We start from the raw sequence: 72,089 nt of genomic DNA, 5'->3' as shown, positions 1-72,089 counted from the left end.
AGGCCACTGAAGAAGAGGCGCAAGTCATCATCGACAGCTTCAGGCATTTCCATCGCAGAAGCGTTGGCCTCAATCTCGAATCTTTCTTCAAGTACCTCTTCAGTGATGATAACCCCCCTCTTATTCCTTCTCGTGGGGTAAGCAAAAAAACAGAAAAGAACTGGGTTTTTGTGTTTTCCTGTTTTGGTTTTTGACAGAGTCTGTTGGGTCAGCGAGATCTGGATTTGGCATTGTTTACTATCTACTCGGGTGCCCTTCTTCTTCCTAGATTAGACTTTTCTAGATTCGTTACCTTGATTTATCCCTTTGGTTTTACTTTCTACCATGTTTTTTGGTGTACTTTTCCAATTGTGTTATTTTTTTGCCATCATCCTTGGAAAATCTTGGTCTACTAGTGCTAAACTTGTACTTTTGGTCTTATCCCAAAAAATATCTGAACTTTGGTGTTTTATTGAACTTTGGTTGACTCGTTGACCGTGAGATTTGTAAGTTAAGTTACGTGGTAGAAAATGATAAAAGGATTGAGGATCAGGTTCCAGAATGAATTTATCTTTTATGCAATTGAGCCTTTCTCTTAAGGGTTCCTTCTCATGGAAAGACGGGCATTGCAGGGAATATGAAGGCTTTCGCTTTATGTCCATTTGGGAATACCCTTTGTTGTTGGATATGCTATGTGGTGCCACACTGTCTTCCGGATATGCATTACCTTTTAGTTCTTGCGCTGGTTTTAATTGTGTTTTTCGAAATCAGTCATTTTAGTTCAGGATCTTCGTTTCTAGTGCCTCTAGTACCTTAATTTGGTAAAATCTGGCTCCGAGGCATTACACAAGGGGTTTAGGGTCAAACCTTTGATTAACATATTGATTTCGATCTAAATTTTCCACAACTAATTGTTAGATAAATGTTGATATTATATCATGCTTATTTGCATGCATTCTCTTATCCTGATCATTGTGTGCTGTGCAAATATTGTTTTCATTCCAGGTGCACCATGATATGACTTTACCCTTGTCACATTATTTCATATATACTGGCCATAATTCCTATTTAACTGGGAATCAGTTGAGCAGCGACTGCAGTGACGTGCCCATTATAAATGCACTAAAGAGAGGGGTGAGGGTGATTGAATTGGACATATGGCCTAATGCAACAAAGGATAATATAGATGTTCTTCATGGAAGGTAAGTTTAGTAGTTTACAGGTAGAATGGTACTTACTCTCATACATGAACTCATTCCAGCTCCTATATACATTCCCCTCATTTTTCTGTAGTGATCAGGCAGAATTGAAATAAATAAATTTTAGTTCAAAATGTAATTTAACTCTCTTAACAGTTTTGAAAAATATTATTTATCTGTCTTATGCCGAGTGTAAGAATGAGTAGCCTCCAAGACAAAATGTTTTAAAGGATGAATAAACTTATGCAAACAATGATGGTCCTCCAACAACTCGATAAAGGCTTATCCTTCTATTTTTATTTTTTTTTATCTTTTTGAGAATGATGATGCCAGAGTGAGGGTGAGCCATGGCACAATAGTAAGACTGCCCCTTGGTGACCAATTGGTCATGAGTTTGAATCACGACAGCTTATTTGCATATATGAAAGGGAGTTTCTTTGCATATGCAAGGGGAAGGTTGCATACAATTAACCTCTCTCATACCTTTGCAAAGCTAAGAGCCTTTGGCATTGGGGTGCATTAGTTTTGATGTTGCTAGAGTCCATCAAGTAAAAGGGTGGTCAATTGCAGTTTGACATCTGCAATCTGGCATAATTCAAGAATAAGTTTGAAACTTTTTCCTTTTAAAATTAAACTTGAAATCATGGTAGTTGAACAGATTATATGCAAATAATATTATATCAAATATATTGTTTGTCATTTCCAACAGAATCCAGAAATTATTTAATTGAAAATTTGATATATACTTGTTTACATGTCTATTTTTTTTAACACAGGACGTTGACTGCTCCTGTAGAGCTCATCAGATGTTTGAGATCTATTAAGGAACATGCCTTTGTGGCATCAGAATATCCAGTTGTAATAACCCTAGAAGACCACCTTACACCGGATCTTCAGGCTAAAGTGGCTGAGGTTAGTTACATACTTGGCATTTTATTGGGATTCATAGTACTTACACTCTATAGTTGACAACCCTATCCAAATTATTAGATGGTTACAAACACTTTTGGAGACATACTATTTACTCCTAACACCGAAAGTGTGAAGGAGTTCCCTTCTCCTGAATCACTTAAGAGGAGGATTATTATATCAACAAAACCACCTAAGGAGTATCTTGAAGCAAAAGAAAAGGATAAAGGGGATGATTCACAGCAGTTAAAGGAAAAGGGGGATGTTTCACTACGCCGAAAGGGTTCAAGTGAGGATGAAGCTTGGGGAAAGGAAGTCCCTAGCTTGAAAGGTGGTACGATAGAGGATTACAAGGTTGGAGACTAAATCGATCCTGTATATTAATTGCCACTGCATTTAATATTTTAAGGTAAATTTGTTAAATGACTTTATGCTTTGACATCTTTAGGACAACAACGAGGATGAAGATCTTAATGACGAGGAAGAATTTGATGAATCAGATAAGTTACCTAATAATAATGAAGCTCCAGAATATAGACGCCTAATTGCCATTCATGCTGGGAAGCCTAAAGGTGGATTAGAGGAATGCCTCAAAGTGGACCCTGATAAAGTGAGACGTCTAAGTTTAAGTGAGCAACAGCTTGAAAAGGCTGCTATAAATCATGGAAAACAAATTGTAAGGTATTGTAAATTGATACGAGCAAGTCTTTTCAAGGCAGAATTAATTTGTATGTGGTTGAAACCCCCTTGTCTGAATGAATGATTGAATAAACATCCTCTAGCTCTATTGTCATGGAAAATGTTGTAAAAATCAACTGTCACATAATATTGTACTCCTGTTCCGGTGCATTGAATAAGTATCTGACATTAAAACTTACTAATGTTAATAGCTGGTTGACTTATGATCTTGTCTGACAGTTTGTGCTCATATTAGAACTTTCTGAGTACATTAACAAAAATACGATCTTGGCAGCATGTCCAATGGTTAACTTATGCTTTGAAACAAACTCAAACTTTTTATATGCTGTTTGGCTTGATGAATTTCTACTACTTTTGTTGAATATTTGCCCATTGTAGCAATTTTTGTGGTGTTTTGATCAATGTTGACAAGGCTGTGACCCTACATAGGATCATGTGCTTGGGGGAGGGGGTGTGTGCACAAATTATAAGAGGTGTGTGATGTGTATGCGAATTTGAATTAATTTTTATTTCCTGTTGGCCTTCTCTAGATTTACTCAGCGCAATATTTTGAGGGTGTATCCCAAGGGTACTCGCATTGACTCGTCAAATTATAACCCATTAATTGGGTGGATGCATGGAGCTCAGATGGTTGCATTTAACATGCAGGTATCTTCCTCTGTCTTGTGTATATTTCTTCTTCATTCTTCCTGGTCTCCGCTCCTCCTTTTTTGTGTTTTCCTTATTTAATATTTTCTTGTGTGGAAATTTTTACTATTGTTTTTGTATCTTCATTTTTGTTGTTTCATTTCTTCTGAGGTGGCAGGGGGAGATGAAATTGTTAACCTTAAAGTAGCCAACAAAATTCAATAAACATTTGACATCTAGTGATATAAAGTGTACAATGAATATTTGATGTCTATCAATGTGATTAGTAAAATATAGGGCGGTCCTTTTTATAATTTATTGCCTGCAAGATTCCAAAAGTTAGGGTGTGAGATCCAATTTACATTTCTTCCACCTATAGCTTACTATCACGCTCATTATGTCAAGAACTATATCATTGATTACCATATTGTTTTTTAGGATTCAGTTTTCATTGTGGTTGGTTTCATGACCAGGGGCATGGTAGATCTCTTTGGTTGATGCAAGGAATGTTCAGAGCCAATGGAGGGTGTGGTTATGTTAAAAAACCAGAGTTTCTGTTAGAGACTGGTCCAGACAATGAGGTCTTCGACCCTAAAGCCAAGTTACCTGTGAAGACTATTTTGAAGGTCAGGGTTTCACATTAATCAGCTGCCTTATTCAAGTATCCATGTATAGTTTAATACTAACAAAGTCCATACTCTTCCTATCCTTAGGTGACTGTATATATGGGGGAAGGATGGTATTATGATTTCAAGCATACGCACTTTGATCAATACTCACCTCCAGACTTCTATACAAGAGTAAGTTTTGATTATCTCTTAATGCATATGAACCTTGTCACAGCAGTGCGTTTTTTATTCATAAGGATTGTTGTTCATTGCTATGCATTGCATATGATACCTTCCCTTTTGTTTTCACCTTGTTTGATGGCTCAACTGTGTGATTTGATAAACTTTTAATGCAGGTGGGGATTGCTGGAGTCTCTAGTGACACTGTAATGAAGAAAACTAGGGCAATAGAGGATAATTGGTTACCTACATGGAATGAGACATTTGAGTTCCCTCTTACTGTTCCAGAGTTGGCCTTGCTTCGCATAGAAGTTCACGAGTATGACATGTCTGAGAAAGATGACTTTGGTGGACAAACATGCATACCTATCCGGGAGCTACGAAGTGGCATTCGAGCAATTCCACTGTATAGCCAAAAGGGAGAGAAATACGCCTCTGTAAAGCTTCTCATGCGCTTTGAGTTCATTGATTGATTATGTGCATCCTTCTACTCTACATCATTGTGTACAGTCATTAAGACGTGTTAGTAGTATGAGTTTGTATGTAGTAGCTGGATGATATCTTCAACAATGCCCCCATTTAATGATGTAAGAAATAAAATGTGGTGTGTTTCGTTTTCTTGAGGAGACTTATTTATCTTGTAAGGCTTGTCAATATAAAACTACATAATATGAACATGGAAATTATTCGTGTTTTGTATGAGGATACTTCTAAGTCATCTGTTATCAAATGTTGGCTTTGGTCTTTGATGCTCTATCATTTCACAGTTTTTTAATTATGTTGTGAATACGAAGTCTCTATCCGTTTTGTTGATGATTATACTTAAGAATTTGGTTAGTTAGTTCTATTCTAATGAAAATAATAATAATTATATATTTTTTATTTATAAGAATAGAATATGAAATTTTGTTTGTAGTTGGATCTAAGTTTTCTTTTTCCACTGACACCACAAGCCTTATTTTTAAAGCATAGAAGCGTTTAGTTTGATTTTAAATTGTTTAAAACAACAATTATTAAGTTTGACAACGAGCATGAATACATAATGAGCATGTTTGTTTAATACTATAACAGCAATACGTGTTAAGGTATCTTGGTTAAGGGCAAAAGAAATACGTAATCGCTTCTAAGTAGACAATAGTCTTGGAAGAAATAGGTTTAACAAATTATTGATGTTCATGAGAGGCTAACAGAAAAGACCTAAACGTGATGACCCTTCTTTTTGTTTCCCATTCAGTTTAGTCATAAATTTTTTAATTAAAACTGAAATATATGGATGATCTATCTCTCTGTATATAACTATCCCTATTAAGGTCATACTTAAGATAGTTTTTTATTAATTGACTTACACAGATAGGAAATGAACCTCTTAGTTGTTTATTTGTTTCTAAGTATAATTGCTGTCATAACTTATTTGCTTTTTATATTGACATGTAAGTCTTGGAAGTAACCACATAAATAAGTATGAACAATTTCAAATTTTGGTTGCCATGTGGTAAACATTAATAAGATAGCATTCGAAAATCATGTTAATGAACCATTCAAAACAAAAATATTTTATCTTAATATCTACTTTTGAGTTTCTAGACGCCAAAAACAAGCGGTTTTAGCAGTCATCCCAAATATAGATGTAGCCTTTCTGAGTTGGGGTTCACAGTTTAGATGCATGCCTGTAAAGTTATCCCTGCTGACATTGCACCAAAGAACCCATACACAGTGTTGGGGGGATATTTTGCCTTGACCTATAAGCATTCATAGCAAACATAAATGGACAAAAGGGAGTTGGATCAGTACCACACATTAATTACAAAGGACATACTCATCATCAACATCAGGGCCCCGACTCATTCCCACTTCAGTAACCCATTAGGCCTATGGCCCAGAATCCTTAGCCCAGCAGCATGTGCAGAATTTGCATCATGTGTCATCAACTTTCAGCCATTGAGCCACTCTTCCATATTTGACCAGCCTATAGAAAATTTGACTTGAGTACTTATTTTCAAGAGGAAGGGCAAATTGTTTCAGACTCAATGTGTCTACTCTAAAGCCTGTGTTATGACTCCATCACCTATCTGACGTGTGATTAGAAAGTAGCAATTCTCCAATAGCCATTAAGTCATCAACCAATCCACTTCTGAATTTGGTTCCTTTTCTCTAGTCAGACCCTTGCACCCATCATAGAAGTCAGCAATATCTTTCTTCTAAGTAATTAAAAAATGTGTAGACTAATCTATTTTTCATGGGGTCCATGTTTGGAAAGGTGATAAAGAAGAAAAAGGGTTAATTATAGCACTTCAGGGCCCAATGGCTCAACCACTCACTCTCACAAATAGTAACCTGTAGAATCAGAGTACACTAACATTATGTTTCTGAAGCCAATCTTTGTTGTTCACACTCTTTCCCACCTATTCTCTCACACGCTTGTCAAATTTGCAATTAGACCTGGTAAACTACAAGTAGCTTCCCTGTCAACGCGTGGCCAAATAAGTAGTTCATGACGGTGCCTTCTCCTCCGACCAAATATTAGTGCTATGAAATTCCACGTTACATCAAGTACAATGCCTTAAACTTATAGCCTAAACCTTAACATAGAGGTTGCATCCAGTACATTGCTTTAACGTGTAGCTTAAAGGACAAAAAGAGTGGTTACAAAAAATTGAGAGTACTTGCACACAATGTCACACGCATTAGCACAAATGAATCGTTTGAAATTATGCCTTGTGCGAGGGATACAAGGATTACAGTTTGCAAAATCTAGTCTGATAAAGAGAATAGCAGAAGAAAATTTAAGAGTGATGAATTTTACTGGCCGTTAGTGTTTCACAAAATTCTACGCTACAGCTTGATGTTAGGTGACATTCCTAGTCTTTACACCCTCAAGAGTATACCCATACAATTTTCAAAAAAAAAAAATCAATAGGAATGAGGAAACATTGTTCTACTTTGATTCCCTTTATCAGGATTTGAGTGTCAGTCTGATACAATGGAGACTGTACCACTGGAAATGCTGCCATGACTAGTATCACAAAGAGCCAAAGCACGCTCCAAATTTGCCACAATATCAGCCATTGTTGGTCTGTCCTTCCCCTCCAAATTTACACAATGCATAGCTGTATATGCCACTAGCTCCACTGCTTCTGTCTCATTTAACTCTGGTGGTTCAACTCTTGGGTCCAAAATTTTTGCCAATTCTTCTGCCATAATAACTGGCACTGCAAAGTCCACCAAACTCACTGGGGTGCCTCCATTTTCATCATTCTTGAATATTGCTCTCTTTCCTGTTAATAGCTCTAGAAGTACCACTCCAAGCCCGTAGACATCACTCTTTGCTGTCAATACATTTAGACCATAATATTCCGGATCAATATATCCAACAGTTCCTGCTGCCTTCGTTGGCCGGTAATCAAGGTCAGATTCTGGACTCATCAATGACAGTCCAAAATCAGATACTCTCGCTGTCCAAGTCGCGTCAATGAGAATGTTGGAAGACTTTATATCTCGGTGAATTATAGATGGAACTGCATAGTTATGGAGATACTCAATTCCTCGCGAAGCATCCAGAGCGATTTTGATCCTCATTCGCCAAGAATTCAAGACACTGCTACTCTTGTCCACGTTATTTTTGTCAAGCAAATGATCATACAATGCTCCATTCTTCATGTACTCATACACCAAAAGCCTCTCATCTTTCTCTTCGCAGAACCCCACCAGCCTTACCAAGTGCTTGTGGTGTAAACGGGACAAGAAGGCCAATTCTGACTCAAATGCACTCTCTTTCTCTTGAAACTTCTTCATCTTGTTACCCGTTTCGCCCCTTTTGATTGCCACCTCACGGCCATCCGCAAGTTTGCCTCTATAAACAACGCCATAGCTTCCAGCACCAATCTTGTTCTCAAGGGAGAAATTATCCGTAGCTGCAACAAGCTCGGCCAAGGTGAATTCCTCAGCTCTTTCAGGATGCTTTGTTGATGAGGTTCCACTCCTTTGGCGTCTCATTATCCGCGACCCTTGACGCCTAATGGTGGATGATCTCGAAGGAGGACTAATACTGTTGTTAAAACCACCCCCACCATTTACACTGCCACCTCTAGTGATTGTTGGCTGCACAGAATTGTGAATCTTCTTCTTCCCTAAACAAACCCCAGTCCATAAGCAGTAAATCACACTGCATATCCCAGCAACACCTCCCACGGAACCAACAATGGCAAATGCCAATAAACCTTTGGTGAAGGCTCTTGGCTGAGAAGCAGGTGGCACCACCACCACAGGCGGCGGTGCCATTTGTGGTGGCTCTGACCCTGGCATTGGAGGCCAACAAGGTATTGGCTTACAGATGTTACCATAGCCAGAACACAGAGACTCGGATTGAGGATATATCCCACATTCACTGCAGGAAGATTGAACACAAGGCCCTGGAAGTATTGGAGGCAAAGGAATCTCATAACCTGAACCGTTAGCCCAACCAGGACCCCAACAAATAACTGAAAAATTGTTAGTCGTCAATCCACAAGTAAAATTGGACCCAGAAACAAGAACCTCAAAAGAAACACCTTTTGTAACATTCACCTCAAACAACCCCCTCCCACCCCAACAGACGACAGAACCATTGGATCTCCGAATAGCACAACTATGCTCAGCTCCGAGCGCCATACCAGAAAACTCTAAAGCCCCTCCTTCAGGAGCATCAATCTGACCAAAATCGTTACTTCCTCTACAAACCAAATACCCACTTGAATTCAACCCACAAACATGTGACTCCCCAGCCACAAGACTCGCCATAGACACGTTCCCAAACTCATTCTCCATTTTTCTCGCCATAGCCTCAACCCCCCAACACCGAACCCAATTACTACCCTTCAAAATTCCGCAAGAAAAACCCGACCCAGATGAAATAGAAGAAAACCGGTCCGACCCAGAAGGCAATTCGAAGTCGACATCGGTTCTCCAACACGACGCCGTTCCGTCGCCGACCGCAGTGGCGCAAACCTGGAAGTCCCCGAGGGCGAGATTCTCGAATAGAACAGTGTCATTGTTGTAAAGTCTCTTGCTTTGGAAGTAGGAAAGGGTGTCCCAGCAGAGAAGAGTGTAGTTGCCGGACCGGAGGCCGCAGAAGTAGCTCAGACCGCCGGAGATCGCGGAGAACGAGATGTTGGGGGCGACGGCGACGACGTGGCCATTGCTGTAACACGCAATGCGCCGCGTCGGCTCCGATGCTACCACGCCGCAGACGGCGGCGGAGGTGACGGCGAGGGTGGAGGCGGAACCGAGGGCATGGGAGGGTGACAGTGAAGAGAGGATTAAGAGGGTGACAGTGAAGAGGGTGAAAGTAACGGCAGAGAAGAGTGAATTATTCTTCTTCATTGAGGGAAAGAATGGGTTTTGGGGTTGGGTGTTGCGGTTGTTTCTGCATCGTTGGCAAAGAGAAAGAGAGAGAGAGAGTTGAAGGGTCTCAACTCTCAAAATTCGAAGGGTACGGTGAAACTTTTCAGGGTGTTTGTTGCAGACTTTGTTGTTGACATCACATAACGTGGATTTTGAACCTGTTTTGAAGATCGCCTTTCTTTTTCTTTAGGCCGTGTTTGGTTCGTAAATTTTTCTTTCACATTATTTTTTTTTAATTTAGATAACTAAATGTGTTACAACACGCACACGTGGAGTGGTTTTTTTTTTATTTAGTTTATATTGCAAAGTAGAATATTTGAAAAAGGATATTTTTTTCATTTTTCTTGTTTTTTCAACTCGTAAATATAAATTTTAAATATTAGTGTGATAATTAGTAAAAAATCATTTATCTCAAATTTTTTATTTTTAATCCAAAGGAGGATGGTTATTCTTCTAAGATAAAAATAAATAAATAATTTAATGATTTGAGTTTGGAAAGAATGAGGTATATGTGAATTTGATACTCAATTATAGATGAAGACAGAAGAGATACTTATAACAATAAGAAATATTAAAAATATCAAATATATATAACTATTGAGTGAAATAACTAAATAAATTCTCACTATAAGCTTAATATATATTTATAAACTTTTAGAACTCCAAAATGAATAAAAACATAACAAAATAATTGCAATTTAATTAAAGATAACTTAAATCTTTATACTAAATCATAAATATAGTTGTTATTAGTTACTTATTGAATATATTTTTTAAAAATATCATGTAAATTTTAAAATATTTAATACTAAATTATAATATATATTGTTATTACTTAATGATTGAATATAAGCTTTTTTTTTTATATATCATATAAATTTTAAAGATATTTATTTTGAAGCTAAACAAGCATATTATTTATAGTAATTTTTTATTGGATATGTAAAAATTATATACTGTTTGTGTAACATTTCTTATATTTTTACGAAAAAATAATATATTTATTAAGAAACAAATACAACATTTTATATGTTTTGGTAATTTTATATTTTTATTTGATTAAAAACCAATATTTTATTATATATTTATTGAATTTCATAATAACATTACATTACCTTTAACCAATTCACTTACATTTACTTCAAAAGTATAATTGTTAAGCAATTTTTCTTATATTTGAAACCATAGTTTATAGCTAAATCCGTGGGTATAATAAATTACTACATTGATGAGTTTTTCCGTTTTATGTTAAAAAAAAAAAAGAGTTTCCCGTTTCGTACTGTTACAGATTAGAATTTACTCCGTTAATGTTATCCCTTCTGGTAAGTAATTGTTTATAACACTAAACGTTTTTTAAATATTTAAAAAATGTGATAGTTTTTGCCAACTTTTAAGTTTAAATTTAAAATCTGAAATGCAAACTCAGAATGATATATTAAAATAAAATAAGATGGAATTTATAAAAGAAGAAAAAGCGCGAAAGTGACAGAAGATGAGAAAATTGAAAGGAGTTCTCTGTCAATTTGCTGGCTACGGAGACTTTACAAATTTTATTTTATTTTCATGTATAAATTGAAAGCAATATTTTTTTTCTCTTAGTTTTATCATATATAAAATTCCATTTAGAAAATGTACAATTTAAAATGAATTAAATATAAAACATACAATTAAATTCGATTTCTCTTATTTTTCTCATATATAAATTCGATTTTACCTTATATTTAATGTTTGGAAACTAAAAAATAAAATAAAAAATTGGAAAAACTAGAAAGCAGTTTTAATAGATAGTGTGAAACTATATACAGGTTTAAAATCTGTTTGACATATTAATTATTTATATACTCTGAGATTATATTCAATCTATGTGCATATTACGTTTATATCGTCAAAACAAAATAAAATAACATAAAATACAAAAATAATCAACAAAACTGCATATTTCATCCAATTCCAAAACTTCATAATACGTTTTCATAATACGTTCTCATTGTCACTTTTAAAAATCAAATGATGCACTAATGAATTATTTAAATATATAATCATAAAAAAAATAACACTACAAGAAAATCATTGAATAAAAATTAATTTTAGAAACAAAAAATAATTAGTTGTTATAATGATTAAATTAGATACTATTTTAGATATTAAAAAAATAATTAATTTTTAAATTAGTTTCTATTATTGATAAATAGTTTCTAAATTTGTATTTAATTAGCTACCAAGGTTTTAACTACCAAATAATCCATTTTAAATATCAATTTAGAAACTATTTATCAATAATAAAAACTAATTTAAAATTTTATTATTTTTTTAATTTATCTAATTTAATTATTATAGTAATTAATTATTTTTTATCTCTAAAATGGATTTATATTCAATGGTCTTCTAGCAGTGTAATCACATGTTAAGTCAACTAAAGATCATAATTTTCTATTTATACATAATTTATAGTATATAATAGTGATCTATTTATAGTCTATTTTTACATAAATTCAATTATATTGTATAACAAAGTAATTTCACATGTATAGAAACACATACATAAATAATATATTATATTATAACATCATAAATATGTCACTACTCATTTCACCAATATGTAATATGTTTGGATCGGAAGTATCTCTCTTAATATAAGAGAACTCACTTGTAAAGTCTTGAGATTATCATTTGAATGATCTTCCATATTGCTTAGACAAGTTATATAGTTAATATTATTTTAGCAATATTAGCTCCATTATTTTAGCAGTATTAGCTCCACGAGAAAAAGAATTGGTTCGGGTTCACTTTCTCAAGTATTTATTTTGTCACTTGAGCAACTAATTATATTATTGATTTTTTTTCTGTAAGGAACTTAGTCTACAATAAACAAACAAGTCTTATATAAAAGAAAATTGTTTGGTCAACTTTTTTACCTGAGTGTTAAGTGTAAAGATCGAGAAAAAAAGTCTTAGAGTATAAGTGGTACAATTAAAATGACACCTGAATATTTTATTATAAGAGTATATAAATAGAAATTTAGTTATTCAGGTCCTATTTTAAAAGAATCGTCATCCCTCTAAAAACTCATTTTTCCTTTCCTTTGTCTTCTCTCTATGATTCTAACCCCCTCGCTCATCAGTTTGACGATTAGAGTCCGCCATTAGACTCCTAGTAGTGAATACTACAAGACTGTCCGATCAGAATCTCTGATAGAGTAAGTTCATTTTTGTTCTTCTCCTTGACTAAAATTTTGAACTTGTTAGGTTTGTCTCTGTCTAGGCTTTGCATGTGACTCTTTTAGCTTCAAGGTTAATCTATGTTAGCTCAGGTTCCTAGTGATAGTTAGATTTTTTATCATCACTATATGGTGCAGGTTAAGCTAACTTTAAGTTTTTGGTAGATTTGGAGTTCTTAGTGAGCACATGCTCAAGTTTAGGTAAGGGAAGATAGTCTTATTCTTTTCAATAGAATCCTAGGTTACAAGATTTGGATGTAGGGGTGACATGGTTACCAATTCTAATTTTGCTTGCAAGATTTTCTTTTCTAAGAGTAGAGTAATATATTCTCTGAAATGGTTAATTTTGAATATTATATATTGTTTTAAAGTGAATAAGTTATTGAAAGTGTTAGAATGGTAATATAAATGAGTTTAATTGTATTTGAATTGTTGAATTACATAAAATGTGATGTTTGATGAGAATTGGTTGTTTTATTTTATATGATGATTGATTTAGAGAGTATATATGAGTGAGAACGGTCAATTGAATATGTAGATTTATAGAATTATAAGTTGAATGAAATTTTAGTTCAAAAACATCACAGGTTTATGCATGTTTTTCTGCATATCTCACTTAGGTGAGATAATTATTGCTCAAGCGAGAATAAAATAAAAAGATGGATGCTCTCGAGTCCATTTTCGCCCAAGCGAGAATAAATCTTGCTTAGATGAGGTATATGATGAAATTTTGGGTGCTCTCGAATTCAATCTCGCTCAAACAAGAAAATTTTCGCTTGGGCGAGACTCATTCTCTCTTAAGTAAGAGAATTTTCGTTTAAGCTAGACTATCGTAAAAATAAAAACTTTAAACTGGAATTTTATCTTTGCTTTTAAAGGGTTGGGTTATTTCTATTTTATAGTTTTAATTATAATATGTAAACTTTTATTTTATGCATATTTAATTGAAAATTTCTTTGATTAGATATTTACGTTATTATTGGATGAATTATTGTGTGTTTTGAAATTCTAAACTTTGGTATGATTTAATTGTGTGATTTTGGATATTGTGAGATTTGGAATATGAATTTTTAATCAAGACATAGTATTCTCAAGAAAGAAAATACCGTGTTAAGATTGTTTAGGATGTCCATTAACTAGGGATTTGTTTAGAAAGAGATATCCTGACTCTCCTGAGATAATAGAAACATATAGATGAAGTTATTCAAGTGTGAGAGTCGAATGAGGTTCATATGAATGAGTAAATTGTTTGAAAGATAACTAACTTGACTTGTTATATGAGTTAATCTTGTCATACTATGAGAGAGATGATATTGAGATTATTTATGTGTATAACTGTGTGGATCTCACATTGAGATAGTATGACAAGTGACAAATGCAAATCTATGAGTCTCAAAATCCATCAAGTATCTGAGTATGTTTGTGAGTAGAAGTCTTGCATGAGAGATGTGAAGGAAGATTTATGATAGACACTGATGGATTTTGAGAAAATGTATAAGAGTTGATGACTTTATATTTGTTAATTGAAATTGAAATTGTATATAATTTTTTTTGTTATAGTTAGCTTATCTTGTACTTTGTTTTGTGTTTGTTTTCTTTATATGTGATGATCATGTATTTTACATGCAAACAAATGAGGCTACAAGTGAGAGAGATCCACTGTGAACAGATAATATATATATATATATATATATATATATATATTTGTTTTATTAATTTATTAATGTTTATAAATATTATTTTTCCTATGAAAAAATATTTAATTTGAACTACTATACATATAATATATGTATATATATAAATATTTATGTTGAAAATTTACCTATATTATAATATTAGATGAAAGAATATAAAGATATTATTAATTACGATGGTGATAGTTAATCTACTAATATGATACTAAGACAACAATGTTCAGTATAAATAATAATTTATTATTGTGTGAATGATAACTCATTTTCAAGCAAATTTTGTATAAAACAAACAAAAAAGTATTATACAATAAATAAATATTTTTAATTTATAATAAAACTATATTATGATACATATACAAAAGTGTGTATTTAAAATGTTGGCACTATGCATTCGGAATATTTTTTAAAGTGCATCGAGCTCCTAGAAATTTAGCCTTTATCCATAACTTATAAATTGATTAAGTATATTGGTAAATAAAATTCTCATAAATAGACCATTTTATTAAATATATTAATTAAGTTTTGATTCTTAAATAGTTATATACCTATAAAAGTTTTAAGTAACAGTGTCAAAACTAATTTTAATGTTTTTACCTTAAAAATATAATCTACAACTATCATATAAGAAATATTTAATTAAGTTTAATATTTTCAAGATAAATTATTTGTTTTAAGTTTTTAATAAACATTTGTTCAGTTTACGTATCTAATAAATTAAATAATTTATTTTAAGTTTTCTTAGCTGCGTCAGTTCTGCTATTCTAAACTATGTATAAAATAATTTGAAGTGTTGATAACAGATATACATTAAATTTTTTCGCCACAAGAATTGACAACATACATTGTATTAATTGTTATGAGAGAAAAATAAATAAAACTTTTTTTGTAAAAGCAAAATACAAATAAATACTTCTTTAATGAGCTTACATCAAAATTTTATAATTTAAGAATCAAATTAGATTAATAATTTATCTTAAAAACAATTTGATGTCTAAAAAAATTATAAAACTAAACAATTTGATGTTTCCACAAATAAAACTCTAAATTACTTGATTAACTAATATTATATATATATATATAGACACACACCAAAACATTATTGTTGAAACCAAAAAATTATTTTGAATATCTAACTTTGAATTTAGGAGATCAAATTTTGTCACTTTACCTAAAATTTAGTTGGATCGATATTGAACAAATCCAATGTTTTGTGACTGTAATTAAAAAAAAAAAACTAAAATTCGTAGGTTTAAAATGGATAAAAACATTCTTTAAGAAAATTTTCATTTATTCTTGTTGTCTCGTACCTGATGTATTAAAGAAACTAAAAAAAACTAAAAGTCTCCTGCCAAAACCTATTGACATGTCTTTTCAAGAAATAATTATAGGTGTGATGAGTTGATTTGGAATTTCAAAACAAAAAATATCTTAAATGTAATAATTTTAATGATATTCAATAAATTTGGGGTGGTCAAAATATGGATATATTAGGTAAGGATCCAAACCACTTCATTTTCTTATCTTCAACGAACAACTTATATATTTTATATATCTAAAATCTCAGATCATAATTTAATTTATACACACTCTCTTAAAATTATTCGTGTTTAACAAACTTTCAGTGATTTGGACATACTCTTAGCTGTTACACAAACAAAAATTTTAAATATCAACTATATATATTAAGTTGCATCAAACATATTCCGAATAATGTTGAAAAAGAAATTTTAAGAAGTTTATTGAAAAGTAATAACAAGAAATTCAAGATTTTGTTCCGTATCTCAAGTTATTAACGACATGCATGTTGTAATCTTTGAAATGAAGGTTTTTGTATTGGTTCGTACCGGCTGAGTGAGTTACTCGGTTTCAATAATCGATCGATTGTATCAAAATACATTTAAGATATTGTTGGAGATTTCATATCGATTAAAGATTGAGACATTTCATTTTTTTATGAAAGGGTGTAAACTTCACCTTATAAGTTAGTTTTATGAGATTGATTTAGATTTAAAGTTCACTTTTTAATATGGTATCATAGTCACTTTCAAGTCTATCCTAACGAGAGTTTGTTGGGTTTCTCGTGTCACCCGCTATCAGACTATTATTGGACCATCCATAATATGTTGTCCCACACACAAGCTCTCACTCTCAGCGTGAATGGGGTGTGTTAGAGATTACACATCAACTAGAGATGAAAATATTTCATTATATATAAGTTGGTGCAAACTTTACCTTATAAGCCGGTTTTATGAAGTTGAGTTAGGTTTAAAGTCCACTTCGTAATAGATACTCAATCAATGACAGCAGTGACAATTACAATGAGTGACTCTCATATAAGATAAACAATTGTATAATTAGTCTCAAGTACTATCTAAGTTAACTTTCTCTAACTAAAGTTTATTTTTTATTTTATTTTATATTTAAATTTAGTAGTTGGATTATTGATTTGTTTTAACCTAAATCTGGAAGTAATGATTGAGTTCAATCTAACAACATTACTAATTTATTTCTGATTCAATTTTCTCTCTCAATGTAAATTGGCTTAAATTTTATTATGAACATTTTTTAAATTATTATTTTAAAAGTCGTGGCTAGATAACCATACTTTGTCACTATCATTAGTTAATGGAAATATTTTAATGACAACTAAAACCGTCATTAGAAAATAAATAAATAAAGTCATTCATTGATGAAATTAGAGATGGAGAGTATGTACAAAACTCTAAGCAAATGAAGTTTATCAATATAATTAACTCACCTAATCCCTTTTTAGAAATATTGTATCCAGCTTCGAAGATGTACGAACAAAATGTTGGGGCCTTGATTTCAAACTTTATAACATATAAAAGGCAATAGCAAACAACCAAGTAGGTTTCTTTTGACCATTATTTTGCAGCACAAAACAATAAAAGAAAGAGAAAGTGCCAACTATTACGACAACTAAAATATGATAGCACGAATCATACTCAATTCTTGGGAAACCAAAGATTATGGTCAGAAAAAAAGCAGTCACTGAAAAAACGACATTATGTGTTGTAACTATAATCATGGCTGCTGCAAAAGCTTCGTACAAGGGGAATGCTAACTAAATATAAATCATATGTTTTGCACCAATAAAACATAGTTAATTACTTTACAATCACATTCTCATAGTAATCAAATATATTATTAATTTGTAAATCATAAAATTAATATAAAATTTTACCTTTGTCTATTCTTTTTAGTAAATCATGTCTCCATTCTACAATCCATATGCACAAACCACGGGGTTCAATCAATTTTATAACACCATGTCTTCTCCTTTCAGCTCTGACTCTGCTATTTTGATGAAACTTTTGCATTATCTACAAAGGTAAAATACTAACTAGTGCTCGAAAAATATCAATTAAGAAATTGAGTTTTTTTATTGAAATGCATAAAAAAAACGTTTTTTTATGGTTTTTTCAATGCTTTTTTTGCACGATTTTCAATCAACCTTTTTTAACCAGTACTTTTAGCATCTTAGTTATAAAATTTCATTTAAAAAATACTTGCGATAAATCCAAAAGTAAAACAAATTCCCTTTAAGTAAAAGTGCAAACTAATAATTTTCTTAAGACAAAAAGCAGTTTGTTTAAGTTCCAGACGATATTTTATTATTCAACAAGAAAAAATAAAATATTTTATTACACGTGTAGTGACTCATCCTTCTGATCAAAAGCCAATATTTTTATATCAGTTTGAATTCTATGCATCAAACAAATACAGCAAAAATGTAACATGCCCCATTGATATCACCAATTTCTAACTATGATATACAAATACCAACCACAAGAATAGGGTAATAAAGTGGAAGGTTTTTTTTATTAAATGAAAAGGAGACATTTAGACAACTCAACTGAACAGTGTTAGAGAATAAATAAAGAGTACAGAAGTAGAGAAGCAGAAGAGAATAGAAGAGAATAGAAGATAAGAGAAGAGAAGCAGAAACAAAGTGTGAAGTTGAGAATGAAAAGATATTCCTGTTTGTGAAGGTTTTGAGGAATACTAGATGGAGCTTTTAAGGACAGGCAAAGCTGGCATATTGCAAATAATTGCTTTATATTTTATCTCATTTTTTACAACATAAATACATAAGATCATGTTGGGGTTCTAATCAATCACACATAATTCCTATTTCTTAAACAACATAAGCCATGTGGCCATACTCCAAGTCACTTGGGCTGCCTTGTCTACTCTCACACACACATGTACCATATATATATATATATATATATATATATATATATATATATACCTGACATATTAAGCTCAAAATTCAGGAAGTAGCGAAACAAAAGTAAAATTTAACTTCAAAGAAGATATTGTCTTGATCGGTTCATGCAATTCATGGTTAGAAATATAGTTATTCTATATCTTTAAAAAATAATTATTAGATTATTTTTCATCAAGTACACTTTTTTTTTAATCAGTAAAAAAGGTATCCGTGTCATGTTTAAATTGATAATAAAGTGAAAATGAAATCAAATGACACATTTATTTGGTTTAAATTAGTTTAACATAACACATTATTGGAAAAACTCGTATTTATTAGTTTGTAAACTCCAATTTTTATTTAATAAACTTCACCTGTCATTTTATAGGTTTTTTATAAATTTGAATTAATAATATTATGTGAACTAAAAATTAATTTTAATACCTTTCCTTGTTCCGTCCCAAAGGCCATTTTCTTTTTACTTCTTGAAAATACGGGTAAAGATTTTTCGTTCCGTAGTATATTTAAAAAGTAAAATGACAAATTTTACTTTGTTCCAATATATTTTATTTTATTACATCTATTCCAATCATGGCTAAATATTCAATATATCAATTTCACTAACGGTCAAATATTCAAAGTTTCCAACATAGTCATCTGGTTGAATCCATCCTAAGTTCTAATTATCTGAATAGTGAGTTCACTGTAGAAAACATTCATAGTTATCCTTATACGCAACTTCAAACTATATTGCTCCCAACGACCTAGTCGTAAGTTAAAATACTATAATTTTTCATACCAGTTAAGAAAAAACAGACAACAACTCCAAGTTGGCACGCAATGTGGAGGCAGAATTAAAATTGTTCTCTTCATTCAGAGGCCAATAATACCTACCTCACACCAAAAAGTTTGTCCCAATTCAACCCGAGAAAAAATCCCACGCTTGTTAATGTGCCATTACATTATGACTGAGAGCGACCTAAAAATGTAAGCTGAGTTATCAAGCATACTACTAGCTCCAGCCGTTGAATTTCTCAAATAACATAAATTATGCTAACGACCAACACCGTATCATCAGTGCTAAAAGTTTAACAGTAATAGTAACAACTGTCCCCTCCCTGAAGCCTTATTGCCCTCGTTATAGCAATTGACCCTAAATAAGGAAAATAAGAAAGCACGTCATTTAAGAAGTTAGTTAGCTTTGATTTATTTTACATGCTTCACCAACAGTGGTCATAACAAACTTGCAACGTAACGAATGTTTAAGCTGATAATTATTGATAATAATTATACAACGGACTAACAAGATACTTTCCAACAGACTGCAAGCCTATAAACAAGAATCAGAATTCTGGCAATCTACATTCACAAGTGGTGACTGATTTGACTTCAAGAAGCAGCATTTGAAACCTTTTGAGTGATCCCAAAACAAATTGATGCTATACAAAAATTCTATTTCAACCAATCAGCAACTGCCCTTCCAGCAAAATAACTAGAATTTTCAGCAAAAAAAACAGAGAACTTAATGGCAAACTAGTTTAATCCTACAAAGTCCAACTAGAAGCCGGAATCCCTTGTTTCTGGAACCAATCAGGCATGTGGAACTTTTCATAGAGCAAAGGTCTTACATCATTCAGCTCAGAAAGTTGCTTGAGAAGGGGGAGAATGACATCTAGAAGCTGTTACACGTCAAAAAACAGTAAATGGTCAGCAATTCATCAAAAAATTATGACTGATTTTTTTATTTATTTTGGTACTGATGGCTTTAATTTTCAATAGAAAATATCTTTCACCTGGGTGTCATGAGGTTGCCCAGCGGAAAAAGGAATGCATGGAATTCCATTCACTGGTTGCAATACAAAGCTGAAGGGATTATTGTCTACAATTACAATGCGGCAAAGATCCTTTGAAATGCAGGTGAGATCTTTGACATGTTCCCGATATTCCCTGCAAGCAACCAGCATTTATAAGAAAGCTTATACAAATTTATCCAGTGGACTCTGAACTTAAGACTTGAAGACATAGCCCCAAAATAACTCAAATAAGTTTTAAACTACAGAAATGATTCTGATTATAAAAAATGCAAATCCAATATTCAACTGTGACCTTGAGTATGCAGGACAGAGTCTAGAACTAAGAAATGGAAGAACAGAGAAAACTAAGCCCATGCATTACGATAGGAGGAGAGAGTTCAACTTGGGGTGACAGCTCTCGCTATACCAAAAATGAAAACATATACAAACCAGCTAGGCCAATTTGGATAAACATCCCAACACATACTCGCTGGAAAAAAAAATAAAAAATCAATTTTCATGTCTTTGCATAAAAATCAAGTATGCACTTCAATTTATGAAGAAATTTGATTAAATGGCTTATGAAAAAAATGTCAAGGTGCATAATTGATTTTTAACATATGAGAAGCTTGATCATTTAACCTGCTTGATTTATTTGATTCTACTCTCACTACGTGCTTATTCAAAAAAAAATCCACACTGGCTCTAGACACTTTTGTGCATCTCACCCATATTTATCTCTAATGAGTTTTGTAAAACTGACAAAAGAATCAAGACATTTAGCAAGAAAGTCCAAAGCACATAATACCTAAAAACTTAGAAGATAATATAAAAGCCATCCAGATTTTTTTTGGGGGGAAAAGGCTCTTACTGAATAAACCAATTCTTCTAGACCTGTAAGCACTATGATTTTTGAATTTGAAGATCCCAAACATCCATATATGTGTGTCTGTAGCACATATATAGATGATAGAAAAATAACATAAACATTTAGTTAAAAACAAAAATTTAAAAATAAGTAAATAGATAATTGCAGCACGGTTCTTTTATAACAGCACAAAACCTTCATACTGTTATAAAGTAAACTGCAGTTAAATTTAGCAAAGGCACATTTGGTCCAATAGAGTCGAGCATTAATAAAATATGAAGGCAACAAATTGCATCAAATATCAGTGCCTGTGTTTGTTTAATCAGTTTTGTTAAGATTCAATGACTGACCCTCAAATTAAAGATTAAATAGATTATAATATTAACTCACATGTAGTTGGCTGCCTACCAACAATCAAAATAGAAAGATTAATTACATAAAAAACAGAATACTGGATCGGAAACAAGACAGATGCACTCACGTGCTAATTGTTGAGGGCCGATAAAGCCGTAGACTGAATCGATTTTCCGCATCTATTCTGTCAACAAGGGGTCTAGCATAGCCTGTGAGAATTGATAGGCATATACATTAAACATAATTCCCAGAAGATGAATATGGACAAATGTAGCAGCTTAGTATTTTGAGACAAACCTTCAAGACCAGCAGTAAACAGCACCAAGTTGGCAAATTCACTCAGTTTCTTTAAGAATTCCTTCAACCCAGGGCGTTCAAATACTGTAACATAATTGATTTTTGGTTTTCCCTCTCCTTCCTTGAAAACCCAACATGCCCAAGTGAGTGTACAATATTCTACGTATTGCCAACTAATCAGATGCAAATTACAAAGTAACTTACCTTGTCTATCGATACACATTCCAGCTCAAACCAGTTCAAACCACCTTCGATTGCTTGAGTCCGTAGAGCAGCTGGCAAACTTGATGTCTCGTATGCACATACCAGTGTTTCATCCAAGTCCAGCACCACCTACAAGTACGCATGTAAGATCAAGTCTACATTAGAAACAGGAAATTAAGAAAAAAATAGTAACAATATTCAAGGAGAAGAGGAAGTAACAGAAGAAAACAACATAGAAAATGACATCATCAGTATTCTTCATCAAAAGAATGCACCCATATACCACTTTTCCTTTTCTTCTTTCTGACTAGTAAAAGATGTTACAATCCTGCATGTTATTCCTTTCTGTTCAGAAATTTGATTCCTTCACATGTTTAAAATAAAAAATATCATGCACCTTATATTTGACATGGCACTCTCTGACTTCAACCACAAACTGAGGAAGTACATAGTAGCACGAGTTGCATGCCAAATTTGGCATTTGCAAGTTTTAGCAAAGCGTGCATGAAAAGACCAGGAAATTAAAACTATAAACAACACAGTGAGAGAAGCTACACATTAAACATCGATGAGGAATTTTAAAAACACCACCATTTCTTACAAGCAAACTCAGGAACATGCAGCACACAGCAACATAAGACCAAAATTTAAAAAAAAAACATCAAGATGAACTGCATATGTTGTGACAAACAAGGGTGACTCAACTCTGTGAAGCAAGCAACAGAAATCAGTACACAACCAAACCCCAGAGCACTAGCTGCTACAATCATGTACCAAATGTCCCCAAATATAAGAAAGCCACTTCTAATGTTCTATCCTCTGTTTTGGATGCTTCCAAAACCCTTTAAGAGCAGAGAAGCCAACCATTTTCCACTTTGAGAAAGTCAACAAGACCATCACAATATGCATGCATGCCTTTGTAAAACTAAAACCAGAACACCTATCTATCCATGTTTGAACAAAATCCAAACACAAAAACTAGATACCAGGACTCTAAAAAAATTAAAACAAAAAACAAAAAAGAAGTACAAAAACAAGAAGACAACAAGCAAACGAAGCTGCAGGAACAAACGAAGTTTCAAGTATAAACAAAAGACAAAGCAAAACATCTTCATCCGCAAAACACAGATTCACACGCTCAGTTATCTTTCTATACCACAAGTATTCCTATTCACCTCCTTACATATACACATCTTTTAGCATCCTCCTCAAACCCTACTCAGATCATAGCCAAAGTCAGAAACAAGGTTTTTCAAAAATCCATAACAAGAAACAACAACTCCAGATATTATATATATTAAACACGAGAGGAATTAACACTTAGTCCTCCAGCATCTTTGTTTTCACTTCCGTTAAATATCATAAAACAGAAAAAGAGCGAAAAGAGTAATAAAACAAACAAAAAACGGAATAGTAAAATACCGTGAGTTTCTGGATGGGACGATCGGCGGGGGAATAATCAAGGGCTGTGATTTCAAGAGCAGACGGAGGAGGTGAATCGTGTTCGGCAAGCTCAACAGAGGGAAGAGGCTTGAAGGAAGAGGAAGATGGAGAGGAGGAAGAGGAAGAAGAGAAAGAGAGTAGAGGATAGTGACCTAAGGCTCTTATAATCTGAAAGAAGATCTGAAAGAAGAAGGCCAACCAACTCAACAGTGCCCTCCACACTTGCTGAGTCCTCGGCGAGTACACCTCCGCCTGAGTCAACTCGCCCATATCCAATCCAATAGACAGATAATACCCTAACCCAACCAACCCAACCCAAACAATTTATAAATCGCTTCTTCTGCTTTAAATTGCGTTTGTGCCGTGCTTCGTACGGGGTTTTATTCAGATTCTCTCTCTCTCTCTCATGCGTCTGATTTTCAGAGAGATGTGGTCACGGTGGTGCTTCGACGAGGTCTAGAGAGAGAGAGAGAAGGGGGAACGATACAAAAGAGAAAGGAGGGGAAAAGCCAACGCAGAATACCTCACGCGCTGCGGTTGCGCGTGAAGCCCTGGTGGCGCGTTACTCACGAATGGCTTCTAGGTTTCTCTATTATTTAAGAATTTTGGATTTTCGGATATTTTGCATTTTTTCCGCTCGTTGGAAATTGACTGGCTCACGTTAATACGACTCACTCAAAAACCAAAATCGCTTTCTTTATATTAAGTCCACTTAAAATCATTTTAGTCTTTATCATTTTCTCAACCGCGTCTTTCTAATCTCTTCAATCTAAAATTATCGCATATATTCCTTTTTTTATACTTTTTATTTTTTCTTATATTTTAATTTTAGTATAATAAGAAAAAATTAAGTAAAACATCATTATTTAATTGAAATAGTTTTCTATTATTTGTGCGACATTCATATATTTAAAAAAAGTAGATATAAGATTATGCGCGAGTACATATTAAATATATATAAATACTTAACTAATATACAATAGATATAAAAGAATGTGCATATATATAAACGATTAAGAGTAGTAATATTAACGAATCTGTTACATTTAAAAGTCTATATAGAATTCAGTTAAAGAAATTTAAATATTCATGTTATCCTATTTATATTTAAATAGTCATTAATTTATAAAAGTGATCTAAATTATATATTTACATGTATAATAAATGTAATTAATTTATTCATATAATTATCTTACTAGGCATTAAAACTTAATCAAAGCAAAATTTAAGATATGAGACATAATGAATCTAAGCATAATAGAAACAACTCTTGTTTAATGACAAACCATCAAATGTTATTTTTTTATTTTTATCAGCAATACCATCAAAAAAAAGTTATAACAAATAAGATTTGTATTATTTAAGAAACTGTTCTAAGAAATTACAAAAGTTAAAGAAGTCTCATTTTACTTATAGGATACCTCATTTAAAAACTGAAATATATCACTAATGATCTTGTGTAACATAAATTCATCTATTAAACTTTAATCTTGCAAAAAAAAAATCCCTAACAAAAAGGTAAATAATTTAAAGATTTGAAAGAAGAGAAAAACATATTTTAATTAAAATTATAATTGATCAAAATTTATCCCACTCACTCATCGTTTAACTAACAATCTTATGTTGAGAGGATGATGAAAAACAGTTTTAAAAGTATAACAAAATCAAAAATAATTTATAAATAAATAATTTAAAATGATAATAAAATTACAAATAAATAATTAAAATTCTAATTTATATATTGAACATAAAATAACTCTTATTTTCCATTTTGAAAGAAACTCCTCAGCTAAATTAAAATCGAATCTCATTTTTATTAAAGTTTTGAAAAGATAAAATTCTAAAAGATATTTATGGAGAATAAAATTAGTATTTTTAGTTATTTAAAAAAATTAAAAGTATCAATTATAAAAAATAAAAAACTAGAAGTCATTCATTTTTTAAATATTATAAAACATCGAATAATTACAATAATTTAACCAAAATCCCTAATTTGGATATGTATAGTTTTGTTTACTTTTTTATTAAAATCACGTGAAATTTAAAAGAAATGACAGTGACATTTGTAGTCAAACAAAAAAAAATTGTTGGTATACACAAAAGGAAAACTTCTGTCGTAAGCTCTTTCTTATATTTTGCAAGAAAATTAAACTTTCAAATCTTAAAATGAAACTTGAAAGAAGAGATTCATTTAACTACTCTTAGAACGGAAATTAGCGGATTCTTTAAGAAAATAATGTAATTTTTTAGATTAATTATTAAAATAAGTAAAATTTTAAAAAGTTATTGAAGTAAATAAGTTGTGTGTAAAGTTGGTATGACTGAAATGTGTAACATCCATAATTTTATCCCTATTTGATGATATATTATGCATGAAATATATAATTAATATATATAAGTATCTCATATTGTATCTCATAATATCCCTCTTCTTAGAGATTTTAATATATATACAAAAGTTTAAAATTTTAAACATCTCAAATTTAAAAACATATAATTCCGTGACTGCTTACTGAGGAGTTCTATTACCTGTAATCTTATATGTTTTCATGTAAATACACAATCATCACAGATAAATAAATAAAAAAACACAACAAATAATAGGGTAATTTAGCTATATAAAAATTTCTATATAATTTCAATTTCAAATTAATAAACATAATTCATCAAGTCTCATACCATTTCTCAAACCATCAAGTGTCTATCTTAAATCATCATTCACATTACTTATGTCAAATTTCTACTGACTCACATACTCAAACACTTGACTTTACTACTTGAAGACTCGTGTATTGAAATTTTGCACTTGTCCTACTACTAGATGTGGAACAATCATGCGCACAATCATATTAATATTTCATAGTCTCATTATCTCATATGATAGGGTAAATTCATATGACTTGAAAGACTATATTATATTTCAAACCACATACAAAGTCATATGAACCTCCTTCAACTCTCACGATCTGAATAATTTCATCTATGTGATTCTGTTATATCATATTAGTAAAGTTATGATCGTCTCATCAACATGACACTCACAAATCAATACACTCTAATAACAAGCTCAAAACGACATTTTCTTTCCTAAAAATACTATGTTTTGATCAAACTTTCACATCATTTCATTCTTTATATAATCCATAAATACACTATTCAATCACATAATATTTTAAACATTCTAAACCCTCCAAATATATCTAAAAATTCACATAATGAACAATAATCAATAATAAACCATGCAAAAATAATAATATATATTTTTTTTAAATGGCTTGAGTGAAAGATTTTGGTGTGAGCAAAATTGGACTAGCATGCACCCAGGATTTTCTTTGGCTTGAGCGAAAAATTTTAGTCTGAGCGAAAATGAACCAGTGTGCACCTATGATTTTTTGGCTTGAGCGAAAAATTTTCATTTAAACAAAAATGGACCAGTGGGCACCCCAGAATTTCCCCATTTTTTCATTTCGTTTGAGCGAAAATGGACCAGAAAATACCTCCCCCATTTTCGCTTAGACTAGATCTCATATTGTTTGAGCGAAAATAGATCAAAGAGCACCTAATATTTTCATTCAAATTGTTATTTTATCAAATATACTAAACCAAAGTAACAAATTCCCAGTTAGAGTTGGATAATTACTCTAAATCAAAATCAAACAACCAATACCCAACAACATTATTCTTTAAGTGATTTATCAAACTATTTAAATACATTCATTTACTTATTCAAATAAAAAACAATATAATTTTATAACATCTACCATATATAAATTTTCACATTCTAATCTCAATCAACTTCTAATATACTTAAAACAAACAATCCTGTAAGAATTTTTTAGACTAGTGACCACATCACCCCCACTTCCAAATCTTCTAGCCTAGGGTTTTATTGAAAATTTAAAACTAGCTTCCCTTACCTGAACTTGAGCAGATACTCACTAAGAGCTTCAGATCTATCAAAAGTTCAAGGGTAGCTTATCCCGCATCACAAAGTCTTGATAAAAAAATCTAACTATATTACTAGGACCCTGAAGCTAACATAGGGAATGTGTGGAGATTTGATGGAGCGGACGTAAGAGGATGTGAGAAAAAAGTGTGAAAAAAGTAATAGTGTTTAGATTGAGGTATGTTAGAATGGATTTGTGAAGAAAGTTTATGAAAATTTGTTAGTGATGTGATGGTTGTAAAGGAATTTTAATTTTTTTTAAAGGTATAAAATGTTACTTTGCAAATTTACTCTTACCTATTAAAAAAATTAATAATCAAATGAGTTTTTTTTTTTAAAAAAAATAAACAACTTTCACATATTCATAGATTTAAAAATTATAATTAAAAAATTAATATATATTAAATATAAATAAGTATAATTTAAAAATTATAATTAAAAAAATATGTATTCAACAAATTAAATAAAAATAACACTTCACTTAATTTTTTAAAATATTAAATATGTATCATAAAATTCGAAAATAAATCAGATATTATATAATTAAAAAAAATAATTTAAAAAACCCTTTAATAATGAAAATAAAAAATACTATAATGAAAAAATATAATGTAATTAACAATAGAAAAAATTTCATAAAAAAATAATTAAATAAATTACAACTCTTAAATATAATAATTATACACAAAAATATATTAATATAGACACAACAACAAATTAAATAAAAACAAAAATTCTAAGTAATTTCTTAAAACATTAAACATATATTATAAAATTGGAAAATAAATCACATCTTATATAAATAAAAAATACTATTTTTTAATATTAAAAAATCTTGCACTAATGAAAAATAAAAATACTATAACAAGAGAACAAATGAGTATAAATTCTAAAAATAATACATGGTGACTGACTTTTGTTTTATATCTCTTTATTTGTTTGCGAACTTTTTCTTTATATCTCTTTATTTGTTTGCGAACCGTATATCAAATAAGTAAACAAAGCTTTGGAGAGAAGAAAAATTAAAAAAAATAAAATTAGAAAGATGATTATTGTTTTAATATGAAACCTAAATAACTGAAATTTTTTATTTATATATTTTTTATTTTTATTGTAATATTCAAGTGTTGTTTAAAATATATGATTATTTTATAAATCTTTACAATAATATACTTGATTTAAAATAATTCATAAAATTACGCTACTTATTTATTTTAATAATTTTTTAAAATTTTATTTATTTTAGTATTTATCCTAAAAATTAATCTACTTTCATAGAAAAATCAAAACTAGCGTTGCTATGCATAAATATTTGTATATTACAATTTAATTAAAAAATATCTTAATAATTAATATAATAATAAACATAATTAAATTTAATTTTTTTTATAAATTTAGTGGGACAAAAACTAAAAATATTCAATTTTATGAATTATTTAGAATTTAATTACAGCCTCAAAGAATTATTAGTTGTGGTAAGGATATACTATAATTAGGGGAGGAAGAGAGATGATAATGATTAATGATTGAGGCGGTGTTGGAAACGCGGTGTGAAGGAGCGTGAGGAAAGAGGATGTTGATGATTGGCATGAACAAAAGAGCTAACAAATGATATTAAAGAATAGGAAGGTGCAGTGATAATGAATGAGCCAATAACAAAAGACAATTTTGGAGTCTTTAAAGACTCTGTTCATCTTCTTCAATTATTATATTACAATTTCAGAGTACATTAATTTTGATACATGGTTGCAGTCATAGCTTTTTACTTTTCCAACTTAGACTCAGAGCTATAAAATTGTAAAATAATTATTAAGAGAAAACACTTTAAATTTAATTCCGTACATAAAATTTATACTCATTTATATCTTATAAAAAGAATGTTCGAAAAAAATAGAATATTGTATTTTAAAAAAAATTGTAAAAAAATTTAGTATGTACAAGCTCCAACTTACGTTTAAAAAATAATATATACTTTTCTTTTTTGAAATAGTTTTGACTGAAACCTGTAAAAGTTACTAATGTGTTATTATTTCATTTAAAAAAGTATTTTGAAAAGGTTTAAGCAAACATATTTTAAATTATTTTTTAATTTTACTAAAAACATATTTTCTTAAATTAAATAAGATTGTTAGTCTGCTCTTGCTACTAGTTCAACTGTAATAGTTTCATTACTTTATGAGTCTGTTATATTTCATTAATAATATACATTTTAGTGAGATTAAATTAAATAAAAATTATTTATTTTAGATATATAATAATTTTGACTTAGAATTGAAAAGTATCAATTTCATGTCATGAAATATAACATCCTAAAAACATACCTCACTAATATATACATTTATTATATCTGTTATTTGTATGTATATACATAAAAGTCTTATGTTTTCTCTTGCTCTTAAGATTGCTATTTGCAATATCCTTTTGGATAAAATGTGATTATAATAATACATATATAAAGACGAGTAGTAAATTAATTATTTAAACAACCATATGATACATTATATAACATAATCACTTGCATGTCATTTTCACTTCACTGAAAATCATAATAAATTACACTTAATTATTAATTGCATCTTAATTATTCAAAATATTCATATTAGACATTTTTACAAAATCTAAACACTTTAGTGTCGAAAGTGTATTAGAAAATTGGTCATTAACTTTTTATTATAAAGTGATTTGTTACACCTACTTTATAACAACTGATGTATAAGTTTTTTTTTTCTCAAAGTCTAGTTGTTATGAGGTATATTTCTTTTTTAATGGTTAACATCACCAACTACATCTAGTTATTACTCACCACACACCTTGATTTTTTTTTAATTGTTAACATCACCAACTACATCTTGATTTTCAATGTTGTTTTTGAAATCAAAGCAAGTTTCTCTAAAATTGATAACATAGAGTACAATTTAGGTGGATTCTTAAAGGACTTATATTGATTTTATTTAATATGTAATATTATTATTGTATAAATTAAAATTGGGGGTTTAAGGATTGAAAAGTGTGAAATACAAGGTAAATACGCAACAAAATGTAAGAAATTGAACTCAAGAAATAAAAAGTCTCACATATTCAAGAACCAAAAATTTCTCTTATCATAATTATCTAAATATTCAAATCCAATTTAACAATTATCTCATTCAATTAATCAATCAAATCAATTATAGGAATCAAATCAAAATATCATTCAATCTCTATATAAGTGTTAAGATTTAATTGATTCTTAATTTGATTTATAAAATCAGAAACTCAAATTGTAATCACAAAGTGAAAAACCAAATTTAGATAATAGAAGAACAAACTCGAAGCGTTAAACATTGGTGTAAAACTCTATTCGATTGTTTGATTTTGATTTTGTGAATTGACCCTAGATAATTAGTTCTTCGTGGATAAAGAACGAATAATAGAAAACACATGAAAAAGAAAACACAAACATAATTTTAGAAATGAGAAAAAAAAATATGAAATGACAATTCCTAAAATTGCAAAACTAAACAAATGATTTGTGTCTCCCTATTTATAACACATTTAGGTTATACATATGTTTTGAAATATAAAGTAAACATGGACCTAAATGTGAGATCTAATTAAATCCATAAACTCAATTACAAAATTTTAGACTAAAACAATGAGAATCGAATATACATGAATTCGTTTACAAAATTCAACAAACATGTCTTAATTTCAAAAAATCATATAAAATAATAGAGAACGCAAAAAATAATATGTACAACAAAAGTTATGGACAAAACAGTAAGGTCAAATTAGCCAAAAATATAAAATTAAAGTAAATATGTACATTGAACTCAATTTATTACTACTAAAAGAAAAGTTAAAAAATTGAAAAATAAAACACATGAAAAGTGTTTTAATATACAATAAAGATATAATAGTTTGCATAAAATATGTGTTATCACACCTGTAGAAGGGTTAATTTACTACTCTAGGTATAACTTACATAATGATACTAGGTCCTAATGCAAATATTCACATACATTATACATCATCAACATACCTTACCATTGCATGCATTTCATCACATCACATATATAAAAGATAGGCGTGTGTATCTCATTCCCTTACGCACATTGTAAATAAACCATAACAACATCAAATGCACGTTGTTTGAGCAAGTTCGCATCCATTACATAATCTTTTTGCCTAGCATAAAGGAAGACTTTCTCGCCTAAGTGACCATCTCCAAAGAAGAGCAAGCTAGTCTAGTATCTCTATTTATTATTCTCGCGTTCGCTTGCTCAAACGCTTACATGTCGCTTGAGCAACCTACATTTACCACTTGAGTGTTCTTATAATGTTTGAGTGATTCTATTCATTGTCTAAATTAACAAGTTTTAGAATTACCAAACACATTATCTCCTCAACGTTTTAGTTATTACATTATCACTTGAACGAGAATGCGCAATTGCATGGTCTAACATCATATAAAAAAACCATGCATCATTGTCACACCTCAATGTTTGAGCGACTTCTTATTACTTGTTCTATAGTAAAGATAATTTTTGTGCCAAACCCACAAAAATCATAGCTTTTAGAAACCCTTTCCAAAATCGCCCCTTAACCTATTTTCTAGAAGATGTAGGCTAGCTTGAGAAGCAATCCACTTTGACCTACCTTTCAGAAGGTTTCTCACAAAGGACGCTCCTACCCCTCTCACTCTTACTCTCCCAGCCACTCTCCCCTATATAAAGGGGGTTTGCCTCATGTATTTGACACTTGAATTTGAATATAGAAGAGTAACTTTGCTTGAGTGATTAATGAACTTTCTCTCCTAAAGTTATTGGGTCTTATCTTGAGTGTAGTGCACCTCAAGTGGCGGCTCCTCACCATTTATCTTGGAACCATCCACCACTCCAAGTGGGGTGACCATTCACCACTCCAAGTGACGTGACCATTCCATAATAATCTCCTCCATAAGCTTCTTTCACTCTTTCTCTTTATCCTTCCTCCATTTATGCCTTGTCTTTCCATTCATGTTCTTTATTTCTCTTTTCCCATTCGGTCATTTCTATCTTATCTCTTTAATTTTGCAATCATCATCTTCACCTATATTGTGTTTTTTCTTTAATTTTTTAATAGAGAACCTTCACACTTAAGTTTGTGTCCAATGACAATTATTTTTGAGTTTATCACCACATTCTGCTTAATTCAAAAATCATAAACAAAATGAAATTTTAAAAACAATTAAGTTTTAAGTATGAGTATTTTTAATTAATTTTTTATTTTAAAAAATATTTTATATTAAATTTTTAAATATTTTTTTTAATTTTTGTTTAAGTATTTTACATGTCGTTAATGACGATATAAGTGTTATTCTTATATTTTCTCCTTCATCTCACTTTTTTTTCATTTTCATTTGATTAACTCTGTAATTCATTTTTCAACGACAAGTTAACCACGAGTTGAAGAAAAGTCAAAGATTAAATTTTTTCGTTAAAAAGGGACAATTTCGTACCCAAATGAATTAGTACTTTCAAAATATTACTTTTTTTTAGATAAAAATTCACCTTTTAAATTTTTTTATTTATTATTTTAAAAATTGGAGACGTTATTCATTATTATATTTTTTATTATACTATTATTACATGAAAAACATTTAGGTATATATTAACTAGCTTTTCCATAAATATTTATAAAAGAAAAATGAGAAGAATTTGTTTTATAAAGTTAGAATTAATTTATACACAAATCAATATCTAAAAAAAGTTTATAAATTGTTTAATTTTTTATTTAAATTTGTAAATAAGCTAATTTTAACTAATAGAAAAATCATTTATTTAGTTTTTCCTTAACAGCCTTTTAGCCTATAAGATGTATAGGATGTGAAGGTGAGAAAAGAGTAAATAATAGTAATGAAGTAAACTTAATTTTAATAAAACCTCGAAGATTATTTGTTTATTTATTAAGGTATAAATATGCACTATAACTTTATTCCGTATATAAATAAACTGAAAGAGCAATTGATTCATTAATACTCAATAAGAATACTTTTTAATGTCATAAAAGTATCTAATAAAGACATGGAAACCCATTTCCAAAAATGTTCTTAATTAATTGGACACGCAAGTATATACTTCTATCATTATCTCGCAATAAGTATCGTCCTAGGTGTAATCATTCATTTTGTGCTTTGATGTAAGTGTTTCAAATAAAACAAAAAGAGAAGGTTCAGAGGTGATAATAGAAATTATGGATGGTGTCTATAGTAAAAATAGTCCATGCTTGGATTGTTTTTATCTGTATCTAAGTGCATCTAGTGGTTTTGTGAAGTGTAAAATAATATTTAGAAATTTCTCTTTCTTTTCTTTCACAAATTCATTTTGGTTGCTTCTTTCTACACCTCCGTAATTTCTTGTGACACTCACATCTTAAAATACAAAACATACTCTTTATTCTATTATTTTTTTCATTTTGTAATGAATGATCTGGACAAACTTAGAATGATGGAATTTCATAAAGTATTGATGAGTTCTATAATCTAAAATGTGTTTCTTTAAAAGAATATATTTTAAATCATACTATAAGGAAGATATTTCCAAATTACAAAATCAATAACGTATTTTTAGACTTAGAATATCTTTTAAATTTTATAATCTATAATTTATTTATTTTTAAATAAAAAGATATTTCAGATTGTAAAATCTGAAAGATATTTCTAAATTTGAAAACATCTTTCGAAATCTATAATTCAGAAAATATAAATAAAAAAAATAGATGTCGAACTAGGGATGGCAAAGCGGGACGGGCCATACGGGTCGGCCCACGGCCCGCAGGTAAAAAACGCAGGGCGGGCTTACCTTTTCAACCCGCTAACCCGCATTAGCCTGCGGCCCACGCGGGGCGGGGCGGGTTGACCCGCAAGAAAAAAAATTGTCATTGTTTTAATGTGTGCAAATGACGGAGAATATTATAATTATAAAAAAATAGATGAAAGTTCTTTTAAGGCGGCATCCAATGTTATTGAAATGGAAGAATGTCAATAATATTTATGTTTAATGTTTATGTTTATGTTTAATGTTTTGGAATTAGGTATTTTTAATGTTTTGGAAGTGGAAGAATAGTGATATTTGATATTTATCTTAATGTTTAATTTTTTGATGTTTGACCATGTTTGAAAAGGAGGAAAAAAAATGGGTTTGATAGTAACAAATATATAGGTTTAATTTGACAATATTTTAAGAACAAAATATAAAAAAAAAATATTTAATTTAAAAAAAAAGAACGCAGTCTAGCCCACAAACTCGCGGGCCAGCTCTTATGCGGGGCGGGTCAGGAATTCTAACTTGCAATAACTTTACAGGACGAGCCAACCCGACCCGCATTTTTGCGGACCAAGCGCAGAGTGGACTAATGCGGGGCGGGCTGACCCGCTTTGCCACCCCTACGTCGAACTAATCAATAATGTGAAATAGGTATAAAAAAAGTTTATTGAGTAAGATTTTTCTCCTTTTTATTTTTATTTTCTTCAATTTTTATTTCTTCTTCCATATATAACTCATTTAAGATTTGGAGATTTGAGGGTATACAGGGTTTCAAGTTTGAACTAAATTGTGGGATGTTTGATAGTTGGAATTTGAGTTTGAGGCAATCAAAGAGTTTCTTTATATTGTTTTTTTTTTGGTTCTCTTCTTAAACTCTTGTTTTATTAGGTTATAACAAAAACCAAATGTAAAAGAAATTAGTTTTATTATAATTTTCAAATTGAGGTACAAGTTGCAATTTGATAACGTGATGTTATTGGTAACTTTGCATGCAAAATATTTGTGGATCAAATTGTTGTTTTATTAAATTGCTTGAATTTGACATGTAATTGTTATTTAATTGATGAACTAAGATTTGTTTGATTCTTGATAGAGTTTTGGTTTCAGTAATGTTGATAACTGATAAATTAAGGATTGTTAATGTTGAAGATTGTTGTCTTAGGTTGATACATTAAAACTAAAATATGTTAAATTAATATTTGACTTTAAACTTTATATTAGTAATTGTCCTTTTATTTTTAGATTTTTTTAATAAAGTTTATGTTAGGCATGCGAAGAAAAACAAGAAAACAAATAAACTTTTAAAAATAACTAAAGAACTACATTGAGAACTTAAATTAAAAAATAAAAAAAACTAATAAAAACAAAAGTTGTTAGTTTCCTTGAATTTAAAATTCAAAATTTACAATATCTAAATATATTGACTAGGCAATATTAGACTAAGATAAAATAATATTTAGAATTAGAGCACCTCATTTAAGTAAAAAATTACCTAAAAATATATATACATTTTTTGATATTTTACTCAAACTAGAAAAGAAAATAAAGAAATCAAGAATTGAAAAAGTGAAAAATCACTTAAAACAAAAAAGTTTTGATGATTTAAATTTTTCGTGCAATTGTGAGAAAAAAATATTATCCATTTCAAGATAATTAATTATAACTTTTATATAATCGATTATCATTTTAATATTCATGTTTTTATAATAAAATAAAGGAATTGAATAAATAATATTATTTTTTTAATTATAATTTTTATTTAAATTATTTGATTTTTAAAAAATATATTAATATACAAAAAGACTTATACTATATCAAATAAATTATTTATAATATTTTCTCTCATTTTCACGTTTTCCCCCTTAATTTAATTTAAAATCAATACTCTATTATTAATGCCTATATAATATAATTCCTCTGTTCCTTTGTAATTACCAGTTTTTAATAAAAAAAATATTTTTATTTTAATTTTAAGACATTTTTTTTAAAATTATACCCTTACTTTAATTAAGATAAAGAAAGAGAAAACTTAATCTAAATTAAAATAAAAAAACTAAGAAGTGATATAATAAGTAATTTAATTAAATTATTTTAAAATAAAAAATGTTTTCTTAATTTTGGTTAAATAAAATCTGAAACCATTATTATAAAGAAAAGTACAAGAGATTGTAACTGTAGGAGCAGTAATTCACCATATTCGAGTAATTCCTCGTAATTTGAAATTTAGGTTTACTTTAAATTTCTTAAATTCAAAGATATTTTATAATGTTATCGATATATATATATATATATATATATATATATATATATATATATATATATACTATTGAATAAGTAAATAAAGTATTGAAGCATAAATCTCTTAAATTAAACACTAAAAATGTTATATATCATATTTAACAATGTTAACATGAAGAAATAGATTGTTGTAATATTATTCTGGACCCTAATTCTCTTTTTTTTTAGTCTAATCTAAATAATATAATTTTCACAGTAATTATCTTTTTTTACCCCCACTTATTCACTTTCAATCACACCACAAAAAATTGAAAACATGAAGAAAGATAGTAGTTGGTCTATAAATTTATGTAGTCATCTTAAATTCTGCCATGTTCAGTGCAAGTTGTGTGTAGCAGAAGCAATTCTGTACCACGCAATCACTATAAATAAATATCAAAATCGTTGTCAACTAAAACAATTAAACTTATATTGATAAATAAATATTAATTTTTACACATCAATTTTAAATACATTTGAATAAAAAAAATTAAAAATTAACAGTTCTTTAAACATTTTTACTTTCAAAATTGTAGAAAAGTGATAAATACAGTAATAAAATTGATAACTAAGTTGGCCTTTTGGGCCCATTAAAGAGAAAGAAATGGGAAATATTTATTATTTAGCAATATGTTTACAAATTACTAGAATGTTTAGTAACATCTCCATTTTATCATTAAATAAATATTAATATTATAAATAATATTCCTTGATTACTAGAAAAACTTTCACATTCATAAAAACTCAAACCTTCAGTTTTATTTTATTTTTTCCAAATTAGTCTCATATCTTATATATTATTACAGAAATTTCTCCAAATTTAATGCACCATAAGTAAATATTCAATTTGAATCAAATAAAATTTGAAATGAATATATCAGAGTGTTTCTTATAATAAATTTCACAACTTCCGTAAATAAACTTGTTAACTTCTTAATACAAATTTTAAAAGTCACATATCGTATGTTTTATGAATACGTATTGACATCATTTGATATTTTTATTAAAACTAATAAAAAATATATTTTATCAGACTATGCCCATAAGCATGTTTACGAAACTAATATAGTGATGTAATTATTTATTAATATAAACACTTCATTAAATAAATTTAATTTTACATAATAGTATACGTCTAAAATAAAATGTTTGATTCTATGAACGCATATATTGATGAAATCATTTGTGTAAAAAAATAGGAAATTCATAAACTATCAGACTTTAATAAACTAATCTCCTTGTTTCTATATAACAGCAATGAATAAATTTTCTAATAGAGAAATGGTAAAAATCATTAATAAGAATAATGGGTAGGCAGTAAAATTACTAAAAATAAATATATTATTTAAGATATTAAATGTAAAAGACTACAATTTATAACCATACTTGTATTTATTTTCATTTATTTGAAACGATCATTTTCTTTACAATTTATAAAGTTATAACCATGTTTGATTTCATTTATATTTGTTAAATTCTGTTGACATAATTTTAAAATCAATTTCACTAATATTTTTGTAAAGTCTACTTTAAATTTGTATGTTATAAATGTTTCTCAACATTAAAATTTTAACGTAACCGTTAAATATCTTATGTATTATACAGGTGTACATTAATTGAAGTGAATTTAAAATTATGAAAAATAAATAAATAAGGAGAAACAACTTAAATCAAAGAGCTAAGTAAAATAATAAGTTATTTAAAATTAAAAATAAGAGCATTAATAACTGAAATTTAAGATAAAAAGGAAAGATTAATAAAAAACCAGAAGTAAATTGAGTATAAATTAAAATTTAGAAAAATCAATAATTAAATTATAAAACATTAGATGGAAGTGACAAATAATAATAAATTCATGTCTTATAAGAAAATACATAAAGTTATTCATGTTTTCAGAGTGAGAATTTTGTGTGTGTAATCATAGAAATAAGGATTCAATATCTGATCTAAAGCAAATTACTTGCGAAGCCAAATCTCAGTGGCTGAATGAAACTTACCTTTACAAAGGCTGGCATCTGAAATCGCTGAGAAACTTGCATATTTTTTCTGTAAAGAAAGTAAATTAGTCTAAATTCAGTGAATTGATGGAACCCTGTATTATGTGGATATTATGTTAGAACCAAAAGGGGTCACAAGAAAATGTTATTCTGATAACCTCTCCATTCATGGAAGGCAAAAAAATAATGGGAAGAAATTCTGTACAAGGAAATCAACAGGCAAAAAAAAAACAAATATACAAAATGACAGTGACACTTGGTGTTGGCTAAAACAAACCAAAATTGTGATTGCAAGCTTTGCTATATGCAGAAAATAAGCTGAAGAGATAATGAGATGTGGATAACTCCAATAGAATTGCTGAACTTTCCACCAGAGAAAGGATTAGTAAACATAGGAAAGCCATGGATGCTTTAGTGCATGTCTTGCAGTAGGCCTTCTTTTGGGGTTGATGCAGAGTAGGTATCTGATAAAGTTGATAAACATAGTATCAGTAACCTGTAGGTGCTGCTCCAACGATGACTCTTCTGGAATCAAGAACTCCAGTTCATCAGTCTCCTGTGTAGAGTGTACAATATTAAAGATTAGTTGGAAACAACTGAAATAAAATTTAGAAGGATTCACATGACAGCATGGAGACTCTAGGCCTGAAATTAAGTGTTTGTTTGAATGTTGACACAATGTTTAATGAAAACTAAAAGGAGGTTTGAGAATGTTTTAGTTGAAATCCAAATGCACCCACTCTAAGTGTGTGTTTGAATTTCAGTTGAGTTGAATTCAATTGGAGTGGAAAGAAAAAACCCAACTTATTGTAGCTTCTAAGTCAATTGTAGCTTTTAAATGAATTGAAATTTGAGATGAAATATGTTGGTTTGGCAATTAAAATCCAAACCCACCCACCCTAAGTAGTTCAAACTTCAAAGATGGGGCTAAGTTATTGTAATTAACAAACATTTTATTGTTTTTTTCTTTTATTTTTCTAAAGTTAGATTATTACACTTGTAGGGTTGTCATCCAATTAGACTAACGGATAAAAGAAACTCTCTACTATTATCCATCTAACATTTCAAAATTAATTATGTTCATGAATGAAGGGACTTTTTAATTTTTTTCCTTTATTGCACATAACTATCTATACTCCCCTTTCAATTACTCTATTTTCTTACGTTGCTAAGATATTCTGAGAAAAGATTGTTGAATTTCACTGATTGGCCTTGGCAAATTTGATATTGATCACAAGGATTAGTAAGCATATAAGATTTAATTAGCACTCATAAAGAAAATGAAAGTGTGCTTCATTCTCGTGTTAACTAGATCATATCAAGCTAATACACTTCTAGACTCAAGGGAACATTTTGCTACTTTTTCACTTCAAGTAAATGAGTAAGCTGGAGTCAGCAACGGGAATAGAATTTTTTTCACCTAAGATTTCACATAAACGACAAATCTGACAAAAAAGGAAAAATAGGGGAAACAAACCTCATTTACATAATAAATATCATATTCTTTGGTGAAGTACTTGTGCGTATCTTGTCCTTTCACCAACATTTCCATATCAATAGAACCAAACATTCCAATTATGCGTGCCAGGATCATCACAACTGCATCATTTGGGAACAGCACCTGCAGAAGGCATACAAATTCAGGATAAGTAAAAAACAAAAAATTCATTGAAAATAAATTATTCCGCAATGATATTGTCTTACCAACTGAAAATCTGATTTAACTGTGTAAAAGAAAGCAATTTTCTTGCTCATGTTAAAACTAAAGAAAAATGTATTTCATCAATATCATAAGAAAAGGGAAATTAGAACATACTTCACCAGAGCATAGCTCAGCCAGGATGCATCCGAGAGACCATATATCAATCTTTTCATCATATTGAAGACCTAACATCACTTCAGGAGCTCTATAGGATCTGGACTGTACATATAGGCACAGATTGTCTGTTTGAAAGCAACTACTTCCAAGATCAATAACCTTTATCTCACATCTTTTGTAACTTTTGATTAAAATGTTTTCTGGCTTCAGGTCACAGTGAACAATTCCCAAGCTATGCAAGTATTGCAATGCTTCCAAACACTGACGAGTAATGATCTGCAAAGAAGGATAACAACAACCCTAATCATTTAGACAACTTCTCTATTTCTGTCAAGAAGCAATTCTATTCAAATAGCTGAATTAACTATCCAACAGTGGATAGGCATGTATTAATAGGAGACAGATATTGGTGATCATCAAAATTGTGAAGGATCACAGTGCTTAAGATAACTATCTCTAGGAATATAACAACTGAATAAGTAATCATGTGAAAGAGGCACACAAATTTTTCTTCTATCTGAACAAACCTGCAATCTCTTTAATGTAAAATATGCTTCCCCTCCAGATTCTTGGTTGAATTTCTGAAATTCATACAAGTTTGCTCGCAGAAGTTCAGTTACAATGAACAAGTGCTCCTGTGGAGTTTAATTCAACATAAGCAACATAAGACTTAATAGAATGAGAGAAGATATATAAAGAAATGTTAATGATAAATTTCCATTAGATCATTCTAAAAGCTATCCGAAAAGGATTTATTTGTGCGCTCTAGCTCTATAGTCCAGAGTTTCCCTGTTAAGCAAGTATAATTTTACATATAGTTTGAATTGAACTAAACATTTGTATACCTTATACGAAATCAATTCAGCTGTATAAGACATACCTGATGGTAGAAATAGTCATAAAGGCGCAAAATGTGATGTTCATCTGCTGGGTCACCCTTATTGACAAGTTTCAGAAGCTTGATTTCATCTAAGCTTTGATCAAAGAAGTCTTTGTCATTTTTAATAATCTTCAAACAAACATCTATTCCTGTCTGAAGATCATGTGCCTGAACAACCCTACTGAAGGCAGCTGAACCAAGATACTCTGTTACATAATACCTTCCAGCCAATACTGTATTTAGCACAATCGGAAGTTCCTTGTTTTCTTCAAATCCAGTCCTGTAGATGCAATAATAGACGATAGCAAATTAGACTCAGATACAACATTAGTTTATTTAAATACATAAGGAACAAAAGTGCAAAGCCACAAAGTTATCATCATGAAGAAAAGTTGAAGGCTCAAAATTAAGAAAAGTTAAAAGGAACAAAGTGGCATTTAATTTTAAATTCTACTACCTAAACTTCTACACATTCAGAATCAACTTATTCACAAGCTTTAGCAGGTATATTTGGTAGAAATGAAAGTTTAAGATACAATATCATCTTTCAAAACCTGTTCTTTCTATGTATAATTCTCAGATCAAACACTTCGTATTCTTCCTCTTGAGTATACTTTAAGAGCTCATCATCAGTGGTATCCTCTCCATCCGCAGCAAGCTCTGGATCTTGGCAGTCTTCAGCTAATTCTCCACCAACTTGTGCTTCAGAGGTGTCAAGTCCATTTGGTAGATTTTTATCAGTAACTTCAATAGTTAAGTCGTAAGGACCCTCGTACTTCTTACTGCTGTTGTTTTTAGTGTAGTGATCAAAACTTTGATTCAGAGTTAGCTCTGAAGTAGAATCAAGAGAGTTAATGTCCCCAACAACCTTCAAATGAAAATTGTTCAGATGGATTTCCTTCAAGTTAGGGTAGCCGAAGTTTGTAGGATCCAGACTGCAAGAACCTCCAGAACCAGGACTGCTTTTGCAAAATGGAACTTCACAACTGCAGGAGACACTGGGTTTCTCAGCCTCACCCTCTAATTCCTCTTCAAACTGGTCCTTGTTATCAACATGACAATACCCTTTTGAACAAGTCACAGTTCCATCCCCTACAGAGGAATGATTATCGAGGCATGCCTTGTCCATGTAACCACCATTACTATTCCCCTTTAGTTGAAATTCTTCAAAGTTGTAACCAAGATGCAGAGAATTGTCACGTTGGTTTTCTGTTTCTGCAGTCATGACAAACTTATCCTCACTCTGACACGCAAAATAATCTGGCCCTTCAAAACTAGGAGTCATGAAATAGTCATCATCTTTTTCATTATACCAATACGGTTCATTTTGCATATCAAAATCGTGATAATCACGTGCTGTGCCAAACTGAGATAATCTTTCAGAAGAAGACTCGGAATCATTCTGAGTCTGAGACGAGGAACGGATTCCATACGGATTTACGAATTCTGCAAAAACAACTAGGTTTTAGGATGCTCCATTCTCGAACATTCGTGAATGGCACCACTCAACTAAATTGATGTTTTCACGAATTACTAAATCAATCTTTCTAACAAAATTTAAATACTAGCTTTTTTTTTGCAGTACGAAACCACTGCTACTCTGCAGCCCCTAAAACGAATTTCTTTTATATTTTTTTTGCAGATCATTATCACTAGGACTCCTGAATGCTGAATTAATATAGCATGCAATTGAGCTGTGTGATCCCGAAACACACGAAATCAAATTTGGACGATTAATTACGCGATCCTACTTTACAAATTGAAAACACATAAGTGTAAACAACTAAAGAAAAAACATTCAATTCAATAGTAGAAGTAGAAAACATCAAACAGTAACTGCTTAGGTCTCCGTTACTTCGAACAGAGGGTGATCAATCACTGATCACTCATCAATAATCACTTATCAACACATCTAATTGAGCATAAGCACTAAACATGATTTGAATTTGGATTACCTAAAGAAGAGACGCGAGAAGTGGAAGACCCGATGGTGATGAACTCGTCGGAGCTGGATTTGGAGCAGTCGCCGTCCGCGGCGACGAGCTCGGACGGTCTGGAGAAGGATCGGACTTTGACCGGCGGCGGCGGCGGGACCATGGGGAAGAAGAACTTCTCGTAGTCGAAGTTTCCGAGGTCGGTGTTCTCGATGATGTCTTCTCGGAGCGCGGACTCCGCTTCCGACAAGCCATTCTTCCGCAGAAACTCTAACACTGCTTCGACGCCGTTGGACACAGCCATGTACACGACACGACCAACTCAGAAACCTTACTGCTGTTGTTGTTGATGATGATAATGTCTGAGGAGGGCAGTGACATGTGAATTAAGAAACAGGGAAGGGACAAAAGCGTAATAAAACGCATGGTTTATGATGTGCATGCTCTGGTAATGGTTGCAAGAAGAGAGAGAAGAATGCGTTAGAAACATGGTAGATTCTTTCCGCGTCTCTCTATATGTTTTCAGTGTAAAACATAAGCCAAACCGTGGGTGCCTATGTCTTACCAACTTTTGAAAAGATGAAGAGAGAGAAAAGGTTGTTGTTTAGTGGGCCCACAAATGTTACGCATCCATTTGACACGTGTAATCATCATGCACTACCCACGTCATGTGACTGTTTTTTTTATTTATTTTTCTCTCTTTCTTTTATGGTGAGAAGTCAACATGGCATGGGACCGTTGGTTTTTGCCTTTTCTCTTTCTTCTTCTTCTTTTTTTCCTCTTAGCCATTTTTGTTACTTTTCATTCCCAGAACGTGTTTTTTTCGCTACCTTCCTAACTTTTTTTTTCTTTTTTCGTTGTTTTTCATGAAAAAACTAAATGAATCCACCAATATCATGGAAAATAAAATCATTATGATTATTATTATTATAAAGTTTTTTCACTATAAAAAGCTAAAAGTCAATAACTATTTTTTTGTGATTTTTAATGTATCTATTGTAGAAGTTGATAATGTTTGATGTTACAGTATTAGTGGATATATTAATATTTGTTTGGTTAGACGAAATGAAAAAAAATTGACAGTTGATGACCGGATCAATTTTGAGGCGCCTTAATAATCTTGGAATGTTCTTCTTCTTTGAAATTTGATTGTAAACTTGAGAAAGAAGCAACATTCAAAATAACTGCACCATTAAAAAGGTCTAATCTAATGAACTAATATAAGGACAAAATGGTTTCATAACATATATGGCGTTGAAGAAGTTGTGATATCATATAAATGGATAACTCAGAAGCCGATTATAGAATGGGTATGTTTTGGAGAATACGTTAGAATTTTGACAATAAAGAAAAGTGAGAGAGAAGCAAAGATTAATGATAAAACGAGTAGGACCACATGCACATGTTGAATCTTAAGAGTAAATTGAAGTTTTTTACTTGTGTAACCTACTTTTGATTAGAGGGTGATGAAATCAATAGCTGAGTGAGAGAGAGAGAGAGAGACCCACCATTGATCATAATGTTGTTTCTCAATTCTATGAAACTGAGTCTCCACCCACTCCTTTCTTTTCCAGGTTATCACTCACCACACTCACCACTCACCATGCCATGTAGAATCAATCATTACCCTCTTTTCCCTCTTTCCTTTCTTCCTTTTTAATTATTCATGTCCTCACCTTCCTTTTTCTTTTCTTTTTAACCTTTTTTTTCTCTCTCTGTCACTCTTCACCATTTGAATTTCAAACCAGTTTTTCCCGTTGGTGAGGCCACACGAAACATGCCAAGTTCTTTAAAACTACGTTGTCACTTTATAACAATGGATAAGTGACAGCTTGTACACACATTCATTGCATTGCATGGTTGAACCTCAAAGCATATAGCGTAGCGTAACTTTTGAATTAATGTAACAGGTGAAAAATTTAGTGTTTATAATTTTGGAAAAACAGGGTATAGTTTATAACATCATCAATCTTTGGATTTCCTCCATAAATTGCACAAAACCTAGACTGAATCTAGGCACTAATCCATAAATGGGGTGCTTTTTTAGCATGTAGGGTGTTGAATCGTGATTTAAAAGGCCATGGAGTTAAAAAAATATAAACAAATAGGGCCAATAGATGCAAATTTTGCTGTGTTACTTGTAATGTTGGAAAAGGTTTTTTTATTTATTTATTTTCAACTTTGATTGCGTCTTTGTGTGGACAAACCCGACCTAAATGGTGACATAATCCCTAACAAATTCTCTCTTTAAACGAAGAACATATCAATTGGGGCCATGGGAATATAGTATATAATGTAACCACTGACCAACGTAGGCATAGGAAACAAAGAAAAAGAAACAATTGTTTGAAACTGAATATTTTAAAGGGTGTGGAAACATTATTTGTGATCATAATTTATTTTATTTTATTTTGGTCTTGTTTTACCATGTATTAATTTAATATATGTTGCTGAAAATGGGGTTCTCTTTTTGTTAATAGCTATCCATAACAATGATTTTGGGACGGACACGTTGTATAGCACCTTGCGGAGATTGAGGAGTGGAACAAAATAGAGAAAAATTGATAGATTCCTAATCCCATTCAAAATGAAAGTGACTCAAGGAATAGTAAAACATAAAAGAAAATTAGAAAATAATATTGAATAATCATTGCTAATTCATGTCTAATCGGAGATATAATTTTAGGGCATTATTGCCATCATGAACACCCCCAACCCCTCCAGAGAGATGAGATCTGAGAATGGATCGTTTCTGATTGAATATTGTGTAAATTAGAAGAATCATTTAGTTGCGTTTTTCCTAAGGAAAAATATTTAAAATGTTCAAAATTATTTTAATATAATCTTATTTTACTTTTTAAACTTGAAAATAATAAATAGGAATATTTTTATTAATTTTTGTACAAATACTTAAGAACAATAAAATAAATACGAGATAATATTTTCCGTAACAAACAATATTTTTGTTTAAATCAAATCAACGGCAAGGTGATGATTGAGAAACTGAAACCTTCCTTCTGAATGCCCAAGGAAGAAAATAAAGACAAGGACCATTAGGTCGCTGCAAATTACTTCCTCCACCTAATCAAATTTGAACATAAACTCCAATTTATACAAAACAACAAAATATTCTTAAATAAAATATATTCTAAAATAATTTTCTGAATTTAATTTTTCAGAACATTTTTCTGAATTTCAAAATCTTTTTTCCAAAATAAGTTTTTAATTATTTTTTCAAAATGTATTTTTTGAATTTTGGATTTTTTTTTATAAAATGAGATTTTGATTTTTGAATTCTGTTCTATAATTTTATTTTCAGAACATAATAATTTATTTTAGATTTATTATTTCGAAATGTATTTTTTTTAATTCTAGATTTTTATTTATGGAATGAATGACATTTTTGAAAATTTAAGTGTATAGGATTCAGGTTCAAACAAGTTGGGCGTAGGAAGAATTTGCCTAGTTTAGTTTACATTATTTCTAGCCCAGGCCCATAAGGCCCAAGTGAATTTCAAGTTCCAATTTTTTGTCCAGCATATTCAATTCTAAAATTTGGAAAGGAAATGATATGATTTTTCTAAAATAAAATTAAAAAAATCAATTAATGTTATTATCTATACCTATATATAAAGGATTCCCCTCTTAACTGTTCTTAATTTTTTTTCCTATTTTATCTTTATATTAATATTTAATTTTATTATTGTATTATGGTCATTGTGTCATTTCTTATCTCCTCTTAACTGCTCTTAATTTTTTTTCCATTTTATCCTTACTTAATAATTTATTGTATTAATTTATTTTGGTTATTTGAACATTTTATAATTTCAAAAATTAATAAAATAATTTTTTAATTTTAAAATTTATTTTATTTGTTATTATTTAACTGGAGGGTGAGAGAGTTGAAAGATTGATTTTGTGGGCCACAGAGTGGAGATTTGGTACGTTACTTTTCTGATTTAAACTGATTTTTTTTTATTAAAATTGATTTAAGAAACAGATTTTATGATTTTCCACTACACATAACCCACATATCCTACTTTCTCTCTCCTATATAGGTACCTACTTCCCACTTTCTCTCTCCACTACACATAACACATTATTTTTTACCATACTTCTCACTTTCTTTTCTCTTTCCTTCTCACTTTCATGTAAAATCATACTTTCATTTCTTTGATTAATCTTTGTGAAACCCTAATTTGACATTTGTTTCATGAAATTGTAATGGAAGTTTGTGACTAGAGGGAACGAAAAGACTCAAAAAAGTTGCGCACTTAATCACAACAATAGGTAATTCTCTTTATATGCATTTCAATTTGTAAAACACTAATTTGTCTTCTGAAATTGTGATTTAAACATGTGACTAGAGGATAAGAAGTACTCAACAAGAGGATGCATAGGTATTTCCCTCTTAACTGCTCTTATTTTTTTTTCTATTTTATCCTTATATTAATATTTAATTTTATTATTGTATTATGGCCATTGTGTCATTTCTTATTCTCCTCTGAACTGCTCTTAATTTTTTTTCTATTTTATCCTTATATTAATATTTAATTTTATTATTATATTATGGTCATTGTGTCATTTCTTATTCCCCTCTTAACTGCTTTTAATTTTTTTTTCCATTTTATCCTTACTTAATAATTTATTGTATTAATTTATTTTGGTTATTTGGACATTTTATAATTTCAAAAATTAATAAAATAATTTTTTAATTTATTTTATTTGTTATTATTGAGTGGAGAGAGTGGAGAGAGTGATTAGTTACTATTTTGTTTTAAAGATCTTTTTCTCTTTTAAATAAAAAATTAAAGATATTTGTAATATTTTGTGGAAAGTAGGATATGTGGGTTATGTGTAATGGAGAATCATAAAATCTATTTCTTAAATCAATTTTAATAAAAAAAATATCAGTTTAAATCAGAAAAGTAACGTACCAAATCTTCACTCTCCATTAGCCCACAAAATATTACAAATATCTTTAATTTTTTATTTAATAGAGAAGAAGATCTTTAAAACAGAAAAGTAACTAATCAATCTCTCCGCTTTCCAGTTAAATAATAACAAATAAAATAAATTTTAAAATTTTAAAATTATTTTATTAATTTTTGAAATTATAAAATGTCCAAATAACCAAAATAAATTAATACAATAAATCATTAAGTAAAGATAAAATGAAAAAAAAATTAAGAGCAATTAAGAGGAGAATAAGAAATGACACAATGACCATAATACAATAATAAAATTAAATATTAATATAAGGATAAAATAGGAAAAAAAAATAAGAGCAGTGAATAGGGAATCCCTTCATATATAGGTATAGATATATCATGGTAGATCGTTACCAATATGAATGGATAAATAAATGAAACTTGTATTTCAAAACATTTTTATTTTATTTTAATTTATTCATTTTCTATCCAATAAACTATATTGTTTTATGGTGTAAATATTTATTCGGAAACTATCGCTTTTAAATTGTGTTATGTAATTAATTGTCTCGTATCTCTATTAATTAGTAAATTTATAAAATAGGAAGAGTTTAAAATTAATGTATATCCATTAGACAAATTGACTAAATTACTAACCTTTTTGTGCTTTAGGCTTTCTAAGTTATAATTTCTGTATAAACAATTAGAAATTTCATTAGAGGAAAATATTTATTGCTCATGATTAATAATTAAAAATAGTTTTTTAAATGGAAATATTCATACTATATACTAGGTTTTACTTTAAACTAAATCAAGAGAAAATAAAAGTATAAGGGACTAAGCCTTTTTAACATCCATACGTTCGTTTTATTCTACATTTTTTTTATTATTTGTCTTTTCTTTTAAGTATTCACAATTTAGAAACACCCTTTTCATGAAAATACTTCCACATTATAGTAATTTCTTAAAATTTGCGATTAACACTATTATCTTATATATAATATCTTTATTCAAGTTTATTGTGTATACTTACTATAGGATAGTTTTGTCTTTAAATAGAAAAAAATATTAAATAAAAATTAATTTTAGAGATAAAAGGTAATTAGTTACTATATTAATTAAATTACAAATTATTTTGATTAATATAATAATTAATTATTATTTTTATTTAAAATTAATTTATATTTAATGATATTATAAATATATAATTTATATATATATATATATATATATATATATATATATATAAAAGTATAAGAGGATGTCCTTCTTTTAACATAGAAAAAAACATTAAAATATCATAATTATATTCTATTTATATTTTTCTTCTATAAAATACTAGATAATCACACATATATTATTTATTCTAAATTCATTAAAGTGGAGAAAACTTGAAGATATGAAATTTATGAAATAATGTGATGCTTTTCAAAACTTAGTATAGTTTACCCCACTTATAAAAAAATGTGTATGTTAATTTGAATTAGATTCATATAGTTTTTACTTAAATTTACTTTACATAAACATTATATGTCGCTTTAAAATGGTCATTAATATAAGATGATTAAATGTGTGATTTGTTACGGCTATGTAACGCCGGCAAGAACTATTTTAACAAATTTAAAATTTATGTTGACTAAAATAAAACAAGCAAGAATAAGTCCAAATTCAATATAGGATTTGAATAATATTATTTTAAGTATGAAATAAATCGTGTTAATGATATTAATTGAATATTTTTAACCATACTTGTAACATCCCTATTTTTTATATTTTTTTATATTATGCATACAATATCTAATTAACATGTAAACATATATTAGGTTATCATATTTATATCTCAAAAAGATATTCCTCTTCATAGGAATTAATATATACATCAAAAGTTTTTTTTTTTAAAAAAAAACAAAAGAAACAAAGCATTCAAAGGTAAATCTATCCAATACTCCAGGAGCTCTATTACCTGCAATCTCATCTGCTCTGATTAATCAACATAATTCATGTAAAATTAATCAACATAATTCATCAATTCTCATACAATTTCTCAAATCATCAAGTGTCTATTAATTTTCATGATTCATCTTTTCACATGTCAGACTTCTACTGACTCATAACATATAGACACTTGACTCTACTTCCGGAAGACTCGTGTATTGAAATTAACATCCAGAGACCTGCACCTGTCATACTCATCTCAATATCTCATCATCTTCATATGACAGGGTAAATCCATTTGATCTGCTCTGATCAGTTCTTTCAAAACCTCAGACTCAGCCAAATGCACCTCCTTCAACTCTCACCAACTGAATAACTTCATCTATGTGATTCCATTATATCAGTAGATCATCTCATTCACAGGACACTCACAAATCAATACACCCTAATAACAATCTCAACACGGCTGAAAATACTATGTCTTGATTAGACTTCATATTTTGAACCTCATAATATCCAACATCAAACAATCAAATCATACCAATGTTTAGAATATCCAAAATACACAACAATTCATTGATTAATCATATAAATGTCTAATTAAAGAGATTTTCGATTAACTATACATGAAATAAAAGTTTACATACTTTATAAGAAAAACTATATAGAAATAAATAAATCAATCTTTTAAAAGCAAATAAAAATTAATTTAATATTATTTATTTATTTATTTTACTTTAGCTTGAGCTAGAATTCGCTAGCTTGAGCTAAAATCCTCCAGAGAGCACCCAGAATTTTAGCTTGAGCTAAAATTCACTAGCTTGAACTAAAATCCTCCAGAGAGCACCCATATTTTTTTTAGCTTGGGCTAAAATTTTCTAGCTTGAGCTAAAATCCTCCAGAGAGCACCCATAATTTTAGCTTGAGCTAAAATTCGCTAGCTTGGGCTAAAATCCTCCAGAGAGCACCCATAATTTTTTTAGCTTGAGCGAAATACGCAGAAAAATTCTGCATAACTTAATATACCTATTAGATTATAAGTCAATATCTCATTCAATTCCTAAATTATAAATCTACACATTACATTGCCAGTTCCGGTTCAGCATGATACAATCACTCTCATTGAATCATTGAGTTATTATGTCCATATATACATATATGATTTCCAATTCCAAAACCATTTAAATCAAACAACCAATTCTCAATCACAACACTTTCAATTTCAATCAAACTACAATCTACTCAGAACAAGAAATCTTGCAACAAAATCTAGCATTTAAATCAAACAACCAATTCTCAATCACAACACTTTCAATTTCAATCAAACTACAATCTACTCAGAACAAGAAATTTTGCAACAAAATCTGGAATTGTTGACACCGTCATACTCACATTCAAATCTTCTAACCTATGGTTCTATTGAAGATTTTAAACTAGCTTCCCTTACCTTTACTTGAGCATATGCTCACGAAGAGCTCCAAACCTACCAAAATCTTCAAAAGTAGCTTAACCTGCACCACAGAGTCCTGATCAAAAAATCTAAGATGCTGAACTTACTCTATAAGAATTCTGATCGGGCAGTCTTATAGTCTTCGCTGCCAGGAGTCCAACGACAGACTCCGATCGCCAAACTGATAAGCGAGGAGATCAGAATCTTAGAGAGAAGGGAGAGGAAAGGAAAAGGGAAACTTTTAGAGAGATGATGGTTCTTTTAAAATGAAACCTGAATAACTGAATTTTCTATTTATATGTCATTTCATTTTAATAATAAAATATTCAGATATCATTTAAAATATACCACTTCTATTCTAAGGTTATTTTTTTGACCTCATAACACAGGTTAAAAAAATACTATGAATTTCGGAATTATTATTCTGTTAATTGTGGATTTGTTATGTTACAATTTATTTATTTTCTATATGTGTGTATTATGAATTGTAGTAGTTAGAAGTGATTTAGAGATATGAAAGATTTATAATTGTTTTTCTGTTTTTAATAATTATCACATTCAAAATTTAAAGATACCAATACATACAAAACTATTGAAACTTTTCAAAAAGGGATTTTGAGTCAGAATTTGTCTCATTGTTAAATGTGATGCTAAATGGTCCAAATCAACTTTGAACTTTCCTAATTATTCGGTACTTTTAATTATGTCAATGTTGCCCATTGTAAGAAGATTTAATTAGGATTTTATTTCTAACAAATATCGCTATTTAATTTAATATTAATAAACTCCATATTACAATCACATTATGGTTCAAGATATTTCTTTAACCCTATTGCACTATTCATTTAACAAACTAATCTTTTACAATATACAGTCTTTTTGCTTGTTATAGAGCATAAAGAAAAATATTATAAATACAACAGAAAAATAAAACAATTATTCTATCGAAGAAAAAAAAGTTAAAGTAAAAAATAATAATTAAAGGGAGTTGATTAAAAGTAAAGTACAAAACATAAGAGAGAAATTCATTATTTTTCATAAACAATGCTGTTCCTCCTCGAAAGTGTTCACGAATATAATAATACAATTTTTTGCTTTATATATTTTGATAAAAATTTAATGATAATTTAAAACTTGTTATCTAAAATAAATTACTATAACAAAAACAAGTCTTTTATAGATTAAATTTAATTTTCTATCAGAAAATTATTATGAATAGAAGATTAATAATTTGGAAATATCAATATATATATATATATATAGGTAATAATATTTATTAGATGAATGTAACACTTCATCCAACTATAACATACATACCCATAGGGTATTATATCATTAAACTAGTGTATAAACTCATATTTTATAAAAGTATTCATTATATTTATTAATGTATTTTCTATTTTATAAAATTTCAAACAATATCTGATTATATATGTAGTAAATTAGGCTTTAAAACACAACCAAATTGATTTTTCAAGGCGTGAGTGATTATTGTGCGTAAGAATTTATCTGCAGCGTATTGCGCAAGTCCCCTAGAATACAATAGATTTTTTTTTAGAAATTTGTGAGGATCAGAACTAGCAAGCTACTCTTAAAAGAGTAAATATTCAACAAACCCAAAAAAATTATAAAGTAAGAGAAAAAAATAAATGAGTGAAGAGGAAGAGAGAAAGATAAGAAGCGTGAGTGAGATGAGGAAGATGAAGAGACAATGAAGTTGTGAGTGAAAATGAGAATGAAATCCCTCTTTATATACACAACAAGACAATCATGAAATAGAAACTAATTTTAGAGACAAGAAATAATTAGTTGTTATAGTGACTAAATTAGAGACCATTTTAGAAACTATAAAAACTTAGAATATAAATAATTGGTAGTTAAAATCTTGGTAGCTAATTAGATACCAATTTAGAAACTATTTAACAATAATACAAACTAATTTAGAAACCAAAATTTTTTTTAGTCTCTAAAATGGTCTATAATTTAGTAACTATAGCACTTTCACACACACCATAGGAATGAACAAGATTGATCTTAAATCAATTTAGTGCTATTAGAACTAACAAGTGACTTGTTTTTACCCATATGAACCTTATTCATGGGATCTCCAATCACAAATGTTGGGTTTTCATCACTTGTTTGTTTGCAAGTGGCTTAAGTCCCATTCCTCTCAATGTTTCTAAAATCCATTTTCTTCCTAGGGGTTTTGTTAGAGGATGTGCCAAATTCCGTTCTGACTTGACATACTCAATAGAGAATCCATTTTCTCCCTATGATTTTGCGTTGTGGAAACAACGTTTGACGTTTCCAAAGTAGAATTATTGTTGTTATCTGCATTGTCAGTCACAAGTCCTTGTTATCTGCATTGTCAGTCACAAGTCCTTACGATTTTAGTAAATAAAACTTTAAAACACGAACAAAATTGATTTCTCGAGACGTGAGTAATGATTGCCCATAAAAACTTATTCACGGTGTATTACGTAAGTTCCAAGGATATAACATGAATTTCTCAAAAAATTTCAAAAATCAAAACTAACAAACTATTTTTAAAAGAGTAAGAAAACAACAAACCCAAAAAAATTATAAAGTAAAATAACGCACACTGCAATGATAACATTTTCTGTTTTAACTTTTTGGAAAATATCTCTACACGTTCGATTTGTTCGATTCACAACAACATATACATATAAAATATGTTATAAATATATACAAAAATACTAGTGTGCTCCTTTTTGTTTTTTTACATTTAACCTATTTCATTGTGAAAAATATATAATTTTTAATGATAATTTTGCTTATGAAAAAAAAGGCACCTGAAAAATTATTAGTGAAGGATGAAAAAGAATGATGAACCATAGGTTGTTACCAAATTCAATTAGAGTATATATAACTAAATAAAGAAAACAAACTAGTTCAAAGAACTCATAATTTAAGATACCAATTCTTCCCAACTTAAACAAGTATTCTCTAAAAAAATATTTTAAAAAGTACTATTTCATTGTGATTAAATTGTATGTGCTTTTTTTTTCACATAGGCTTGGGTTTTATGATCAAAACTAAATTTGTCGTCATCATACGTTAAATCAAACAAAACAAAAAATGTGTGATATCGGTTTATCATCACTTCTTCTAAATAAAACAAAAGTAAAAGGTTGTAGAAAAGACCATTTCAAACAATCCTATAGCAACAAACAGCACCACTGACTACACACATATTATTCAACATGGCACAATATTGATGATTCATGTAAGTTGTAACCTTTTCTTTTGCTTTTTAGTATGTCCCAGAGATTCATCCCCTGTCATAATCACATTACTTTCATATTTCAATACACTAGAGTAATGGAAATAAGAAAGGTAAAAAAGGCTATGATATGACATGCACGTTTGTTATTAACTTCTGTATGTTCATTTTTGTCAACTTATATGATTGCTTTTTTGTTTCTCTTTCCAATACCAAACAATTAGGTGCAATAAGGGACACAAATGTAGTAATGTGCACCATCCTCTTCATACTTCTACTGTTCAAACCTTTCCAACACATTTGATTTAGTGTTTTTTTTTAAAAGAAAGTTTTCCATAAGACTTTCTAAAGAAAAAATATATGAACTAATTTGTATAAACTATTTTATATATTTTTTAAACTAATTTTAGTTGACGAAGAAACATTTTTTTTTCACTTTTTTCTAAAGTTACTATAATAAAGTTTTTCAAATTTTTAATCAATTTTGTTCATATTTTAACCTTTTGTACCCACTTTTTTTTTTTTTTATATAAAACTTTTATGTTAGGTATCAACTTGACATCTCAGCTAGACTGACACCTCAAATAACAACAATCATCTGCTATCACATGAAAAAAATATTATTAAAAGAAAAAAAAATACAAAAAACTAGGGGGAATTAGACCAAAACCTATATGTTAACAAAAACGATACATAAGTAGATTATACCTATTCATAAAGAATTTTAAGAATAAACTAGATGGAAGCCTATTATACCAATGAAAAGAATCTATATGAATAAATCCTAAGTTAGTCAACTTATCCGCACACACATTCCCTTCACGAAAAATATGAGTAACCCTAAACCTTATTTTTCCACAGTAATTAAGATAAGTGTTCTACCGATTACGAAACATCCACAAAACCGTAGTCATAACAGTAAATGTACCACTAACCAAGGCAAAATCATATTCAAGCCATACAATAGTAAGACTCGCCTTTTAAGCTTAGTATGAAAAATATATTAAATAAGTTATTAAAATAAGTTATATTAAATGTATGGAAATTAATTTAATTCTTTTTGTTGTTGGGTGTTTATTTTGTATGATGATAAAATACATATGGAAGTTATAATTTTGAATAAAAATAAAACAAGAATAAAATAGTTATGAATGAAAATTTAAATTAAAGTTGAACTTCAATATTATTACAAGAGGGGAATGATTTATTTATGACATGTCATGCCATAAGGAAGTGTTCTTTTTTTTTCCTGGTTTTCTTTCCTCGTTATGCAATGTAGGTGGGGGAGGACATGAAGTTGCATCATCGTTATTATCTTCGTCGACGTCATCATCGTTGTGACCTTGACTATCCAATCCTTGTGAGTCGATAATAATGCATGAATGAGGATGAATATGGAGAGGTGAATGTGAAAGTTCTGAACATATTTGGTTGATCAGAAAAAGCATTTGATTTACCTGGAAAGATGTTATATGTTGATGGAACTCCCTACAATGGAGACTAGAAAAACATGGGGTGATGATAATCCATGAACGGGCTCAACAATGGTTGTAAAAAATCAAAGTGACTGGATTGATCAAATGAGTGGTCATGAAATTGTTGACCATGAGAAGAAGACCCAACATATTGATACAAAGGTTGGGTTGGGAACTCTCATGTGGTGTGTCATACTGTCAATAAAGAATGAAATTGTCAGAGAAGTAAAAATACATGATGAAATCTGTTAATATGTGAGCTTACATCATCGTTGGATGTTTGTTGTAATAGTGATATGTAGTGGATAGTGTGACTAATCTACCATTGCAGGTATGTCGTTGTGTCATGCAAATGATCAATACCATTAAACTTAACACCTTGAGTTAGTCAATTATATCGATAAATTCATAACGTTATCCATCTTTCATGGTATTGTGTCCAATACCTCTTTGTTCGACCCCATATACCTTCTTTATGAAGTTCATCCAGGTTTAACAGGTCAGTCAGAATGGTTTGGCGAACTATTTTATTTTTTAACTTTTTTACTCATCAAATATCATAAGAGTCTCTTTCCTTTTTTTAACACACACACTAATTATATTGAATTCAATTAAGTATTAATAAAGAAAAGTTCCTAAGAGAAAAATCAATTCACATATTAACACATAAAATAAATATGATGAGGGAAAGTTGTCTCAAACTTAGTGTGTAATTTAAATACAACTAAAGTCGTGTGAAGCAACTAAAATCGTTTAATGGTTGCACGACTCCAATTCAACCATAAATAACAAAAGTCGTCGTTGCATAACACAACTTCACTTAATCTGTTAACAAAATTATTTCTTTCCCTAAGTGAAGTCGTTCAAGAATAACATGATGTCACTAAAGGACAACAGAGGTGATGTTTTTTTTTTATCAGCAATGAATAAATAAAATTAAAGGGGATACTTCAGGGGTATCCCAACCCATATACAGAACCAAAAGTGGACTTCCTAAGTCATCCACAAACGAAACTCTCCTTTATGGTTGGGGCAGACCAACCTTAAAGTGAGAAAACCATCCCCAACAAAAAATAACCAACATCGGCGACCACCAACTACACATGTTGACCTTGTATAACTATAGCAACCTCCGACTACACACAACCGGCGATCATGTTGACCTTTGCATACCTACGACGACCACCGACTACACATATGGAGAACGCCGTTTCATCGATAGGCGATCATGTTGACAGAGCGTCGCTTCATCAACCGGCGATCATGTTGACCTTTTCATACCTACGGCGACCACCGACTACACACATGGAGATCGACCGACGATCATGTTGACCTTGTATAGCTACAGCAACCTCCGACTACACACAACCGGCGATCATGTAGCAGAGGTGATGCTGCCATAGTAAAACAGGTTCTGCTATTGGTGCCTTGTGTCCAAAGGGAGTAGATAGGGATGAGAGATATAAATCTAAGGAGTAAAGTGTGAATGCAGAAAAGGGAGGAAGGAAAACTTCATCATGTTGTTAGATGTTTCATTATGAATTGAGGATCTTGATCTGGGATGGAAAAGTATGTGTATGCAGGTTACGTATCTAAGGAGTCGAAGATGATCTTTGAAGATAAATGCATTTAGGAGGAAGGGAGACTGGACAGGAAGTTTTGGCATGAAATTCTATGGTTGCGATGATGCAGTGATGCAGTAACTTTAGGCAATATGCTGTCATGTATTTGTGGTTTTGCAAATTCTACAAGAACGCTCAAAGCTAGCTTATGTGAGGGATGAGAAAGGGGAAGACAAATATGTTCTAGGCTCTCAAAGTGGATGCAGTGCTTTTTGGTTTGTAAGTTAGGTGATGAGGTTTTTTGACACCTGTATAAGGGTTCTCACTTACATGAAGAATTTTCTTTCAATTAATTTATTTCTTGATGATAAAAAAATACATACTAAAATCGTTTAGGTCACACAATTTAAAAAAAAAAATGGTATACCCGACTTAAAATAAAAAATAAAAAATTTCAATAATTGTCCATTGAAATTAAATACTCATTTCAGTAATAAGTAATTGAAATTGCTCCAATATATAGTAAATTTTTCATAATAATTGGTTTAAAGTGTTAAAATCATGGTCTGTCTTAGTAAAAAGAACATTTGTTCACCTTTATCGATGAAATAGTGATTTGGAATTCAAAATTATGTTGGATCAATTTTAGTTCAGTAGAGGAATGTGCGATTGGAAATATTTTTATTTATTTTTATTAAAGTTTTCATGTTAGGCATCATTATGCGACTTGACATTTTAGCTAGGCTGACACCTTAAGTAACAACAATCATCTGCCATCACATGAAAAATGTATTATTAAAAAAAGGAAAAAGAAAGAAAATACAAAAATATGGGGGAACTAGACCAAAACTCACATGTTAACAAAAACGATACATAGGTAAACTATACCTATTCATAAAGAATTCTAAGAACAAACTAGATGGAAGTCTATTATACCAATGAAATGATTCTCTATGAATGAATCCTAAATTAGCCAACTTATCAACACATGCATTTCCCTCACGAAAAATATGAGTAATCCTAAACCTGATTGTCCTACAGAAATTAAGACAAGTATTCTATCGATTACGAAGCATCCACGGAACATTAGTCCTAGCAGTAAACACAACCCAAACCAAGACAGAATCACATTCAAGCAATCACTTTAAGGTTGTTCTGCTCCAACTATAAAGGAGAGTTTCACTTGTGGATGATATAGGAAGTTCACTTTTGGTTACTGTATATGGGTTGGGATACCCTGAAGTATCCCTTTAATTTTATTTATTATTAGTAAGTCTCATCTTTTGAGTTTCCTCCATAGCATGTATAACTCCATAAAACTCAGCAATCAAAGCAGTCTGAACTTCAAGAAATCCTGAAAAAACATCAATAAATTCTCTTATACTTCCACGAAAAATATCTCAACAAGTAGCAAGAACATGATATCTCCTAACAGCCCCAACATTATTGCGAACAGCCCCAACATTATTGCGAATGGAAATATTTGCGCACATTATTTCCTATTTTCTATTCGCAATAGCTAGTCAACTAACATCTCTTGGAACCAAAAATAAGAATCTTTTGCTACTTTTTTTAACAGTTTTGTTGACATTTTTAAGCAACTAAAGCTAATATATTTTTCTAGAAAAAGATGTCTGTTACACTTTTATTGAAGTTCATATAATTTAAATTAAACACTGTGAAATAAATGAAAAGACAAGAGAAGAAGCAGGAACAAATAAGAGAAGGAAACGTTAGTAGAGAGTGAGAGTGAATGTGGGAAGTGGGCCAGCCACGAGAAAGCAAGTGGAGGCAGCATCTCCCTTTCCGTCTCCATCATAAAAGCATCCATCACCAACACCACCAAATACACAGTAACAACCACCACTGTTAAAAAAAAACTCAATTCCTCCAATAAAATAAATGTTACAAATATCCAAATTGTAATATAATTTAATGAAATCAATTTCATAAATCATTATATTCATACAAATTACTTATAATTAGGAACAGGAACAAACGCTTTCGGAATAAATATAGTTTTAGTTTTTAAACTGTTTCGTATCCGCTTTATATATTTGACACATGTAATGCAATGTAGTTTAAAGTTTACGCGAGCATTCACTCACAAACACAAAATAACATTCCACAACTCCAATGCTAAACTTCTTTTTCTTTTACTGATTATTTTTTTGAAGTTTTTTTCACTTTTATGAACGTCGGCGATGCCTACGCCGGTTGCAGTAGCGATACAATGCCTGACGGCGGAGGCCGCAAAAGCGCTCCACGACGCCGTATCTGTGGCCCGACGGCGGGGCCACGCCCAGACCACTTCACTGCACACTGTGTCCGCTATGCTCTCCCAGGCGTCCTCTGCCTTGCGCGACGCATGCGCACGCGCCCGAAGCGCCGTCTTCTCGACGCGCCTCCAATTCAGAGCCCTCGAACTCTCCCTCAGCGTGTCACTCGACCGCGTGCCGTCAAACTCTTGCGGCAGCGACGAGCCTCCGGTGTCGAACTCGCTCATGGCCGCCATCAAGCGGTCGCAAGCCGCGCAGCGCCGCAAGCCGGAGAACTTCCACCTCCAGCAGCCTTGTTCTGTTAAGGTGGACCTGCAGCACCTGATCCTGTCCATCCTCGACGATCCCGTCGTGAGTCGCGTCTTCGCCGAAGCGGGTTTTCGGAGCTCCGAAATCAAACTCGCCATCATCCGTCCCCTCACCCGTCTCATGCACCAACAATCTCCCCTTCGCCGGAGCTTCCCCTTCCCTTTCTCCGCCGAGGACACCGACGATCTTCGGAGGATCGCGGAGGTGCTATCCCGGAAGAGAGGCAGGTAGTTTGTTGGAGATTAATAATTAATTATTACCGCATATTTTGTAGCTTTAATTATTCATTTGATTTCGTATAATTTTTATTCTTCAACACGTACTTACATTCTTTAATCTATTTTAATTTTTAACGTTTTTCCTATAAAATAAATACGGATATAAAAAAGCAATAACAATTTACATACATGTTTAAGTATCTGAACTAGGTTAATTGATAGTCCTTCAACACTTGAAATGAAGAGAACTTGAAGAAATTACAAACAAATATTTACCCATTAAAAGTATGGTTGTGGGGGAGAAAAGATGAACGCAAATTCTACTCAAATAATTATAGAACTGGTGTTTGTGTCAATATTATGAATTAAAAATGAAAAATTCACAATGCATTATTACTCCCTAGACACACTACGTTTAGAGATTAAAATTAATTATTTTAAAATATAAAGCCTAAAACATAACTATTGTGTACAAATTAAATGAATAAAAGAATATAATTTTAAAACAAAATTGTCATTTTGATTTTTGAAAATGCAAATTAGTAACGATTTATAGAACGGAAGGTTTAATTGTGTAAATAATTACAGCGGTCTATACATGCACCTTATGATAGAAGTTCCACAAAATTGATTAGTAAATAAGAATTTTGAGGAGTGAAGTTTACACACGTTGGTTTGATGAGCGTGCAGTTATTCTGTTCATTCTATTATATTTTTTCTTTTCTCAATTCTCTTCTCCAAAACTGTGCTCTGTACAAGGGCAGAAATCCCATGCTTTTGGGTGCATGTGCACGTGATGCGCTGTGGAGTTTCGCGGAAGCAGTGGAGAGGCAAAACAGCGCCGTTTTACGGGAGTTGTGCAGTTTGCGCGTGGCGCGCATTGGAAGAGAGGTTATGGAGTTTGTTAGCGGGAGCCGTGGAGAAGAGGATGTGCGTTTGAGGTTTGAAGAGATCGGAGATATGGTGGAGAAGCGCGTGGGGAAAGGTATAGTGGTGGATGTGGGAGAGTTGGAGGATTTGGTGAATGAGAAAAATGGTTGGGGTGAGAGTGAGGCAGTTAGGTATGTTGTTGTAGGGATAGGAAAGTTGTTGGAAGTTAGTTATGGAAGGTTATGGCTCATTGGTGCTGCCACAAACTATGAAAGATATACGAAATTTGTAGGAAGGTTTCCTTCTATAGAGAAGGATTGGGACTTGCACCTTCTGCCAATTCTCTCTCTACGTTCTTCATTCTCTGCTCAATCATATCACACTCGCAGGTACGCCCATAAATCACCTTTTGTATTTTTCTCTTTTGTATATTAGGAAGATATACTTGTTTGATTTTTTTTTTATTCTTCTTACAAAGTATTAAAAAAAAATTTAGAAAGGAATTTTGCCACGTATCCTTAATGTTTGGTAAAATATCAGCACATTTTGTATATTTACTAATATTTATATATTTTATTTACAAGTTTATGCAAATAATTTATATCTACACCCCTATATTTATGTTAATACTGAATGAATTTTTGGGTCGCGAGATTTAATTTAAACGATTAGAAACCATAAAGATTAAATGTAAGGAATTAAATTTAGACATATCAAATACACATAAGTATTATTAAGAAAATGTCACATAAATTAAAATACATAGAGATTAAAATTATAATTAAGTTCCACTCTTTTTTTAACAAATAACTGTAATGGATAGACATGTTAATTTATGTTATTATGAAAATGTGTGCTCTTTTCTTTTGTCTTGGTAGTAAATGATATAATATGAGTGTGAAGAAAATATAAAGGAGTTATATAAATATATTATATACATGTGATTCAAACTAAAATAATGTGATTTAATTTAATTTTCGAACTGACATTTTATAAGTACTATTATCATATTACTATATTCAAAATCTTTGTGGTTTGTTATTTATATACATTTTTTTAACTTTCAGTTTGTATAAGTTAATAAGCTAACCAGAACAATTCATGATCATGAACCAAACTAAGTTTGAGTTTAAAATAAAATTATTATCAAACATGAGCTAAATGTTAATTTAAAACTGAACGATAGTTGATTCGTTGCACCTAACTTTCAGCCTTTGGGTATGATTATATTGCATGGGTGTCACATTGGCTATTCCGATTTTCTCCCTAAAAAGAAAAAAAAAAACCTACCCTGATCACTTCCTTAATAAATGGAATTCTGCTTCTCTGACACAGTAACTAGTTTACACTACAGCACAAAGTTTCTCTAACTTAGATTTTTTTTATTCTGAGTTATTTACAACAATAATGCATAATGGATTCATTTGTCCGATTTGCTGCTCTTTTCTTTCTTTAATTTGACTTCCTGGTTTGATTTATTTTATTTTACTGTGTTTGCCATCAATATGGTGAAAGGTGTGAGCCAAGTATTCTCGCTGCTTCAACTGTTGATCTATTCCTCCCTAACTTACCTCCACCTCCACGATTGCACATTTCTGAATCAGGATCAGCAAAAGGATTAAATCTTAAGGTGTGTAGTACTCGCATATGTTCCGGCCCAAATCATTGAGTGGAGTTATTTCCAACCCAAAACAGAAAATAATAGGAAACTAGTTAAGGGCTAGTTCAATTGAGGAAATTAAATTGACCTACTCTCATTGTAATTCATGATTTTCAAGGATTTGTATGAGCTACAATACTATCTTAATTTTGCTCCTCCTTGTTTTAATAGTTGGTTTTAGCTTATCATTAATTGACCTTCATGTCTCACATAACAACCTGCGGATCATCTGTCAATTGACCTGGGGTTGCATTATTTGAATAGAGAGTTAAACCACTTTTTTCCATTCAGTGCAGATAGAAGATGGTGTTGAGCTGAATAGTAGTGAATCTGCAACACATAAGAACTTGGACAAGATGTGCCAGTATCTGCATAAAATATTCCCTGATTCAAATAACAGTCCAACAGTTATGGCATTCCAATATTGTGACAACAAAGGAAAAGATGCTAACAACCCCAGAAATAAACTTACACACACATCATCAAGTGAATACAACAATATCAACTCAGAAGTGCCTGTTGGTAAGCAAACGATTTCCACATCACAATCAGGCAGTTTTTTTCCTATGGATTTCGATGCAGGGCATGAGAAGTATACTTCAACACTTTCACAGAAGTTCCAGAGAGTGGAATGTTTGGATTCAAGGGATCTAGGATCATGCAACATGTGCACTTCCATTGTTTGTGATGGAAGCCAGATGTCTCCAACTTCTGTGATTTCTGTAACCACAGATTTGGGGTTAGGAATGTGCTCCTCTCCTACCAGCAATAAATCTAACAGACCTTCCAGTCAATTTACAACGGAACATCCAAAGGAAACCTCAAGTTTATTTTCTTCAAAATTTAATGTTGCTGGTGGAAATATCTTGAAACACCCATCTCAGCCATCAACCTTCTTAAGTTTTGACTTTTGTAGACAGGTCGATGCAAGGAATCCCAAAATACTTTTCGATGTCCTTACCAAGGAGGTTAGCTGGCAGGATGAAGCCATTAGTGTCATCAGCAAAACAATAGCTGGCAGCCATACAAAAAAGGTTGGTGCAAATCATAGGGGTGACGTGTGGATGAATTTTGTTGGACCTGATAGGAATGGTAAAAGGAAAATTGCTGTTACTCTAGCTAAGTTCTTGTATGGAAGCCAGGATAGCTCTATTTTTGTGGATCTAAGTTCTAAAGAAATGAAAGGATATGTGAAATTCAGAGGAAAGACTACTCTTGATTTAATTGTGGGTGAATATTGCAAGAACCCCTTCTCTGTGGTCTTCCTAGAAAATGTAGACGAGGCTGATGTGTTAGTTCAAAATAGTTTGTCTCAAGCCATGAAAACTGGAAAGCTTACTGACTCACGTGGAAGAGAAGTGGGTGTAAACAATGCAATATTTGTGACTTCTTTCTCTGGTCACCAAGCAAGGGAACCTTCCAACTGTTCTGAGAGAATAGCAAAGGTAAAAGGGAGGCCTATCAAAATAACAGTTGAACATGTGAGTGCAGACATCAAAAGCCAAAGTGTTACTGCTTCTGATGGTTCAATAGATAACATTCCCAATCCAGTTTTAGCAAATAAACGAAACTTCCTTAACCACAATGAATTTCAGGATCAGCACTTAATCTCAGACAAGGCTAAAAGACTACATACAACACCGAATTGGCATTTAGATTTGAATCTTCCAGCTGAAGACAATGAACCTCAAGTTCAACAAATGAATGATGGAAACTTGGAACATGCATTAACTGAGATCCCAAACCTTTGGTTGCAAGATTTGTATGAACAGGTTGATGAAACAGTTGTTTTTAAACCTTTTAATTTTGATGCACTTGCGGATAGAGTGGTGAATGTGATCACAAGTAGCTTCCACAAAACTATTGGACCTGAATGTTCCTTACAGATAGAATCAGAAGTCATGGACCAGTTGCTTGCAGCTGCATACGTATCAGATGGAGATAAGGACATAGAAAATTGGGTAGAACAAGTTCTATGTGGAGGATTTACAGAAGTACAGAGAAGGTACAACCTTACTGGTTGTTTTACGGTGAAACTTGCTACATGTTCGCATCAAGAATCAAATGTGTACCTTCCTCCAAGTATAACAATGGATTAAATTTCTTAGAAAATGTTCTTCCAATTTGGATGTATAACTTAGCTGTAGCACATAGTTGAACTTAATCTAGCTAATGCAGATATAATTATTCTCCGTTTCTTTATCTAAGTGTCAAAGTTATAAGTGCATATACTACGTAATCTCCCTTCTCCAGCAAGTATTTGTGTCTTTACTTACGTAATAGTTAAACCAATAATCTTCTTCATACAACCGAAGGAAGAAAAAATCAAATGTCTTCTGAATTCTTTTGGGCCCCTCCTATGCCCTCCTTGAAACAAAAGAAAAACCCTTTTCTGCAGTGGGACTTTTACAAGTGAAACAAGTGAATTTCTTCTTCCACCTCCATTGTTTTTCCTGTCACCTCCATAAATCTTTAATTTTAAAAATACCCTTCAACAAAAGATGCAGGGTTTATTTTATTCTCATTTTTTAATTATATAATCATTAGACATTTCAAATTTTAAAATTTAGAATTCAATTTTGTAATTTGAATTTTAAAATTTAAAATATAATTTCTAGATTCGACAAATTATAGATTTTGAAATATAATTTAAAAAAATATTATAATATAAAATTGTATTTCAGATTTTAGAGTTTATGTATTTTTTAATTCTAAAATATATTTTAAATCCTAAAATTTGAAATAAAACAATTTAAAGATAAAATTGTTTTCTATGGAAGTGAAGAGTATGGAGACGCGGAAGAAATTGTGGTGAAACAATGTAAGGGAACACTAGTCGCTGAGCCCAAGAATAATAAATCATATATCATTATTTGAATATTTTATAATGAAAAGCAGAGAGATGTTTTTTTTTTCTTTGATTATAAAATAAAAACATAAAATTAATAAATAATATATTTTTATTTCACCGCATATCTTACAAATTAAAAGAACAAAGTATTCGGTGAAATAAAAGTTGATCCTATTTTGTTCATTTTATAATATTTTAACTAATTTAAATTATAGCAAATAATATAATTTTATTTCAATTGATTTTTTTTATCAATTCAAATAACATAAACGATAAAGTTTTCTTAAGAAAAAAAAATGTTCATTATCAAAATTGCAAACCAATCCACCTGTTTATTAAATGTGCTACTTGAAGCTCTGCGTATTCTCACTCTTATTCGTTTTCACACTTTTACTTACCCCTTAAATGATTTGCAGAAAGAGAAATCTCACCATTTGTATAATTTAATAAATAAAATAGGATTTCTAGAATTAAAATTATAGTTGGTGCAAAAGATAGCTTGATGAGAGTATAGAATAATTTCCTTACTTTAAAAATAATTTAATTCATCAAAAAGAGTATGTTAATGTTTAATAATATATATTCGTTATTTTAAATAACTTTTTTATTTTAGGATTGTTGTAAACACCAATAACTAATTCTTGGGAACTAATTTAACATCCTAAAAATACCTTTAACTATTATAATAGTTTTATAGTTTTCTATAGAAATTTAGTTTTTCAAAACATTCTTAATACATTATTAGAACTTATATAGAAATACAAATATTTATAATATAAGTTTCAAATTAACACTCTAAAGTTCTTCAGACCTTCTAACACTTGTATGATCATCTGATCGTGTATGTAGTATAGTCATCGCAGTTCAAACACAACAAGAAAAGAAAGGATAAGCTAGTAAAAATAAAATTTTATAATATACACAATTAAATCAAAAGAGAAAATCAAATTACATTATCAATTTTTCAATTATTCAATCTTCTTCAAATTCAAACAATAAAACATTTACATAGATCTTACATGGGTCTACACATCCAGGATATTCAACAAACAACGCCTTCCAAAAGACCCGTATTAAGTAAGTCCTACAAGAGACTAACACCCGATCCAAAGATTACTAGCGAATCCAAGAGAAAGGATCAGATTAAGTTCAATACAACCCAAACCGTGCATCTCATATGTCACGGTGTGCATGAACTCCTCCATCGGCTCCTCACCACCCTAATATTTTAGTCTATGTGACTTAGATCATAGTGAAGCTCGGAGATCTCTATTATCACATAGACATCATCAATACTTAATACACAACAAACATCAGTCAATTATCCCAAATGTATGAATTCAATTTCATATCATTTTCATCATACAATATCATTCAAAATGTGATCCACAACATTCAAAAGTCTATTTATCATAAAAAAAACACTTAAATAGTAAACTATCAAAATCTAATATTTCTACAAGTTTAAATAATATATAAACAAACAACACAATATATAAACACACAACATCCATGCAAGAGAAATTGAATATTGGGACCACGTCTCCCCTCTACATCCAGATCTTCTAGCCTAGGGTGCTATTAAAACTTAAAGTCAATTTCTACCTTAATTTTTGTTTTTCAAGCAACTTCTATAATTTTATCCTCCAGTATGGACAAGCTTCAAAATTTAAGGGTCTAATGCAAGTTATCCAAACATAACAGAAATTCAGTCAACGTATAGTAGAATAAGTTGAGAGGATTACTCTTCTCAACTAACCCCACCAAGATTGATGACTAAATCCTAAGAAAAAACAAAGAACAAAGGATCTTTAGAGCAAAAATAAACTTAATATGTTTGTAAACCTGATCGGGTAAAAATGTTCCTTAACTTCTCAGTTAGAACGTGGTTCGATTAGATTATAAAATAGATGAAGATTGGGAAAGGAAATTAAGAGATAAGGAAGATAAGAGAATATAGAAAGAGAGAATGAAAGAGGAAAAAAAACGGTGGTGGGCTTCTCTATGCTTTTTAATTACACTATTACAATTGAAGATCAGATCTCAAAGTTTTCTAGGTGACATGGTTGTTATAGTTTTACACTAAGCTTTTAATTAACTTCCTAAAATGTAAAAGCTTTTAGCAAAAATTCTGAATTTTTTTTTTAATATAATTCTTATGATTGATTATAAAATTTTATAATTAAATCCTTATAAATTAGTACTACCTTATTCCTAAAAATACGAAGTAATTAATTCATTTACATTTATTAAAATATGAATTAATTTAATTAGTACACAAAAAATCATCAAATAAAATTAATTTTATAAAAAAGAAATATTAGTCAATATATGGACTAATTTAGATATTATTGTAGAGATTACAAAAATTATTAGTATTTAAAATAGTTTATATTATTAATAAAAAATTATAAACTAGTTTTTAAAATTGTGTATAATTAACTAATAAGATTTTAGCTATCAATTAATTTCGATTCTAAATTTTATAGCTAAAACTTGGTAAATAAATTAGATTTCAATTTAGAAACTAGTTTATAAATTTTATTAACAATAAAATTTATCTTAGATACCAATAATTTTTTAGTTTCTAAAAAATAATATTTGAATTAGTTAATATAGAAATCAATTACTTTTTCTCTCTACAATTGATTTTTATTTGATAATTTTTTTGGAGTGATAATATTAAATTTATTAATAATTTATTTATTTTTCTCAAAATTCCTCTTAAAATAATTCGGGTCTACCAACCACTCTTTCGACTTAATCACTTTTATGTAACTAATTTCCTTGCACTAATCATTTTCTTATCCTCGTAAAAGAGGAAATTAATATATTTTACTAAAGTATATTGCTTAAAATAAAATAACTAAAAGTATTTTAATAAAATAATAAACAAAAACAATTTAAAAAGAGATAAACATATTTTTTGTAATCTTAATATTTAAGCATCAATAGAGTGTTCACGCACTCACATATAATAGGAGAAAGATTGGAAGAGAAATAAAAGAGAGATCATCAACTAAAGATAAAGACATTTCATAACATTTAAGTAGATACAAATTTCACCTTAATGAACTAATTTTATAAGGTTACATTATACTTAAAGTTTATTTCTTAATATGCTATTGTAGCCACTTAGAATCTATCTTAACGAAAATTTGTTGGGCTTATCATGTTGCTCATTATCGGATTGCTATTGGACCACTCATAGATATATAGTCTCACGCATGAATTGACATCCTCGACGTCAGAAGTGTGTTGGAAATCCCACATCGACTAGAAATAAAAATATCTATATATATAACCATTGAGGGAGCACAAACAGGCCTATTTTGACACGTGTCGCAACCTCTAAGTTTTGGAAAAAAAAATGAAAAAGAAATTTACCCAAAGAGGAAAATTGACCAAAGTTTCACCAATTATCACATGACACCTGGACTAACCAGAGCTTGCCACATACCAATTCTTAAAACTCACTTTTTTTTTTCTCTCTCTCTCATTCTGATTTCCCATTCTCTCTGAAACCCTAATCTCTCTCAAAGCCATTCTCTCATTCCTTCTCTCCTTTTTCTCTTTACTGATATTCACCAATTCGGCAACTGCCTACATGCCTTATTGAAAGGCATCTTTAATCTGCACCAACGTATTTCCCTTTTTCGTGATGGCTGAACCCTTCTCTTCTCAGCTTTCTCTCCTCAACTTTCACCGATTTGGCCACTGCACACACTCTGGTCATTGCCTTTCCAACAACTCAGATATCTTCTTTTAGGGTTGTTTCTTATGGTGCGATTTTTGAATTTGAAAATCACTTTTTGAGGTTATATAAGTTCTCAAAAACTGGACATTCTTCTGAATAAAAGGTTAGTCTTTTATCATTCCTTTTCATTTTTGCAGTTATTTTGATGTTTTTGGTTTTCTGTTTGTTATATTCTTCTTTGCTCTTCGTGTTTCTCAAGAAAGGTCTCAACCTTTGGGTTCTCTTATGTTGGGTTCTCTTACCAAAGTTGCTTGCTTTTGATGTTTATTCTATTAATCTTTTTTGCATTTCCTTTGCTCCACTGGTATTAATATTGTTACTTTTATGTTTGTTTCGTTTTCCAGTATTCTATATCATTTTTGCATAAGATTTTGCATCAGAATCACAAAGCACCTATAGAAGGTAATGCAAGCAAAAACCGAGGGATTTTCCAGTATTCTCATCGTGTCCAGTTTTGTTTGCATTTATATGATTTTTGTCCAAAATGTTAGCTCCATTTTTCTCAGTTTTTCCATTTGTATTGTCAAATGTTCATCTCTTTTGAAAGTGTATTTTTGTTTCCATCTGTTTATTTATTTAATTTAATTTAATTGAATGGGGTAATTAGGGTTTCAATTGACAATGTTTTGGGGTTTTTTTGCAACTGTTTTTGCTGAAGATTTTACATCAGAATCACAAAGCAACTAAAGAAGGTAATGGAAGCAAAAAATGAGGTGATGTTGCAAAATCTGAGAATTTGGGAAGAAAAAACAGTTACATAAATAAGGTAATCAAATTTCAAATCTGAATTGAATTTTGATAAAGTTTGGAGCTTTATTTTTAGTATTTTAAGGTGATAGATGTTCTTCATCATGGAATATTGTTCTCTCTTCTTGGACTACTCTTTCTCTTCATCTGCTTTCTGAAGTATAAAGTATAATAATTGAACACTTATTTTTATTTGTCCTAACTTATTTTTATTTATCCTGTGCAGGCACGATTTGAAGTATTGTATCATATGAATTTGTAGAATGGATTGTAATTTGTGTTGATAATAATATCATAATTGTTGTGAGTGCATAAAAGTTGTTGTATTAGTATCATGAAGAGTTGTAGGCAATTATTAACAAATGTTGTAATTTTAATCTCACCTCTTCTATATTGATGTTATGAAAATCTATAAAAATTGAAAGATTTATCATAGATCTTTCTTAATGCAATTGTTTTTTATTCTCATTAAAACAGACTAATATAAAATTGAGAACTAATATACGGATAAATACAAAATATTAAATTATTTTATTTCCTACTTAAATAAAAATTTAAAATAAATAACAGTTATAAGTATTTAAAATCCTAAATAAATATATGTCCCAAAAAATTTAATGTCATTCTTAAATAAGAATCCAAATTAACTAAATTTATATGTTTTTCAAAAGTTATAAATAAATTATTTATTTTTTCGGCGATGTGCTTCTTGCGGCGATGCCAGACCACCTGATCTTCCGTTATCTAACACGACGATGACACCAACCTGGCGTCAACCGATTATGTACACTGCAGAACGCTACTTCCACAAACAGCGACTATATTTCAATGTTTTCTTATCAAAGTTATTAAGTGAAATTTTAAACAATAAACCCTAAGTCAAGTGAAAATTAATTTAAAAGCATTTTAATGACTTACTGTTATAAATTAAAATTAATATAATATACATACTAATTTAAAAGTATTTTTAGGATTTAACTGTTACAAATTAATATAGTGTATATTTTTAAGAATACTTTAACGTATAAATTATTACCTTAAGTAGGACATCATAATATATATATATATATAAACGTTATATTAAGTAGGATTTTAAGTAATATAGTATTTGTATTTATTAAATAATTTATAAATTTTATTGATTTCAAAATTAATGTAATGTATATTCTAATGTAATGTACATTAGAATACTTCCACAAACGGCGACTATGTACACTGCAGAACGTCCCTTCCACAAACGACGACTATGTACACTGCAGAACGCCACTTCCACAAACGGTGACTATGTACACTGCAAAACGTCACTTCCACAAACGGCGCTATGTACACTGCAGAACGCCACTTCCACAAACGACGACTATGTACACTGAAGAACGCCACTTCCACAAACGGCGACTATGTACACTGCAGAACGCCACTTCCACAAACGGCGACTATGTACACTGCAGAACACCACTTCCACAAACGGCGACTATGTAC

The 72,089-nt window shown here is 30.3% G+C and overlaps 5 protein-coding genes across 8 annotated transcripts in view; 2 read left to right on the top strand and 3 right to left on the bottom strand.

The window, feature by feature from the left end:
* LOC137827200 (phosphoinositide phospholipase C 2) overlaps positions 1-4,955 on the top strand; it is a 5,409-nt gene extending 454 nt beyond the window's left edge. Inside the window, exons 1-9 of one of the 2 annotated variants that reach the window (XM_068633430.2) lie at positions 1-137; positions 985-1,181; positions 1,955-2,090; positions 2,169-2,441; positions 2,536-2,768; positions 3,317-3,434; positions 3,887-4,039; positions 4,127-4,213; positions 4,378-4,955. The exon at positions 1-137 is cut by the window's left edge and continues 454 nt beyond it. In XM_068633430.2, the coding sequence (XP_068489531.1) occupies positions 1-137; positions 985-1,181; positions 1,955-2,090; positions 2,169-2,441; positions 2,536-2,768; positions 3,317-3,434; positions 3,887-4,039; positions 4,127-4,213; positions 4,378-4,674 (1,631 nt within the window). In that variant the 3' untranslated portion in view covers positions 4,675-4,955. Of the gene's footprint in view, positions 138-481; positions 677-984; positions 1,182-1,954; positions 2,091-2,168; positions 2,442-2,535; positions 2,769-3,316; positions 3,435-3,886; positions 4,040-4,126; positions 4,214-4,377 lie in introns of those variants that run through there. The other variant, XM_090293459.1, reaches the window with a different exon arrangement.
* A 1,930-nt stretch (positions 4,956-6,885) lies between these two features.
* Positions 6,886-9,830, bottom strand: LOC137826254 (putative serine/threonine-protein kinase-like protein CCR3). Its single transcript, XM_068632149.2, has one exon. The coding sequence runs from the start codon at positions 9,557-9,559 to the stop codon at positions 7,169-7,171; it is 2,391 nt and encodes a 796-aa protein (XP_068488250.1). The 5' UTR covers positions 9,560-9,830; the 3' UTR covers positions 6,886-7,168.
* Positions 9,831-19,977: 10,147 nt separating this feature from the next.
* Positions 19,978-24,421, bottom strand: LOC137827257 (Haloacid dehalogenase-like hydrolase (HAD) superfamily protein). The gene is made up of 6 exons (XM_068633530.1): positions 23,664-24,421; positions 22,242-22,370; positions 22,038-22,158; positions 21,868-21,949; positions 20,519-20,672; positions 19,978-20,404 (listed from the first exon to the last, which is right to left on the bottom strand). The coding sequence occupies exons 1-6, from the start codon at positions 23,952-23,954 to the stop codon at positions 20,270-20,272; spliced, it is 912 nt and encodes a 303-aa protein (XP_068489631.1). The 5' UTR covers positions 23,955-24,421; the 3' UTR covers positions 19,978-20,269.
* Positions 24,422-38,764: 14,343 nt separating this feature from the next.
* Positions 38,765-43,891, bottom strand: LOC137823323 (Protein kinase superfamily protein). Its single transcript, XM_068628405.2, has 7 exons — positions 43,344-43,891; positions 41,943-42,834; positions 41,389-41,668; positions 41,036-41,143; positions 40,506-40,784; positions 40,167-40,310; positions 38,765-39,245 (listed from the first exon to the last, which is right to left on the bottom strand). Exons 1-7 carry the CDS (start codon positions 43,624-43,626, stop codon positions 39,072-39,074), a joined length of 2,160 nt encoding a protein of 719 aa, XP_068484506.2. The 5' UTR covers positions 43,627-43,891; the 3' UTR covers positions 38,765-39,071.
* Positions 43,892-59,978: 16,087 nt separating this feature from the next.
* LOC137823322 (protein SMAX1-LIKE 8) lies at positions 59,979-65,457 on the top strand. 3 transcript variants are annotated; one of them, XM_068628404.2, is made up of 4 exons: positions 59,992-60,734; positions 61,490-61,984; positions 63,111-63,225; positions 63,552-65,457. In XM_068628404.2, the coding sequence occupies exons 1-4, from the start codon at positions 60,124-60,126 to the stop codon at positions 65,352-65,354; spliced, it is 3,024 nt and encodes a 1,007-aa protein (XP_068484505.1). In that variant the 5' UTR covers positions 59,992-60,123; the 3' UTR covers positions 65,355-65,457. The 3 variants fall into 3 exon arrangements, with proteins under 3 accessions (XP_090149730.1, XP_068484505.1, XP_090149731.1); XM_090293604.1 differs by lacking the exon at positions 63,111-63,225 and having other exon boundaries at positions 59,979-60,734; XM_090293605.1 differs by lacking the exons at positions 59,992-60,734; positions 61,490-61,984 and having other exon boundaries at positions 63,547-65,457.
* The last annotated feature ends 6,632 nt before the right edge of the window (positions 65,458-72,089 follow it).

The sequence above is a fragment of the Phaseolus vulgaris genome, chromosome 8 (assembly GCF_051622355.1).
Source record: "Phaseolus vulgaris cultivar YP4 chromosome 8, ASM5162235v1, whole genome shotgun sequence".
Taxonomy (NCBI): Eukaryota; Viridiplantae; Streptophyta; class Magnoliopsida; order Fabales; family Fabaceae; genus Phaseolus; species Phaseolus vulgaris.
This window is presented reverse-complemented; position numbering and strand designations above follow the sequence as displayed.

What these genes read in the sequence shown, in the direction of transcription:
- LOC137826254 (XM_068632149.2), bottom strand. Translation starts at nt 9,559, where the DNA reads ATGAAGAAGAATAATTCACTCTTCTCTGCCGTTACTTTCACCCTCTTC.
- LOC137827257 (XM_068633530.1), bottom strand. Translation starts at nt 23,954, where the DNA reads ATGGGCGAGTTGACTCAGGCGGAGGTGTACTCGCCGAGGACTCAGCAA. An exon ending in GTCCCATCCAGAAACTCACG is followed by an intron (nt 22,371 to 23,663) that starts GTATTTTACTAT and finishes GCGTACTTGTAG; the next exon opens with GTGGTGCTGGACTTGGATGA. An exon ending in GTTTACTGCTGGTCTTGAAG is followed by an intron (nt 21,950 to 22,037) that starts GTTTGTCTCAAA and finishes CAATTCTCACAG; the next exon opens with GCTATGCTAGACCCCTTGTT.
- LOC137823323 (XM_068628405.2), bottom strand. Translation starts at nt 43,626, where the DNA reads ATGGCTGTGTCCAACGGCGTCGAAGCAGTGTTAGAGTTTCTGCGGAAG. An exon ending in TTCTCGCGTCTCTTCTTTAG is followed by an intron (nt 42,835 to 43,343) that starts GTAATCCAAATT and finishes TTGTTTTTGCAG; the next exon opens with AATTCGTAAATCCGTATGGA. An exon ending in ATATTTATTATGTAAATGAG is followed by an intron (nt 39,246 to 40,166) that starts GTTTGTTTCCCC and finishes CACTCTACACAG; the next exon opens with GAGACTGATGAACTGGAGTT.
- LOC137823322 (XM_068628404.2), top strand. Translation starts at nt 60,124, where the DNA reads ATGCCTACGCCGGTTGCAGTAGCGATACAATGCCTGACGGCGGAGGCC. An exon ending in CTATCCCGGAAGAGAGGCAG is followed by an intron (nt 60,735 to 61,489) that starts GTAGTTTGTTGG and finishes GTACAAGGGCAG; the next exon opens with AAATCCCATGCTTTTGGGTG. An exon ending in CAAAAGGATTAAATCTTAAG is followed by an intron (nt 63,226 to 63,551) that starts GTGTGTAGTACT and finishes CATTCAGTGCAG; the next exon opens with ATAGAAGATGGTGTTGAGCT.